We start from the raw sequence: 72089 nt of genomic DNA, 5'->3' as shown, positions 1-72089 counted from the left end.
TGTAGTTGTCTGTTGGACCACCCTGTAACCAGTGACGCGACTCTCCATGTGCCAGTATCTCCTTTTTCAAAGTTGTGGGTATCTCCATCGCTGCAGTTTGCGAGGGCTTGGTAATCTAGCCACTTGCAGTTGTTTCCCGTTTTAAGGTTCCCTTTTAATACCGCTTGTGATCAGTCAGTGGATGGCGATTTGGTGGAGTGTTCCCGGACCGGCGTGAGCCAGGCAGCCGGCGGGATACTGAGCCACTGCAATTGCTGCTGTTTTGTCCTGCTGTGTTTTCTGCTTTTGTTTCGTTTATTTTGTTTTCGGGTTTCCTGTTTAATTAGTATTAAGTATTTATGTGTTTTGTTTAGTTTGTTGTACGTAAACCGTGGGGCGCCGTTGGGGAGGCTTGGTGTTGGGTGGTGAGGATCTGGTTTGGGGGGGGGGGGGGGGTAGGTCGTGGCGATATAGCGCTGCGTGGTCGCTCTGCCTTCTTAGCCCACCCCCCTGGTGTGTGTATCTACGCCATGTGATGTGGTGACCCTGTGGAGTACCTTCTGACAGTGTGTCCCCCCACCCCAAGGTAATAGCTGCTGGGTTTGGGTTTCTTTGTGTGATTGGAGTGTTATTCTAACATGATTTGATTTGTACCATTTGTGGGTAGTAATTTGTTTGCTGTTTGGTTTTTCCTTTGGAGTGTTAACTGGAAGCAGAATAATAAAGGCAGTGTTCATGGTCTTCACGTCCCCCAGGCGGTGATTACGAATCTGTGTCCTTTTATATCGGAGTGGGTTGCAAACTCCTGTACTTAATTCTCTGGGTGAATTTCCCAGAGTGGCGTAGTCGGGTCTCCATTTCTGTGTCCCTCTCTGCTTCCTCCCTAACCGCTACAGATTTGACGCAGTCGGCAGGATTTCACCAGTATATGGTGGAGATGTGACTCCCTGATCGCTCCCTGGGAAGGTTAGGTGAGATTTTTTTGTTTTTTTATTTTTTGGTGTTTAATGTGTATTAGGGGCGGCATGGTGGTGCAGTGGTTAGCACTGCTGCCTCACACCTCTGGGACCCGGGTTCGAGTCTCCGCCTGGGTCACATGTGTGTGGAGTTTGCATGTTCTCCCCATGTTGTCGTGGGGTTTCCTCCGGGTACTCCGGTTTCCCCCCACAGTCCAAAAACATGCTGAGGCTAATTGGCGTCGCTGGATTGCCCATAGGTGTGCATGTGTGAGTGACTGGTGTGTGAGTGTGCCCTGCGATGGGCTGGCCCCCCATCCTGGGTTGTTCCCTGCCTCGTGCCCATTGCTTCCGGGATAGGCTCCGGACCCCCCGCGACCCAATAGGATAAGCGGTTTGGAAAATGGATGGATGGATGTGTATTAGTGGAAAGGCAAAGTAAAACAGCAGCATTTGTTTCTCAGGAGTCGGTACTATTTTGAGTAAATTTTGTTTGCTGGGCTTTGTGTATCCTGTCTAGTTTTATCCTCTGTTGTCATTATGGACAATAATGTTGTCACAAAGCTAAACATTGGGTGATCATCTAAGACAGAATTCCATGGCACAACATAGGCCTTCATTGTGGATCGTAGCCTGAGGTAGAAGAAAAATGAGAAGCCAGGCAGACTGTATTCTTTTTGAATGTCCTGGAATGTGCGCACAACATTCGCATCAAACGTATTAGAAAATGTGAAAACCCCTTTGGATGACCAGGGGGGACAAACAAAAGCTTTATAGTCTGACAGAAAGTGGAAATTGTTCCATAAAGGAGATTGTTGACCTATTACTTTTTCGGCGTTGTACCATGCAGCTAAGGTGGATGAAAAGATACAACCAAGTTTGTGTCGTGATTTACGAAGACCTACCCCTGGGAAAGGTAAGTCCTGGAGTCTGTGGGGATGCACTATAGCCAATTCAATACCTCTCCACGACACTACACTGCCTGCGTCTGTCCAAGTGCGCATAGCCCTAATTTGAAATGCCCAATGCTAGAGCTTAAAATCAGGGAGGGCGAGGCCACCGTCTGATTTGGTGCGCTGTAAAACTGAGAAGCGTTTCCTGGGTTGTCTGCCGTTCCAAATTAATTTGGATACAATGAAATTCAAATCTTCAAAATAATTTGGAGGTGGTACACATAGAATCATAAAAGACCAAAAGATAAGTGAGTAAAATATTCATTTTGATTGAACGGCATCTTCAGCTAGAGAAAGACGTGGAGACAAAAGGCTGGAGGAGATAAAGACAGTGCAGAAAGAAGACGACGTATGCAGACAAGTGACAAACCACTGTTTCACAGAATGGCCAGAGAGATGTAAGTTAGATCCAGACATTAAACCATACTGGCAGCACAGAATGGATTTTCACCTTGCTCACGACCTTCTCATGAAGGGAGAAGGACTTGTGATACCTCCCCCCTTGAGAGCGGATGTTCTTCAGCGTCTGCATGAAGGTTATCAGGGAATTACAAAATGCCGAGCCAGAGCTACACTGTCAGTATGGTGGCCCGGTATCACAGCACAGATTAGCCAGATGGTGGACAGCTGGGTCCTAAATGGCCAGATCTGCAAGTTTTTCGCAAGCAGGATGAGGAGAGAAGGCGTCAGCAGGCAAAACACTACAACCGCAGACTCCGCTCCAGACCTCTCGCAGAACTGACATCTGGTCAGACAGTTTGGATTAGCACAGAAGGGACTGCTGGGAGTCGTCAGACCTGCAGATACTCCTAGACCATATGTTGTAGAGACTGTAAAGGTCATCTTTGGCCTACAGGGACTGTTACTAAGTCAAGTTGACTGGAAAACCACCTGACAGAATGGACTTGTGAACAAAGAGGGAAGTTCAGTAGAAGAGAGAGAGAGAGAGAGAGAGAGAGAAGGAGGTTGTTGATAGCAGTAACAGAAATTAATGTCAAAAGGTACACAGCACATTTGACTTAAGCTAAAAGGAGGAGGTGTAATAATAGGACTACTGTTCCCATAATGCTCTATTCCCCACAGTGCTGTTGTGCCTTGTATGCGGTATTCCAGTTGTTGTATTAAACACAATCTAACCATGTAGAGACAGTCCTATCTGCTCATTATACAGTTTAGTCAGGGTGATGACTGACTGATGACTGATAACTGACGGGGACAGTAAAGTTACTTTGGTTAGTCTTTATTTATTTACTATTTTTTTATTTTTGGTTATTTCTGTATGTTTTTCCCTTTTTTAAAATATTCTTTAATTACATTTGGTTGTTTGGAGCCTATTGACACTTGATAGAGGGATTTAATGGACAATAAAGAATGTGCATCCTATCCTATCCTGTAAGGCATTCAAGTTTGTCCATCAGCCCACAGGCCAGCAAGCAAAGGCAGTTTAAAGTTTATAAAAGTTTAGATGAATGCAAGTATTTTCTGGCTGATCATGTACACGGGACTGATTGCTTCCTAATTGTATAGTTTTTATTGTTTATCATTTTATATGTTTTATCCTGGGGTGGCATGGTGGTGCAGTGGTTAGCACTGTTGCCTCACACCTCTGAGACCCAGGTTCGAATCTCCGCCGGGGTCACATGTGTGTGGAGTTTGCATGTTCTCCCCATGTCATTGTGGGGTTTTCTCCGGGTACTCCGGTTTCCCCCCACAGTCCAAAAACATGCTGAAGCTAATTGGAGTTACTAAATTGCCCATAGGTGTGCATGTGTGAGTGAATGGTGTGTGAGTGTGCCCTGTGATGGGCTGGCCCCCCATCCTGGGTTGTTCCCTGCCTCGTGCCCATTGCCTCCGGGAAAGGACCCCCCGCAACCCAGTAGGATAAGCGATTTGGAAAATGGATGGATGGATGGATATATATGATATTTGATGTATACACAGGCCTATAGAGGACTCGGACGTCAGCCCCTCACACGGGCCTATAGTGGACTCGGACGTCAGCCCCTCACACAGGCCTGTAGAAGACTCGGACGTCAGGACTAGCCCCTATAGAGGACTCGGAGGTCAGCCCCTCGCACAGGCTTATAGAGGACTCAGACGCCCCTCGCACAGGCCAATAGAGGACTCGGACGTCAGCCCCTCGCACAGGCCTATAGAGGACTCGGACGTCAGCCCCTCGCACAGGCCTATAGAGGACTCAGACGCCCCTCACACAGGCCTATAGAAGACTCGGACGTCAGCCCCTCGCACAGGCCTATAGTGGACTCGGACGTCAGCCCCTCGCACAGGCCTATAGAGGACTCAGACGCCCCTCACACAGGCCTATAGAGGACTCGGACGTCAGCCCCTCGCACAGGCCTATAGTGGACTCGGACGTCAGCCCCTCGCACAGGCCTATAGAGGACTCAGACGCCCCTCACACAGGCCTATAGAGGACTCAGACGCCCCTCACACAGGCCTATAGAGGACTCGGACGTCAGCCCCTCGCACAGGCCTATAGAGGACTCAGACGCCCCTCACACAGGCCTATAGAGGACTCGGACGTCAGCCCCTCGCACAGGCCTATAGAGGACTCAGACGCCCCTCACACAGGCCTATAGAGGACTCGGACGTCAGCCCCTCGCACAGGCCTATAGAGGACTCGGACGTCGGCCCCTCACACAGGCCTATAGTGGTCTCAGACGCCCCTCGCACAGGCCTATAGAGGACTCGGACGCCGGCCCCTCGCACAGGCCTATAGAGGACTCGGACGCCGGCCCCCCGCACAGGCCTATAGAGGACTCGGACGTCGGCCCCCCGCACAGGCCTATAGAGGACTCGGACGTCGGCCCCTCGCACAGGCCTATAGAGGACTCAGACGTTGGCCCCCCACACAGGCTTATAGAGGACTCAGACGTCAGCCCCTCACACAGACCTATAGAGGAATCACTGAAAGTATCCTTACCAGTGGCAGTGAGAGGAAATCTCTTCAAGGAGTTGTTGTAAAAACTGCATAAAGGATCATTGGCTCTGACCTCCCCTCTTTGGACACATTAAATACACAATGCTGTCGGAGGAAAACTCAGAACATACTCAGTGATCAACATCACCCAGCATTATGCCTGTTTAGGAGGAAGAACTTTATGATACAACCTAAGACACCGCAGGCCAGAGAGCATGACCGCCTACAAAACACGATTCTACAACAGCTTTATCCCAGCCACAGTTAGACTGATGGCTAAGCACATTAAAGTGGGTATGAAATACAGGCCCCCCACTTCCCCCGTGGACATTACCTGGACAGTTACCACTCCAAAGAGGCAATCAGACACATCGGAGCACTACAGCCTCACTTTCATTCTTTCCCTTAGGTAGTCAAATAACTCTTTCAGTGCAATAGTCTAACAAACATGTGCAATATTCCACTTTTCTGTACATTATACTGTCTTGATATTATTTCTGTGAAATAATTCACTCACACACCCAGGCCATGCACTCTGTATCCTGTATCTGCATCTGTACACAGTGTGTAACCACTTACTGTATTACGTTCTGGAATTAGTGTGTTGGCTGCTTTTATTATTTACATTTTTTATATTATGTTATTTAATGTTTTAAAAAACTGTCTCTTCTCCTCTGTCTCTCTATTTTTTAAAAATGACTCTGGGAGATACGCACAAGAATTCCAATGTACTTCTACTGACCTGTTCCTGTGCAAATGGCAATAAAGATATCTACTACTACTCTACCAATGATATACCAGGCCCTTCAGGTCTGGGTGTGCAGCAGGACCACAAGACAGGAGAGTTCAGGACAACTGACTTCACTGACTCGACCTGGTCCACTGATGCTGAATAACCTCTCAGGTGACAATGAGCGAAAGCGGAGAGATGTAGGTGGGAGCTATGGAAGTGAGAAGAGTGAGCAAACTGTAGGATATACCCAAGATGACGTAAACCAGGATTGGTTACCAAAACATAATAGTGGAAATTGGTGGTATAAAAGGGCTGATACACCGCTGCTTCATTAGGGAGGAGGATTGTGTGGTGTGTGCGAGTGCAGAGCCTCCAGCTCAAGGAGTCCCGTTCCCGTACACTAATAACCAGTGTGGAGACTGGGGAATGGAGAGAGTTAGAAGAGTCTGGAAGGGTCTGTGTCAGGATGGTTTGATTCCCCTGATAAAGTACGCAAACTTAAATCTAGTCCGAAAGTGCGCATGCAGTACTGTCCATATTGGTGCCTGATATACCAGGGAAATATTAAATATGCTTATAGGGTGGACAGTTTAGGCCTTGGGAAGGGGGACAGCGATATATTATGGGGCAGAAATTGAGTTTTTTCAAGGGACTTCCTTGTGAGTGTTTTAAGAATAATGGGACAGAGGAGGTAGGCATCTCCGGGGGAAACTGTGGAACTGTTTGGGATGTGAAAGGCGACCAAATGCAGAATGGAGAAGTATGGAGCATTCCGCTGGATGCATTAGAGAACCAGAGCGTACCTCTGGCAGATACGTGGTGGCTGTGTGGTCAGGAGGGAGGATTGAGGCCTCCTCTCCCCAATAATTGTGGAGGCCTCTGCACTAGGGGGATGTTAGCTAGCCAGGTGGATATTTACTCTGACAAACAGCCCTCTAGGTCCCACAGGTTTGTTACGAGCTGCGAAGATGATCCCAGTGTGTATATAGATGCCATATGCCAGCCGAGGGGCATTCCAGAGAAATATAAGGTGAGAAGTGAGATAGCTGCAGGGTTTGAATCGATATTAATTTGGCCTACTGTTAACAAAAATGTGGAATGGATAAATTATTTGTACTATAATCAGCAGAGGTTTATCAACTATACTCAGGAGGCACTCGTATCTCTGGGGGAGCAGCTTCAGGCCACCAGTCTGATGGCATGACAGAACAGGATGGCCCTGGATTGGCTCCTGGCAGAAAAAGGGGGAGTGTGTGTGCTGTTCGGGGATCAGTGCTGTACATTTATTCCCAATAATACAGCCCTGGATGTTTCATTTACTGAGGGTATGAGAAAGTTACAGGGGTTACAGGATGAGATGGCGAGAAATTCGGGACAACATGACGGGTTGTTTGACTGGTGCTATAATATGTGGGGTAGTTAGCAGTAAGCCCTTATGAAAGCACTCTGTGTGCGTGCTGTGTTCATTCTTGCTTTGCTACTAATCTTTTGTTGTGTACTTCCTCTTGTTCGCTCCCTAGTGGGAAAAGCGCTGTCTCAGCAGGCGACTATAGCTGCAATGTTTAGAGTGGTGGGAGGACCGTTTGGAGCGGCAACCTCCTGGACCAACACGGAAACGGATGGCGACATAGACACCTTGGATACGCTCCTGCCCATAGCTGAAGTTCGGCCGTACCGCCTGTGAATACTCCATGTTGGAAACGCTGCAGCCTGCCTGCCGCCCACGACACCTGGGACTTTCCTGCTCATGACAGAGTGCCTGTTATAGTAATCTACAGTGTTATCAGTTAACCTTTCAGTTATCTTTGCATTAGCCGTATATGTTTATGTAATGAGCTTGTGGTAGGTGATGTACTCCTGGTAGATTATGTATTCCTGATAATATATGCAATGTATCCTGGGGAGTTCATTGCTGTTGGTTGATTCTGAGTGTTGATAGTTTGTGAGCCATGTCAGCCGTGGACCCCGAAGGGGGGCCGCGCCTGTGGCGGGCTGGGAGTGGAATTTCCCTAGATCTTAGGGTTTTAGCCCTCCCTCCTAGGCTGGATGGACAGAATTGTGTGTGGGACTCTTTAGAATCCCAAAGGGGGGAAATATATGGGATATTATTTAGCACTATACAATGTAGAATATAATCATTACGGTATTATTAAAAAGCATGCCAAATACCCGTGATGTAATCATTACAATGTAAACATTATAATGTAATCAACACAATGTAATCAATTGAGTATGTATTTGCACCTTGTATTAGCCTCAAACTTTCTGTTAGCTACTTTATGTTAGCCCTGAATGCATGAATATCCACCTTTATTAGTGTTATGCCTTATCATTATGTTGAATGACAAATATATTATCAACCCTCTAATTAGACAATGTGCAACAGGTTGAAGCTGCCAAGGTTTGCTACTGAAGGAAGGTATTCGCCCGAGTTCCCCAAAAGTTCACGACTGAGCATTTTTAAAAAACCAATTGGAGATGGTCGCACCACCATTATGTTTGGCTGAGGGACCAAACAGTAAAAGAAATGATGGACAAACTTATCACCTAGGGCTGTGGATTGATGTAAAAAACAATGATTGTGAATGGTTGAAGGAATGATGATGCTTAAGTGACGAGATATTGTTAAATGATAAGAACTTGTATATAAATAGGTATAAAACAGTACTGGACACACTTTAAGTGTCCGGCCTTGGTTGTAACTTGTTTGCAATAAAGACTGAATTTGGATCTACACCAGCGGCTTCTGACTTCTGATTTAGCAGGGAATGAAAAACCACAAAACTAACATTTTGCCTTTTTCCCCATCTGTAACTGTTATTATGTTATTATCATTTAGAACTGAATATCCATACTCCCTTTTAATCTCATGCATCTTTTTTATCATTCCCCAGACTTTACTAATGTCAGTTTCCCGTCCTACTGAATTACAGAAGGACCTCCAAAACTCCCTCTTTGCTCATTTAACTACCCTCCTTACGTTAGCCTGCAACTTTTTGTACTCAATCAAATTCTGAAAGTTGTGAGTACTTTTTAACATTGTAAAAGCTTTGTTTTGAGACTTAACTGCAGTATCACATTCCTTTGTTTACTATGAGATCTTTGGTTAGTCTGCTTTGCTGCCTCTAGAATTACTGCATCATGGTTAGATTTCTTTTGTCCGACATAAAGCCGGCCCTGCAAAACGTCACCTAACGTCACCAAGTCACATGGTACAAAAACCTACAAGACGATCGTGACAGATCGTGCAGCACGTGCAGAGAGCAAGTAAGATCGTGCAGCACCTTTCAGCCGGCATAACTGTAAATGTCGCTACTATGTGCCCCTGGCTTATTTTGTAAATGTCTCGTAAATGTTCTTGTTTGTTTTGTTAATCTTAATGGTCACTGGTCAGCTATTACTTCTGTTGTAATTTAAAGCTTCAATAACAAAAATAATAAAAAAAAACCTCTCAGCCGGCTGCACAAACTGGAACTGCCTCCGTGACACAACTTTGCCCTTATTGGCTGAACAATTTTAGCATGACGTTTGTATCTCTGGAAGTTCCGATGCGTTATCTGCTATTTCTCCCGAAAAGCCTGTAAAGAAGTAAAGTTTCAATAAATGCTCTAATAGTACACATAAGTTAATCGTTTATTTATTGTTAGTTACTGTAATCTTGCGCTGCTTTATGTGTTTAATCGTCTAGTCTGTGAAGAAGGCATTCAAGTAAGAATTGCATTGTATTCTGTGCATGACAATAAAAACTTTGAATCCTTGAAATAAATGTATTTGATCTTTTTCCTGGCAGCTATCTTTTCACTGCTAGCAGTTTGGATCAGGAGTTGGTTATTGTAGAAGAAGTAATGTGCATGCAGGTGATATTTGTATAGATGTATCTACACCCTTCTGGCAGTGCGGCCATCTCAGTCAGGTCTCGCACTAGGAGGAGTAGAAGTTGTCTAGTTTGGCTGCTGTCAGTTTATATTACAAGTTTATATTACAGTTTATATTACAGTTTATATTATTATATTACACTCCTGCAGCCGCCGGCAGATGGCGCTCCCCCTCACGTCAGCTGGAGTCAGACCGAAGTGAAGTCGAACGCACCCAATGGCTCCTCCCCATTCCCAATTATCAAAAAACCCACTAATTGAATGGGTCGCGTAATTATCGCTATGAATTCTGGGAGTCTGTGCAACTTCAAGACCGCAGCTCTCGTGTTACTTATAACAAGGAAGGAATATTATTCTATATTTTTAATGGCGACCGAATGATTGATTGATATAATGTAGTGTTTCATTCTAAATCCTGTTTTGATAAGATATCGACATTTCGTAAACATTCGATATACAGTTAAACCATAATTGGTCCGTCTTGTTTCTTTGTCACCCAGAAACTTCACAACTGTGTTGTGAGCGGATTTTCAGCGCTTATATGTTTTTAAACTTGTCTTAAAAATTTGTGGTACTTCTACGTTTCTGCGCTTTTGTAAATGTAGATCGTATGTTTCGTCATTTGATTAAAGCGTTTGAAGACTTTGCAGCGCTCTGACACCAATCGGCCACCGTAGCTTAGCAACCGAATCATAACAATTCTTTTCCGTTTAGAGTTTTCATTTGAACATTTAAAGCAGCTCAGACTTGCAGTTTATCAGCAAGAGAGAAGACGCGAAAGATGTCCATCGTGAAAACCACCGTGAATCTCCAGAGGATTGACTGGCTGCTGCCGAAAGGTGCAGTCAGTGTGCGGATCGCCCCGGAATACATCCCCGGTCCAGTTGGCCGAGGTAAGGATGGCAAAATGATGCCCAGACTAACTCAGCACTTAAAGAGTTAAAGTCAGAATATGCTTGACTAGTCTTCTTGAATCTTCTGTTCTATTATCTTGTTTTAGAAGTACATGTCTAAATAATAAAGTAGTTCACCTTTAGCTTTAATATACGGGAGTCTTTTTACATGTCTACTGCATTATATTATATTTAAACATCAGAGAAAATCATCATGAAGTGGTAAAGTAACAGCTGAATATGTCCTAATATACGGTGTTTCCCCGAAAATAAGACAGGGTCTTATATTAATTTTTGCTCCAAATGACGCGTTACGGCTTATATTAAGGTAGTATTTTCCCAAGTATAACATGCTACAGTATATTTACCGGTATTCATGAAAAAAATCCACATTTATTCAAACACAGACATCATGTCATCTTCTAACAGTATCTTTCCATGTAAACAATTTGACGGTGAATTTATTCATGAACAAAATTCTGCTGTATACTGCATATGTTTATTCAAATATAGTCGTAATGTCATGTTCTTCTGGAACATCATCGTAAATCTCCAAGTTCCAAATTCCGTCCTGAATATCTCGCAACTCAATTTCCTGTAGAACCAGTGTCCCCAATCTCTCATGTTTAGCAATAACTCTGTCCTTAAATGAGCGCCTCTTGTCCATGTAGCCTTCTCGTAGTACAACCGCATCTCATTCTAGTTACCGTACAATCCATGGGACAATAACTAGGGCTTATATTACGAGCTTCTTGAAAAATCATGTTAGGGCTTATTTGCGGGGAAACGCGGTAGTAATCAGAAAAAGCATAAATCTTAGTTTGGTACCTTGAGAGTGAATAAATAATGCAAATTATGGAAAGTGTAAGATAAGTAAAGGATTTGACTTAATAGTCAGTTGTTGATGCCAGCATTTGGATTGAGTGGGCTGCTATATTTGATGCACATGAACCTTTCCAGTGTTGTTTTTCGCTGTTGTTCTGCGTATCAGGGAATCTGTGCACAAACTGGCTTGTTTTTATAGGTCAGGTTCCCCTGCTGAAACGCAGACGGCCCAAGTCAAGACCAGCGCATAAGTTTCCCAAGCGTGTGTTTCCTGTATCCAATAAAGACTGCAGAATTTTTCTTAGTGTGCAATACCGACTGCCAAGTGTGATATCTGTGATGGTTGTGATGTAGTGTTGTTGTACAGTGACATAATGTTTCATTTAAATTAAATATGCTGTCCCCTGTCTTTATAATCCCAAAGGACAAACCAGTTCCAGTGATGCTGGCCGTCGGAAGAAGTGCCGCACCAGGCCGCCGGCAGCCAGCTCCCTGACCACGTCTGCCTCTCCTGGATCTGCTGCCATCCCGGTGGCAACCAGCAGGGGTCAGCAGGGCACAGGCCGCCGTAGAAAAACGGCGGGAGGCCGGTCAGGGCGAAGAAGGAGGTATGACCAACAGAAGGGGTTAGAGCCTAAGCCCAGCTCACCAACCTTCTCCTCCTCTTCATTTTTATTTCCGTCTTCAGCCCCCTCCCCTTTTGTTTCATCCCCATTTCTTTTTATGGGCTCCTCTGTTTTATCCCCACACTTAGTCACACCTGTAAGCCCAGCTCCACATCCATATTCAGCTCCAGGCCTGGTTCATCTGACCCCTCTGCTTCAGGCTCCAGCACAGGCTGTAGCCGCCTCATCTCACCTGGAAAAATTCTATTGGTTGTATAACTATTATGTAACCAAGTACTCTAAAATGATCTATGACGCCAAGTGCTTTACTGAGTACTGGTGTCAGGAGTTTTGGAACAGACATTTAAATGAAATTAACTTAGCGAAACAGGGGAAGAATGAGGATAATGAGGGTACTCATTCAACCAAGAGGCGTAGGATTGATGAAGATGAGTTCATCTTTCCTATTGATGCACTGGAGCAGCTAAGTACCATGCCCAGGGCTCAGGAGATGGGTGTGGAAATGGGCTATCAGTCAGATGCACATAGCTACATTTCCCTGTAGATTCAGCACATAATTACATAAGAGTTGTCATACATACTTAGGATAAGATAAAATACCATGTAGTTCTATAGCATAAGGTACTATAGGATAAGATTAAGATAGGATAAGGTTAAGATTGTATATAATAAGATAGGACAAGTTAAGATAGTCTTAACTTGTATGCCATTTTATGTTTTACAAAGACATGATAAATTACCATAAGTTTAGGATAAGATTATATAAGATAACATAGTATAAGAATAAGATAGGATTGCATAGCATAAGATAAGAAAGATAGGATAAGATAACATAGAATAAAATTAAGATAGGATAGGTTACGGTAAGCTTAAGATTGTATAACATAGGATTAGATTAATTATAAATAAAGCAGTCCTCCTTAGAGGGGGGGTGGTGGAGGGAATATTTAAAAAATAAAAATAGGGTTAGTTAACATAAGGTAAAGATAAGATTGTATAACATAGGATTAGATTAATTATAAATAAAGCAGTCCTCCTTAGAGGGGGGGTGGTGGAGGGAATATTTAAGAAATAAAAATAGGATTAATTAAGATAAGATTGTATAACATAGGATTAGATTAATTATAAATAAAGCAGTCCTCCTCAGAGGGGGGGTGGTGGAGGGAATATTTAAGAAATAAAAATAGGATTAATTCAGAAGGTTAAGATAAGATTGTATAACATAGGATTAGATTAATTGTAAATAAAGCAGTCCTCCTTAGAGGGGGGGTGGTGGAGGGAATATTTAAGAAATAAAAATAGGATCAGTTAACATAAGGTAAAGATAAGATTGTATAACATAGGATTAGATTAATTATAAATAAAGCAGTCCTCCTTAGAGGGGGGGGGGTGGTGGAGGGAATATTTAAGAAATAAAAATAAGATTAATTAAGATAAGGTTAAGATAAGATTGTATAACATAGGATTAGATTAATTATAAATAAAGCAGTCCTCCTCAGAGGGGGGGTGGTGGAGGGAATATTTTAAGAAATAAAAATAGGATCAGTTAACATAAGGTTAAGATAAGATTGTATAACATAGGGCTACAGTGAAGAAATCAAAAATTTCAAGGCAGCATGAAGGTAACGCACAATCAGGGATGTGCAATTTCTGAGGCATGTATTCAAAAAAAGTATTTTAATTGTGTTTTATGATTCATATTTGACTTAGTTCATGAAATAAAATGTTTTTTTCTACAGATCAGTGTTTTTGTATTTTGTAAAATACGAGAAATACTGTATGCATGGTAATGTCAGGTGTGCAAAATGTTTGTGCTAACAAAGGACACAGAGCCCCTAGAAGGGCACAGAGCCAGGCTGAGCACCACAGCGCTATCCAGCCCATGGCTGCCGATGGTCACATTCCACCAGAACCCCCCAACACTAACTCCCCAGGGAACTTCCAAGCAGCAGAGCAGATTCCAACAACCGAGGATCAAAGGAAAAGAAAAGATACTGGCAGGAAGAAGATGATCTTGTGGCCAAAGGTTAAAAATGTAGAAGTTTGGAGAACAAATGTGTTACAAATGAAATATTATTTGAAATGTGCTACAGCTTAATCATTCTATCATACATCTATCCATCCATTTTCCAAACCGCTAATCCTACTGCGTCGCGGGGGGTCCGGAGCCTATCCCGGAAGCAATGGGCACAAGGCAGGGAACAACCCAGGATGGGGGGGCCAGCCCATCGCAGGGCACACTCACACACCATTCACACCTACAGGCAATTTTTTAGCAACTCCAATTAGCCTCAGCATGTTTTTGGACTGTGGGGGGAAACCGGCGTACCCGGAGGAAACCCCACGACGACATGGGGAGAACATGCAAACTCCACACACATGTAACCCAGGCGGAGACTCGAACCTGGGTCCCAGAGGTGTGAGGCAACAGTGCTAACCACTGCACCACCATGCCGGCCCAAAAATTTAAACAAATTCATTTTAAAAAACTTTAATCTCAGAGCCAATTGCCATTTGCCCACAAATATTTCAATTATTATTGTTTATGATTATAAATGCCGAATACATTCCTGGAGCCTTCGATTTAGCATACACAGTGCCCTCTACAGGATTCTGTCGAAACAGCATCTCTCAACCTCGTTCACAAGATTTGTGTCTTTTTCACAAAACGTTTTTCTTTGTAAATCCCAAAATCTTCCTATAAATGTATGTATGAATGCTTCTCGTCTTTTTCAGTCACACGAAGCCTTTATAAATGAGCTCCCCGATTAATCTGTTTACATGAAAACATCTTAATTGCGTTAAGGCATGTAAACGTAGCCACCTAACGAAAGGTAACCACGTGACTTAGCAGACTGCATGTTCCTCATCTCCTCTGTATGGACCATAGAGCTGTGTATCGGAGAGTCTGACAACACGCTACGTTTCAAGATACAGGCATTACAATTCAGATCGCTGCTCTATTTTGCCATTCTTTTTAAAAAATCTGCTTTTAGGAAAACATGGCACATTATAGAGAGCACACCACCAAATGGATGAAATCTGAGTAAAAACATTTGATTTTTAACGCAATCAGAATAAAGGGGTCTGCATTTATCACTGTCCCTGTAACAATCCAGCATCGTAGCACTACAGCTATTTCGGATTCAGCCAACGAATAACGTTGCTAGTCAGCAGCCTTGTGCAAGCTACTGAAAATTACTAATTACCAATTACTGTATATAAAAGTAATTATAATAAGGGTGGGATTCGACCGTGTGTCTGCCTGGGGGGTCGCCGGCCAGGATCGCCAGCAGTTTGGACGTGTGGTTGGTGCGGCAATGTGCTGCATCAGCGTCTGCTCCCTCTGCCTGACCTGCCCTGTATAATTACATAATCAAGGAAAATAACAGTGGGCTAAAGGTTGCATAGTGATCACATTAACATCGCGTCGATGTTGAAATACATGGTGCAAACAAAAGTAGTGGAATTACACTGACGAGTTACTACCAACACTGCTAGGCAGCTAGGTTTGCTAATGCTAACGTTAGCAGCGCACCCATATGCTACTTCCTCTCGCAAGATAAGGCAGCGTTACTGTCACTGTAAATACAATGAGATCTCTTTGGAGCAAGCCTGTCGATACCATGTTAAGTGTAAAACCACAAGTAAAATACCTTAAAAATAATAGAAATATAGATGGTGCTGAACCATGGTGAACAGTGGAGTCATAACAGAGGCTGTGCGTTGTGTTCAGTCACCTTTCACTGTAAATCACACATGGCTTCACAATCTTTTGTGTCTGCTCTGAATCCCTCAGGGCTGGAGTGAAAACTCCATTCACACTAACATGGTGCCAAGGGGTATTGGGTAGTCATGATTCTATCCTTTTTGGATGCAATTTGTTTTACTGATTTAAATAAGTTTTAAAAAATTTCAAAATGTAAGGATAGCTCATTGTATCCAAAGGGATGTGCCAAGCTTGCAGTGTTGATGTGCTGCCACCTTCTGGGAAAACGATGAACTGATTTTCAGATTAAGAACATGTATGGTTTTCTGCTATCATTTGAGAACCGTTCATGCTGCGAACCTATGCTTATGGGTTAGGGTTAAGCTTGGGTCTAGAGCTCAGGGTACTTCCAGGCTTGGAGGCCAAGGGTAAGGTCTCTCTTTCCCCATGTAAGCATTTAATGATGATCCAGCACCAGGGCTTGGGTAAGTCACCACGAGTTGGGAGCCTCATTCCCCAGGTAAAGGATGAACGATGTCCATCCAGCCCGGGGATTCTGGTGAACCTCTCCTTACGCTGGAAGCCTCCTCCCTCAGGTAAGGGTTTAAGAATCTCGCGGTACTTCCATTGAGCCTTGGGGTTCTGGAGAAAAATCCCAGGGCCATCCAACTGTAGCAGTGTGGAATTTTGCGGGTAGGACTTGTTGATTATTTCCGGTAAGTGTGTGTGGGGACCCCTAGTGTGTGGAGGCGTCATTGGCGTTTCCTGGTCCGGTAACTCCCCTTCCACACCGCAGTGGTCTGCCGTGGTACGCTGGCATGCTGGCTGAGGTTCACACTTATTCTGTGTCTTGGTGGGAGGTTTTGCTGTTTTAATTAGCGTTAATCCTCTGCTTGATTTAAATGGCTAATGGTAATATTTTATATTGCAGTGTTTCTCTTGTGTCTGTGTTGCAGCTCCAGTGGTTGCAAGTTATTCTGGTGACTAGGCCTATAGCTACTTGTCAGTTGCTTTACTTGATGTGTTTTAATTGTAGTTACGGTTGTTGCCAGGATTACAGTTTCAGTTGCTCGTCAGCTTCAGTTTATGCCTCTTCCAGCAGGTTTGTCAGACAATAATAGTTTGAACCTGCACTGTGGCTGCTGTGTTTCCTACGTCAGTTTTTCTTTTCCGTCAGTCTTGTCTTGTCCTCAGCCGGTCCGATGTCGCCCAACAACTGCTGCTTGAAACTCCTGATCCTCGGTGGGACATCGGCGATGTGCTGGGAGCCTTGGAACGCGCTAAGGATCGTTGCACCTTTTCCTGCATTTGGAGCTGTTTCATTCCCTAGTTCTGCGACTTAACAGACTTTGGGTCGCCCTTTCTTTCTGTTTGGGACTGATACAGAGGGATAGCCTGTATTCTGCTACTCATTGTTTGCACTCTTCATAGTTTTCAACACTCAGATTCTTGGTTAGATTGGGGTATTTTCTGGGAGACTGTGAGCAGTGGCTGCCTCGATTGATCTGGATGACTAAGATTTGATTGGTCTGGGGTGGTAGTGTTCACACTTTCACCTTGTGCAGTATATTTGTGTGGGGATCAGTGTGGTGGAGCACAGGTGTGTGTGTGCGTGTGCGTGTGTGTGTGTGTGTGTGTGTATGTGTGTGTGTGTGTGTGTTAGTTTAAGGGACTCTATTCCCCCTTTTGATCAACTTCCCCGGACACCTGTCTCCTGCTTGAGTTTAGTCAGCCAGTGGCCAAAGGCTGGTTGCTGGTTTATTTTTTAAGGTTGTTGATGCTAAAGCGCTTGTCTTGTTTCTTTGTTTTATATTTTCAACAACCTGTTAATAGTACAAACACGTCTCTAGCTCCATTCGGTAAATGAACTTGTGTGCTCTTAATTTAGAGTAATTTTTCCTGTGGTGAAATACCCCAGGTGGCGTAGTCGTGTCCTTGTACTACTGACCACTCTCTGCCACAAACACTTTACCCTAAACCTAAGCCTAATCCTAACCCTAACCATAGCCCCAAACGTCATGTCCTGCCACCTCCCTGACGTGGCTCTAATAAGCCATGCCTGCTGCTCGTTGGTCTCGCGTCTCGTTCCATCCCTCATGTTAAACACTCCCAGCTACTTCCAGTCTGTTCCCTTGTTATTCCTGTATAAGTGCTTCCTGGCCCTGTGTTCCCCATTGATGTGGTGCCCTCCATGTTGCCCGTTCCCTAGCTTCACATCTTGATCCCAGTAAATCCCAGTTTATTGTCTGACAACACCTGCTCCCAGAGTCGTTCATCCTGGCACCCAACAGACTGATGGAACTCGACAAGCCCCAGTAGATTCCCCAGGTCCCTACAGCCGATCACTGCTGCTTGTGTCAAGCATACCTAATGTCGCTGGTTCAGGCCGCAGTACATCTTTCCCCAGAGAGAATGACCCATCTCTGACAGATGGCATAGCCGCCCTTTCCCCGGACTCCCAGGTGGAGGGTGTGACAGCTATAGCGGAGATCCTCAGGGCCCTCTGGAATGGAGTGAGTGTGCTGAACCCCGCAGAGGTGGGGTGCTCTGGAGAAAAGGAGCCCGCCGTCTCCATGTCGTTTGCCGTAGGGCGACCTGCGTCCTCATTGTCACTTGAAGTCTGACAACATGATGCTTCTCTGGGATTTACTGTGATCCCCCTGTTCGCCAAAACATGCTCCCCAAAGCTCTCCAGCACAGTAGAACAGGCTTCACTCCTAGTTCTATGGTTGTCAGAGTGCTGGACCACAGTAGCGGTCGGACTTTGCTTCAACATGGTTTTATTGGAAGTCTGCACACAATACAGATGTTTCCTACCGTCCTTCGTTCCAATTAAATGTGGAAACGTTTTGTCAGCTGGCTGGACAAGACCCTACTGCCTCTTTTAATAGTACACATAGTAGTGAGCAGTGGTGACGTAATGGTTAGGGACTCGTGATTGAAAGACACTGCATCTACAGCATCTGGCCCAGGAGAGCCGGCCGTTGCAGTCGTTACATCCGCACTTAAGGCTCCCGGCCCAGAGGGCCGCTCAGGCCGCACCCACAGTGTCCAACACAGGTGAGGCCTTGGTTGCCTCTAGGCTTCTCATAGAATCTGACACGGTTCCCTGGTAACCAGCCGACACCTGCCACACTGCTCCATAATGTCAGGCCAGCGTCCACCTCGCTGTCCCCTGATGCCTGGCCAGCACCCACCTCAATGTCCCCAGACGGCCTGCTGGTGCCCACTTTCTATCCTGATGTCCCACCGGCACATGCCTGCAGGCTGCCACCAGCCCAGAGAAGATGGATCCAGAGGATGTCCTGCTAGAGTGCCCTGGGTCCTGATACGTGGGTCCCTCCTTCATCCCAGACTCCGGTTACTCTGGTCCCAGTTTCTGGTCACCAGTATCAACAGGAGCCCAAGAAAGCGGCAGGCAGAATGTCTGTCTCCCAGAGAGGGTTTGCCAGTCTCTGCTCTTGCCCTGTATGTCCCTTGCCATCTTCCTGTTCCTGTCCTGTTGTCTCCTTGCTGCCCTACTGCTCTGCGGTTCTCTCATCACCTCCCAACCCCTCACGTCCTCCGGCCCTGCTGGCCCTCCCAGACCCTCTGGTCCTGTGATTCGGCAGAGTTCAGCCTCACCTGGAAAGGGGCCTAGGAGGGTCCCAAGCCCCGAGTCTTCTCCTGGCTTCCCTGGATGCCCCATGTTATTCCTTTTTGTGCCTCAGTGTTTGTCTTGTTGCTCTGTCCCACCTGTATCTCTCCTTGTCTTGTGCATCCTGTGCCCCTGTTCTTGTTGACCCTCCACCTGTCCGTCCTGTTTTGGGGTCTGACAGGACTGCTGTACCTGTGGCTCCTAGCTTTTCCTTTATCCGCTCCATGTCCTTAGTGATGTCCTGCAACTGCTCTTATGTCTGGTGTTGCTGTCTGTCTAGTGTTCTGTCTAGTCTTGTCTGGTCTTGTCCTGTCTACCATCTGTTCTGTCGTCCCCTGTCTTGTCCAGAGTCCAGTCTGGTTCCATCCCTGTTGTCTAACCCCTTTGGACTTCATGGCCGGAGCGCATGCTTTAGGTGGGTTGGGGGGGGGGGGGGGGGGTACTGTCACATTAAGCAATGCCATTTTTATCCAATATGCTTGTCCATTTATGTGTCAACGCATGTTCTGACCATCCATGCTCTCTGCCTCCCCACATTTCCAGGTGCTGCCCGGGGGGGGGGGGCACCATCTCAGCTGGAGTCCTGGTTCTGTCCCATGGAGGGGTGACACTGCGAATTGGACCTGCTAACTGTGTCATCCTGGGTGCAGCCTTGAGTGTCACCCTACACAGGCCAGCGTGGAGAACAGGCTTATTGACAGACTTTAATCACACCTCACACCTGGCCTTTAGCAAGCAGCTCCACTCTTTTCTGTTCTCTGTAATATTAGTCTGCCGGGGGGGTTGGGCAGCCAGTTGTCCATGGACCCCCAGAGGTCTTTTTTTCTCCTTACTTGGGGTTTTTTGGTTCCTCTCCTCCGTTGTCATCTGGCTTTCTTTATTTAATATCTTTCTTTCCTTTTTCCCGTTGTGTATTACTGTCTTTAATGATGTTGTAATGTATGACTACACATCTATGTAAAGTGCCTTGGGACGACTCTGTGAGGCACTATATAAAAATGAAATTAAATGTCCCGCCTCCTCCCTGACGTGGCTCTAACAGGCCATGTTTGCTGCTTGTTGGTCTCACGTCTCGTTCCAGCCCTTGTGTTAAACACTCCCAGCTGTCTCCAGTCTCTTCCATCATTAGTCCTCCATTTAAGTGCTTCCTGGTCCTGTGTTCCCCATTTGATCACTGATGTTGTGCCTTATGTGTTGCCGGTTCCATAGCCTCCCATCCTGATCCCAGTAAGTCCCTGTTTGTTGTCTGAGAAACATGTGCTGCACAAGTCTTTCATCCCGGTGACCACGACACCAACAACCAGTGATGTCTGTGGAGCCCAGAAATACCAGCCTAGCTGCACTAGTGCCCAGTCAGCACCTTGACAGCGGCATGTTGTCAGCGGCATGGGGAAGATGGTGGCACAGGAGGTAATGCTTTCGTTCGGCAACTGGAGGGTTGCAGGTTCGAGCCCTGGTTCCTCCTGACCCCATCAAAGTGTCCTTGAGCAAGACACTGAACCCCAAATTGCTCCCGGTGAGCAGGTTGGCACCATGCATGGCAGCCTCTGCCACCGGTGTGTGAATGAGTATGTGAATGGGTGAATGTGAGGCATGAAATGTAAAGCGCTTTGAGTACTCGTAGGAGTAGAAAAGTGCTATATAAATGCAGTCCATTTACCATGTTTGCATTGTTATATTTGCCTCACTTGTTCACCACTTTCAGCAACAGTATCTGCTATGTACTAGAACTGTAATCATATGTGAGTGAGTATGTCTGCTTTGAAGGAGCAGAGATCCCAGCTCTTTACTGTAGGTACAGGGCACAGAAACGGGTAAATCCTGTAAGGTAACATTCTTACAGTCAGCATAGATTCCAACACAGTTCTGGAATATGAAGTTCATAGTCAGTCATAATTTTGTAGCATTAAAATATAAATTTTAAATAAATCCTAACAGTATGTGTGATTGTGGGGGGGTGTGGGGTCTCGGGGTGTAACCTCTGTCTCTTGGCTTGTTTCCTGTCCCTCCTGCTGTATGTGTGAAGTCTGCATGTTCTTCCAATGTGGGCTTTCTCCTCCTACTTTGGAGAACATGAAACTGCGATCAGCCGATTGGAATCTCTAAGCTGCCCTTAGTGTGAGTCTGTATGTGTGAGTTTGTGCTCTGCTATAAACTAGTATCCTGTCCATTGTGTCCCCCGCCCTGTGCCACCTGGGACAGGCTCCAGGCTCCCCACCCCCCTGTACAGGATAAGCAGTAATGCAGGACGGCTCCACACTGTTCCAAAGAAATGGCGCTCCAGCTCCCTTCAGGACTTCAGACCAGCTGCTCTCACTTCACGCCTCCAGGCTTGTGGGTGTGGTTCCCACTCCTGGTTCTGCATGTACAGCTTGCATGTTCTCCCCGTGTTCCTGTGGGTTTCCTCAGTTTTCCTCATGCTGTCCAAGATCATGCAGTTTGGTGAATTAGTGTCTCTTGATTGTCCTCAGCATGTGAGTGAGTGTTTGCCCTGTGATGGACTGGCATCCCATCCAGGGTGTCTCTGCCTTGTGCCCTGTGCTTCCTGTGATGTGTGTGTCCCATAACCCTGTACTGGATAAGCGGTTATTGGAATTAGTTGGTATGGGGCGCTGTTTGTAAAGGTAGCAAACATTTTTGTACTTGCCACTTTTTCAACATTTAGTGCAATTTTCTGACTTTTAGCTAGAAGTCAATGGTGTTGTGGATCATCAGGTTTTTTTGCTGTGTAAATTATGTTCTAAATTGTTTATCATATGTAAATATAAATGGTTTGTCTATATATAAATATTAAATGTAAATGTAAATATAAATATAAATGTTAAATATAAAACTTAAATATAAATGTTAAATCTAAATGTTAAATCTAAATGTAGACTCTAAATGTTGAGAATGTATGCAAATTAGCCAGGCCCATTTGTGTAAAATGGGCGGTACCAATGAGATCGCAGGATAGGGCTGATGCGGGACAACATGGCGAATTCCGCTCTCTTAGAGGCCATAGAATGTGCAGTTTTGGCAGGTGTTCGCTCTGCGTTACATGGTATTGCTACACAGCCGGGAGCAACATCATGTACACCTTCCACTGTGACATCGGGAAGTTTTATAGTGGGTAATATTTGTGTGAGTTTATCCATGACAGTATGGTATTGGATCAGTGGGTAACGCCTCAGTGAGGTTATCCATGTCAATATGGTATTACATCAGTGGGTAATGCTTGTGGGAGGATATCCATGTCAGTATGGTATTAGATCAGTTAGTAATGCTTCTGGGAGGTTATCCATGACAGTATGGTATTAGATCAGTGGGTAATGCTTCTGGGAGGTTATCCATGACAGTATGGTATTAGATCAGTAGGTAATGCTTGTGGGAGGTTATCCATGACATTATGGTATTAGATCAGTGGTTAACGCCTGAGTGAGGTTATAGATGTCAGTATGGTATTAGATCAGTGGGTAATGCTTGTGGGAGATTATCCATGGCAGTATGTTATTGGATCAGTGGGTAATGCTTCTGGGAGGTTATCCATGATAGTATGGTATTGAATCAGTGGGTAACACCTGAGTGAGGTTATCCATGTCAGTATGGTATTAGATCAGTGGGTAATGCTTATGGAAGGTTATCCATGACAATATGGTATTGGATCAGTGGGTAATATTTGTGTGAGTTTATCCATGACAGTATGGTATTGGATCAGTGAGTAATGCTTGTGGGAGGTTATCCATGACAGTATGGTTTTAGATCAGTGGGTAATGCTTGTGGGAGGTTATCCATGACTGTATGGTATTAGATTAGTGGGTAATGCTTGTGGGAGGTTATCCATGACAGTATGGTATTAGATCAGTGGGTAATGCTTGTGGGAGATTATCCATGACAGTATGTCATTGGATCAGTGGGTAATGCTTCTGGGAGGTTATCCATGACAGTATGGTATTGAATCAGTGGGTAACGCCTGAGTTAGGTTATCCATGTCAGTATGGTATTAGATCAGTGGGTAATGCTTGTGGGAGGTTATCCATGACAATATGGTATTGGATCAGTGGGTAATATTTGTGTGAGTTTATCCATGACAGTATGGTATTGGATCAGTGGGTAATGCTTCTGGGAGGTTATGCATGACAGTATGGTATTAGATCAGTGGGTAACGCCTGAGTGAGGTTATCGATGTCAGTATGGTATTAGATCAGTGGGTAACGCCTGAGTTAGGTTATCCATGTCAATATGGTATCAGATTAGTGGGTAATGCTTGTGGGAGGATATCCATGTCAGTATGGTATTAGATCAGTTAGTAATGCTTCTGGGAGGTTATCCATGACAGTATGGTATTAGATCAGTGGGTAATGCTTCTGGGAGGTTATGCATGACAGTATGGTATTAGATCAGTGGGTAACGCCTGAGTGAGGTTATCGATGTCAGTATGGTATTAGATCAGTGGGTAATGCTTGTGGGAGGTTATGCATGACAGTATGGTATTGGATCAGTGGGTAATGCTTGTGGGAGGTTATCAATGTCAGTATGGTATTAGATCAGTGGGTAATGCTTGTGGGAGTTTATCCATGACAGTATAGTATTAGATCAGTGGGTAATGCTTGTGGGAGGTTATCCATGACAGTATGGTATTAGATCAGTGGGTAATGCTTGTGGGAGGTTATCCATGACAGTATGGTATTGGATCAGTGGGTAACGCCTGAGTGAGGTGATCCATGTCAGTATGGTATTAGATCAGTGGATAATGCTTGTGGGAGGTTATCCATGACAGTATGGTATTAGATCAGTGGGTAATGCCTGAGTGAGGTTATCCATGTCAGTATGGTTTTAGATCAGTGGGTAATGCTTGTGGGAGGTTATCCATGACAGTATGGTATTAAATCAGTGGGTAACAGTTGAGAGGGGTTATATATGACAGTATGGTATTAGATCAGTGGGTAATGCTCTATGGAGGTTATCCATGACAGTATGGTATTAGATCAGTGGGTAACGCTTGAAAGAGATTATCCATGACAATATGGTATTAGATCAGTGGGTAACGCTTGAGGGAGGTTATCCATGTCAGTATGGTATTAGATCAGTGGGTAATGCTTCTGGGAGGTTATCCATGACAGTATGGTATTAGATCAGTGGGTAACTCTTGATGGAGGTCAGCCAGGACAGTATGTTGGTAGGTCAGGGGTGACGTTTGGGCCCTTCCATGTATTGACACTATTGTGCTGGAAGGGTTCGTGTCCCTCTGTGAGGTTAGCAGCTATGTTGTTGGGGGAGCTGCCCCTCTTTGGGTCTCCTAAGGCAAATTGTTCCTGGGTGAGCGGCCAGACAAAGTGTGAGTCACTAACACTAAGGATCATGTGACCCTGCCCACATTGGGGAGACCGGGACCCTTCCCTGGAGCAGGTGAGCGCCTAATTTACATGGGCCTCCTCTGCAGGGCGAGCCGTGGGGGTTGGGTGCAATGTGGATCAGGTGGCAGTGTATGCAGGGGCCTAGGCGGACCGATCATCGGCTACCAGTTCTGGTTCTAGGAACATGGAATGTAACCTCTCTGATGGGAAAGGAACCTGAGCTGGTTGGGGAGGTAGAGAGATACCGACTAAATATATGCACAGGTTGGGCTTGAGAGGGGCTGGACTCCCCTCTATTCCACTCTTGACTTGCCCTTGGTGAGAGATGCTGGGCAGGTGTGGGTCTACTTATGTGCTGATTTCACATGGCCGCCATTTTGAATGGAAAGCGAGGCAGAGGAGGGAGTCACCCCAAGTGGAAGCCTGGAAGTACAGTCACATAACAACGGCTTGGACCGTAAACTTTGAGCTGGTGCCACATTTTACCATAAACGATGCTGAAAAATGGGCTGAGGAGGGATGTTGAATATCAAGAGCAGTTCTGTTAAAAGGATACAGCGACTGAATAGAGGGGAACATTACTGATATTAAAGGTAAGTTAAGGATTTTGAAAGGCGTAGCCTAAGTGTTAATGTACTAGCTAATCAGCAAATATCAAAATATTGTTTGCAGCGTGAATGACTAACGTTAGTCATTAACAAGCTTGATTTATTTTCTGAATTTACAATTTTCTGAGACAACAAGCACTATTATCCTGAGAGAGGCTGAAAATGCTGGATACATATTACTAAACATATATGGTACATTACAGAGTTAATCAATGGGGTATGAATATATTTTAGGTCCAAGCAGAGTCAGGTACTTCACCTCTAATGGATCATGGGTTTTCACATAGAAAATAAAAATCTTCAGCCCCACTGTGAGGAATTATAGCAGGAGGCAGCTTGGTTATATGAAACATCCTCACTACTGTAAATCCATGATTCTGCAAAAGTGTGTTTTCTAAATTTGAACTTATCTTCTAAGTGTCCCGGTTACAAGGAAATCAAGGGAAAGACAAACCTTGATCACATTCTCGTCTTTGATAAGATGTACATCCTGGTTCACAACAATATGCCACATTAGCATCAACGAATTTTGTGGAATTCATCCCACCTCAGCTTCGTTTTCATTTTTAAAATGGTGACCTCTGCAAAATAAGCTAATAGCCCCCCAATTCAGTGCCAGAACGTTGGAGTTCACCCCAGTGAGCGAGAGTGTTACCTCCCGTCTCCTTCGAGTTGGGGGAGGGGGTCTGACTGTTTATGCGTATGCACCGAACATCAGCTCAGAGTACCTGGCCTGATTGGAGACCTGGGAGGGGGGGCTGGGAGGTGCCCCCCGTGGGGACTGCATTGTCCTGCTGGGAGACATTAACGCTGATGTGCGTAGCGACAGTGAAACCTGGAAGGGTGTGATTGGGAGGAACGGCCTGGCCGATCTGAATCCCTGTGCTGCCCACAGTGTGTCCATAACGAACAGCATGGTGGAACATAAGTGCTCCTGTCACCGGAGCATCCTGGGCCGCAGGTCGATGGCCGATGGCAGTCTGATGGGACTGGCAATTTGCTACTTTTAATATCTGTCCTTAAATGTTTCATGTTCTTCTAATTTAATTTTTTATTGTCATATTTAGTCGTACGACTTTACTTTGTGCATTAAGAATTTTATTTCTTATCATCTTTTCTGGAAAGCACTTTGACTGACCTTCTTGTATGAAAATGTGCTATACAAATAAACTTGACTGAAACCGACATAAAATATTCATTCTCTACTCACTTCAGCTTCTCCAGTTTACAGCTGGGATCCTCCGGTACAGCAGAGAGCAGCTTCACTCCTGAGTCTCCTGGGTGATTGTAGCTCAGATCCAGCTTTCTAAGGTTTGACTTCAGAGCTGAAGTCAGAGAAGAACAGCCTCTCTGTGACTCTACAGCCTGAAAGCCTATTGAAAGGAAACCACAAAATTTCAGACAAAATACAGGCAGCAGCGACCTGTCAAATCACCAGTGCTGAAGTTGCCAGTGACTGGCCTGGACCCACCAGAGCAAACAGCCCTTCAGCACCCCCCCACCCCCCCCCTTTCCCCCATCCCAGAGCTGCCATTCGGGGGTAATATTCTGCGCTTGGGTTTGCCTGAGTGCCTCTGTTCCTGCAGCTGCCACACACTGTTCACTGAAGCTCACCTTTTAGCGCCACTGACTGACATAAATGATTGGCTTCTAAATTAGACCATCCAGTGAGAGCGACCCACTGCATCAAACAACTGGACTCTCTCATCCCCAGTCCTGCCAGAAGAAGAGCACTGAGGACAGAGAGGATGAGTCCCTGGACTGACGTCAAGATCAAATGGTGTGACATCATAGAAACCGTAAAAGGCCCACGGTCGAGCAGAGAACCACCCGTGAGGAAGTGAGGAATGCCAACAGGAGGCGGTTGGTATTAGATCAGTGGGTAATGCTGGTAGAGTAACCAGTTCTCCCCCCCACTCCTTATTTATTACATCCTTCTTCCTTTGAATTTTTGCCTGCTGTCGTGTCACAGAGACACAGAGTTTGGCCAAAACACACTGATGCTCTTTTTTGGGCAATGTAACAATTCTGCTGATATAAGACCCATACAGAGTATCAGACATATGAGTGTCCCAGTTTACCTCTGTCCCATTTAACATTCACCCAGCCCAAAAGGTCTCACAGTACATACCATACCTGTTGGCAATATGAATACAATGAATGATTTCAATGATCAAATTCACCTTGTACTACAAAGGAAGAACTGCAATCAACTGCATTCCCTGGCACAACAACCGCCCTGTGTACCAATCGACGTGTCTGGAGGGCTAAGAGCTGCCAGCCATCGCTGTGACCGGGTCCCTCATCCTCTGACTGTATATGAAGCCGGTCAGTCCCCACAAGCCGTTGTGAGGAATTGTCTCTATGAAAAATTACCGTTTTCTTTCCCGAATGCTTGCAGCTCCCTCTGTGTTGTCCTGTGTGTGTGACGCAGCTCCTGACCCCCTGCCCAGTCAGCATGATCCCCAATCCCCATTTATCCCCAGTTATCACTTTGTGAGGCTGGAGAAGTCCTGCCATTTCCTGCAGACTTCAGTCCCAGATCACTGCTGGCCACAGTAGCCTTTCATCCTGGTAGCGATTTCCCTCCATTGTTCCCCCACCTCCTCCATTAGTTGTATCGCCACCTTGCAGAGCTGATGTTTCCTCTTTCTCTGGCTGCTGTCCATGGTTTCTTTGTACAAATGAGCCCCATCACGTTTTCAGCCTATTGGTATATTTGCAACTGATAATTTAATTTGTTATTCCATCTGTGCGTTTTCACACATTTAGATTTGGATTATATGTTATATTGTTCATGTTTACATGCATCATGTAGCAATGATTTGACTCGCATTTTGCTATTGACAAACTTGGAATCGATTTTCCTGTTATTGACAGTTTGTGCTTTTCTCACATGGAGGCTGGGAAGAGCCAACAAAGTCCTACTTAAAGTTTGTCTGTTAATTCTGGAATAACAAAGGCTTTTAGAAAACACACATAGACCACACTCATTCTTTACTTAAATTGTTTATTATTTTGTTTATTATTCGCTAAGACTGATCGCCTTTGGGAAAGCCATCTGTCACGCCTCCCTGTAGACTGACGGAGAGGTCCAATTAGAGTCCAAAACGGGAGACTACATAAGCGTGACACACGCAATTTGGGTTGCGAAGTATTTGCCTATGTTCTATAGCAGTACAGAGCGATTTCTTGTCCGTTGTCTTTCCCTAGTTTCCTACTGCTTCCGTCTGCCCATTGTGTGCACCTTACCCTGTTTACCTTCCTTCCCCAGACCAGCCCTCGACCCTGAACCTCCTGCCCTGCCTTCCCTACCAGTCCCAGGATCTCTCATCTCCCCTTCCCTGTGTCTTCGTGTCCCATGCCTGCCCGTAGGACTGACCACCCCGGCTGCTGACCTCCTTTTCCGACCACGACCATCCCAGCCATCTCGCCCCTTGAAAGTCCGTTGCCTGAGTGATCTAATAAAGATCAATTGGTTCTGCACCTCTGGGTCTGTGCTTCCCTGCGAGAGCTCGGTTGACACCATCCCTGACTATTAACTCTGAAAGAAGGAGATGTGAACATCCCCAGCAACTACTGCTGGCCTGTCAGGCTTTAAATTATGCAAATTATAAAGATAAAGAAGTTAATTGCAAAAAACTTTATGGATGGAACAGTATTTTCAGAAATTCTGTTTGAGAGCCCTTAGCACATGAACATTTTACAGCCTGTGGTCTACACAGGTCTGTACAGTACAGTGAGCTGATTATAGGAGAGATTCATCTCATAGCTGACAGGCGGCTGATGTGACACAGAATTGTGGCCATGCAGCAGATTTCTAAAATAACAGAGTATTTTATTTGATGTAATTCCACCTGAGGAAATGTGATTTATCTTCTTCTATGGGACTGTGAATAGTCCAGCGCATGCATTTACTCTAGTGTACAGCGGAACAATATTACAGGTTTTCTCAGTCACTTTGGTACATTTCTCAGATCAGAAATGAAATTCTCATAACTACTTGTACAACCTCCACATCATCGAGTCCCTTTTGCACATCATACATGCAAAGTCACATTCTTTTGGGTCAAAATGCAAATGCTTTGGCTCAGTCTTGTGAATAATTATGTACAATCATCTGCTGATTCCTACATTTTTAATTGTTCATGACATGTTGGTCAAAATATATTGTACTGGTTCTCTGTTGAAAAGTCTGACCCCCCAAAACATCTACTGTTAGTTCATTGTATATGTCATTACATGCAAAATGGTCGTCATATTTGCTCAAGCATGTTGTCTATACATCTGTATAACTGTGCGTGTATATATATATACAGTACTGTGCAAAAGTCTTAGGCAGTCCAAAGAAATGTTTAAAGCTGTTTATCTGGGTAGCAAGTGTACTTTGGCTTAGAACACAAAACAAAGTTTAACATTAGAACATCTGCAAATTAAGAGTAACACAATAAAAACTAGTAATAATTTCTTCTGTTTCCTAAAAAGTTACTGATATCTAGTTGGATGGCTAGATGAACACCGCTTCAGTTCCCAAACTTCTCCTCAGGGGCACCTCAGCCGTTCCATGATTTTGTTAAAGTTTACCAACAGCTCAATTAAATAATTAAATATATTGATTTAAAAAGTCAGTGAGAGATTGACTAGCTGTATGAGGTCTGCTAGTGGCCAAGTCCAAAAATACATGGCTGCACTGGACAGTCGTTGCAAATACTATGATTTTAGCAGAGGTTCTGAAATGGCGAAGCTGACACACTTTGACAGGCATCATATCATAGTTTTACACCAACAGGAGGATAATCTAAACATCATTTTCTTTGCCTGCCTAAGACTTTTGCACAGTACTGTATATATATAATTAGGCCCTCAATCATGGCCTTACAATGGCTGAGGCTGGTCGGCCGAATGATGGGAGAACAACCATGTCCACAACCATCAAACATTTCATAGAGCCAACAGGTATGTAATCCAACAATGTGCCCTGTACTGTAATATTGTCCTCTTACTGCAATGCTTCATATTACAGTATCCATTTGCATTTTATATTACACAGTGAGTTTTACTTTATACAGTTACATACTGGATGTATACTGTAGCACACATGTCGCGTCACTCACGGTCACACACACAGATTAACCTCCCCCCAAACCACAGGCAATATGCCAGGACAAGCAGTGTAGTACAATCTTTTATTAAACACGCAAGAGCAAACCCACTACTTAACACACAGGGGGGGAAACAGAATATCTAACACCACGATGGGGGGGGTGGGACATGCCCTGCATACACACCTTTCCCACTGAGTACACCCCCATAGAATTAGCATTTTAATCTCCCAAATTCCTGTGAAAATGTTACTGCGATTGAGCATGTGTACATGAGCGATTGACTACACACCAATACAATCCAAATCCAAAACACACATGGTAAATGTGCTCTTCTACTCCTACGAGAACTGAAAGCGCTTTACAATTCATGCCTCACATTCACCCATCCACACACCGGGGGCGGAGGCTGCCATGCAAGGCGCCAACCTGCACGCCGGGAGCAATTTGAGGTTCAGCATCTTGCTGAAGGACACTTTGATGGGGTCAGGAGAAACCAGGACTCGAACCTGCAACTCTCTGGTTGCTAAACGATAGCACTACCTCCTGCGCCACCATCTTCCCCAAATGTAAGGAGAAGGAGGTTCCTCGGAGCTCCGAGATGTGTTTGGCTGTAATAAATCTGGAATATAGCTATATGACATAGTTTTTGATAACACCAGCATTTATTTTTTAGCCTTTTCAGATTTTATTGAAAGACAAAACAAAATTAAAAAATGCAGAAGTTTGAATTACTGTGTGTTTATTTCAGTTATTTTATATTGGACTCAAGGATTGGTTTCATCATACAAATACAGCACAGATAATGTTTACTTGAAATTACTGAAAAGTAAGTGATACCAGAATCAGGGGGTCAATAAGCTTTTAAGTAATAATGTGGATTGTGCTTGGGATAGAAGCTGCACTTTGTCTTGAAGAAAAGTATAGATTTTCAAAATATGCAAATTAATTGTAATAATAATATTAGTGACGTTCATTTTTAGATTACATTAATTACATAACTAATAATACATTGAGAAGAAATGGTTTGTCATTATGTGGATGGAAAGACATGAAAGTGATGTGGAAAATCGCCTCTTACCACTGAAACACATGGGGATGGGTGGTGCTAATAATGGTACTGCAGCTAGCCAGTAGGGGGCGCTTGACATGTAGTGTTTTCACCTTTTAGAGACGTTATGGTCTCCATGTTATTTGCAGTCAGTGCTTTGATCACAGATTTGAAAGCAGTATGCATAATGCACCAGGACTCACACTGAAATTCCCCATATGTGGATATATTATGCAACATGGTTCTGTAGGAATGTTGGTACCTTGGAAACACACATATACAAATATACCTTATATGTGAGTTTGGATATGGGTGTGGCTGCAACTAGAGAGGCTTGTAGGACATATTCTGCAAAATTTTCATAATGGTTGTTGCAAATATTATGTACAAACTGTGACAGAGACTTGAATGCAAACATGGGTTTTGTTGGGAAAATATCAGTTCATGAAATACATTACTGAGGAAACTGTAGTTGCTTTTACTTCTATTTAATACTTTTAGGCACACACACATCACAAGGAAAATAAACTATTTATAATAATTTATATAGCGTGCAATGATTAAACAAAAAAAAATAATTTCTCTGTTGCATCGCAAACCTGACAGATACACTATTTGTCAAAAAGAAAAGAACTTACTTCCTCACGCATTTCTAAAAGGATGTTTTTGTCAAATCCCTCCAACTCACTGCAAAACAACAGATCAAATTCACATATTATGGCCTAAATAAAAATATAATATAGATATATAATATAGACAGTTCCTGGTGCATTTTGTAATACTCAAGACACACCAAGGCCATGCAGAGTGCATACTGATAAAAGGGAGGGGAGGGGAAAAACTTCAATACATTCTCTGTATCACAAGTGTTACCTCCAACAATTCAAGGTATTATATCTTACAGTTGACTTGGGCGCTCGTCCACTGCTCCCGTGTGCCACGCCCCCTCGTTACTCACGTGTGGAATCCCGATGTCATTCGCTGTTTCCAGTTGTTTTCATTAGTCCTATGTATTTAACTCCGCTTCAAAATAATTTTTCCCAGTCCTGTCATTTAAGTCGCTACCTCTATTGCCCCGTGTTCCTATCTGGTTTCCCCAATAAATCCCCTGTTTCCCGATTCTCCGTCTTCCTGCTCCTGCTTCCCCGATTCGTGACGTGACAACAATCAACATGAACGCACCACAGTCCACAGAACTGTTGAGGAACATCCTGCGAAATACAATATAATACTAACGAAGGCATTTCTTACAATTCTAATCCAAATGTAACAACAGAAAATGCTGAATTTACCATGTTTTTCAAGTATTTTCCAGTGTCCTGGGCTTATTCGGTTTGTCAGTTAGCTGCAAAATGAAATTTGGAATTGTCAGGGGCACAATAACTACAGCTTTTCATGTAAACGGGATTAAAACTCTATGTAGGAATGAATGTAGGAAGACCTTTTGTCACATTTGTAAATGCTTCACTGTTGCGCCGCGTCTGGCTGTGAGTGTTATCAACAGCGTATGACAGTCTGTGCTCCAACTGTCGGCAGGAATGAACGCGGTAATTCCTTGTTGTAGCACCGCAAATGCGTATTTATTTTATGTGCATTCACGCTGTTATGACAAGAAATCACCGTGCATCTTAACATTTATGTGGTTAACTTGTAATTCTTTCGCGGCATGAAGGCTAAAATACACAGTAATTTCTTGTCATAACAGCGCGAATGCACATAAAATAAATACGCATTTGCGCTGCTACAAAACATTACCGCGCGTATCGCTTTCATGCCAGTTATGTGCCCCCTGCATATGATCATTTTTGTATATAAAATAAGGGGGTGCGACTTACGCAGGGTTGCCAACTTTGGTCAGCTGGTTGGCGTGAGATTTTCAATTCGAGACAAGTCTACACACGTATTCACATTTATATAACCGTTTTAATACCTTGTAAATAGCCTGTAGGATTTGCATTTATTTGGCTAATTTGTACTTCTTTCGCGGCATGAAGGCTAAAATACACAGTGATTTCTTGTCATAGCGCGAATGCATATAAAGCTTTTGATGTAGCTAATTTTAGGTTTAAACTGGATTAATAGCGATTCGCCGTAAAACTTCTTGCTGTGAGCGTTTGAGTCTGAAAGCCCGAATCTCGCGCCAGATGCGTCAGAGTTGGCAACAGGCTTACGGCCGAATCTGAGCCGAACGCGGCCGAAAGTCGCCGACGAGCTGCATAGGATCGCGTTGTCTGTTATGGTACGAAGGGGCGTCCATGACAACAGCTTGAATACTTTTGAGTGACATGTACTTATCTTCTCAAACTTCTTTCAAGCATCTTTACGGCTGGTTGTATTTTCAAGTGTCTTGCCATCTACAAAATGGAGAGCAAAGAAATAAACATAGTTAAGATTCAAATTAAAATTACAATTAAAGTAAAAATAACAACGAAGGAAGGCGTCATTAAGAAGATGGAAGAGACGGACAAGTCCCAATTGACACGGAGGGTGTCTGACATGCCGAAGGTAAAGCCCTGGTTTAAGAGACCTTATTAGAACACGTTAATTCGAGCTTAAAATGTGTTATATCAATCATCTTTCCTTGTTTTAACAATCGGCTGTCCCAGACTGGAACAGAAGAAAGTTTCCGTGGCCAGAGGAGTCGTCCATGGAGCGCGAGGGACAGGCCACCCCCCCTGGAGGAAGCAGGAGCGACCAGGAAGAGGCCCCAGCTGAAGTTCCTCCATCGGACAGACAGCAACGGCTCCTGCGATCTACAACCAGAGAGAGGCCAGGGGCAGCGTCAGGGATCGGCGGAGCAGCAACTCCTGACAAGGATACACGGACTCATGGGTTATGGCCGTAGAAGGAGGACTGACAGAGACATTGTTCCTGATGGACTTGTGGGTTATGGCCGGGGACGGAGGGGTAATAGAGATACTGTTTAAGTGTTAGTGTAGATATAAGATACGATAGGATAAGATATGCTAAGTTAAAATATAAGATAGCTTATATTAATATATTTCGTCTTAGCCTAAGTTAAAATATAATAAGATAGGTTAAGTTATATGATTAGATAGGCTAAATTAAAATATATTAAGATAGGTTAAGTTAACATATGATAAGATAGGCTAAGTTAAGATAAGAGATTTGCAATAAAACATATATTTACTTTTCAAACTGTGTCTTTGTCATCTGTCTGTCTCTTAAGTGTTTGATAATTTTGAATCGTTAATTTATATCTGACACTCTCCTAAATGTCAATAAGCAGTGACGGAGGAATGGGAGGAAGGTGCAGTTAAGTATAAATGATAAAGTATCAAAATCACAGTGCTACCTTATTTTGACGCAGAGAAAGTAATTTCAGTGTCACTACCACCTATGAGTTAATGGCTGCAAATGTTGGTGTTAGAAGTGCCGGTAAATAACGCGGCGTAAGTTTAACTCCGGTGTGTTTCTGAAAAACGCGCCGCCTTCTGCCTGCTGTCATTCGTCGCACGTGTAGGAGGCTATTCTGGTAAGTAATAGGTAAAGTTGTCATTTAACGTAATGCTAACGTGCATTACCTGTTAGTAAGTGTTTTACTATATCACGCACCTTACGTCCTTTATAGTTGTAGTCCAGAGCACTCTGTATCCATGCTAACTAACTAGCTAATGTTAACGTGACGCAGTACAGTCTTCCAGCTTGGGGATTCCCACCCTGGTCCGCGGACATTATTCCACAGGGGGGTTTGTGAAGGGGTTGCTTGAAAATGCAAACGATCCCTTCATGTTCATGTGTTGTGTTCTAATGTGTAAATAAAAGATAACTATCAAATTCAATGTTTATGTCCTATTATACTAGATAAGACTGTAAAATAGTTTGCCCTGCATATGGATGCCATGCAGTCAGAGTATGATCAAGACAGGGTGTGAGTGTGGAAAAAAGACAAATGTAATAGTATTTGAGGGATGAAGGGATGAGAAGAGTGAGAAGGAGGGAAATGCATGGAGAAGGAGGTTCCTCGGAGCTCCGAGATGTGTTTGGCTGTAATAAATCTGAAATATAGCTATATGACATAGTTTTTCATAACACCAGCATTTATTTTTTAGGTTTGTCGAGCTCCGTCAAAACAGTTGAATTAGAAAGAGCCCATTATGTAACTGGAACCCCTCCTACATGTAAACACAGTGACGCGCTACAGCGTTGGTTTGTTGTCTGAGGCTATGATACTGACCACAAACACATTCTCAAATTTCACAGCACCAATCACAGCATATGCAGGCAGAAAAATGACAGCAAACAACATTCAGCATTAGACTCTAAAACTGTCTATAATGTCTGTGTTTATCCAGTGGACCATAAACTAAAATAAGCCTTTTTATTGCCCAATTTTTCTATTACATGAGACTAAAAATTGAGAAATATTTATATGCACAAGTAGTTTTTCCTGATAAGAAGGATGATATCAAGACTGTCAGCATTTACACATCATATTATGACATATCTGAGTAGCCCAGACTGTCCGGATAACAAAGCCATACAGCATATGTGGCTGACTAATGTACATACAGTATCCATCCATCCACATGCGGGTCATTGTTGCAGGGGAGCCTGGGCCCATCCCAGCCAGCACAGGGCAGGGGTTCACCCTGGGTGTGACGTGCATCAGAAATACAAATTTAAAGTGATCGATATATTAAACAGTCTGGGACATTCAGAATATTACTGTATATTTCCAAAATTTTATGATAAATTAAGCTTTCCTTTGCTTTGAGAAATTTTAACAGAAAGTTATAACTCTTTTCTGTTATGTTTCAGTGTGAGCCTCTTTAGTCTGTGAATATACTTTGACCCATCGACTGTATAAAACATGGACACTTGTCTGCAATGCCTTCTGTTCTTAGGAAGTGAATCAAATATCGGGCAGCCTTATTACAGCACTCAGCCTCTCCGTAAGGTTTCTACACGCAGCACGGCAGCAGGTCCATCTAGTCTCACTGAGGCTTTGCAGTTCCCCTGGGCCCCACTGAACATTTCTGTGCATGCAACAGTGAACATAAAATGCATATCTGGCAACCTCTCTAACGCCTGTTTGGACCCCAGAGCATCTGCCACTCATGACCTTCACTGCTTTGGCCACTAGCTTCTCTCTGTATTCCAGCCCATACTTATCCAGACATAGAATAGAATAGAATAGAATAGAATAGAATAGCTACTTCATTGTCATTCAGAACATAAACCGGTTAGTGCACATCAGAGCAAAATTACGTTGCATTGACTCAGCATCGGCCCAGCAGAGTGTATAAAAAAAATATAAAGCGGAATTAACATAGAATACGCATAAAAATATATTAACAGCACTATAGCAGCAAACACCAGTGTACATCGCCGTTTCAGACATATTGCAGTAGACAATTAAAAAAAAAGCAGCTCTGGAAAGTGACGTGTGGATGGATGGAGAGAGACGGAGTGTGTGTGTGTGTGTGTGTGTGTGGGGGGGGGGGGGGCTGCCATGAGGTATTGAGAGTTCAGGAGTCTAATGGCTTGAGGAATGAAACTCTTAGAGAATCTGACTGTCCTGGTCCTGATGCTGCAAAGCCTCTTCCCAGAGGGCAGCAGGGCGAACAGTCCGTGGTGGGGGTGGGCGGAGTCTCTGATGATGTCACAGGCTCTGCTGAGACAGTGTTTGTGCGCAATGTCCTGGATGGATGGAAGAGAAGTCCCGATGATCCTCTCTGCAGGCCTCACCACTCTCTGCAGCCATTTCCTGTCTGAGGCTTTCGAGCTGCCAAACCAGATGGAGATACAGCTGGTCAGCACACTCTCTATGGTGCCTCGGTAGAAGGTGCTGAGGATGGGAGAGGAAAGCTCTCTTCATCCGGCGCAGGAAGTGCAAACGCTGCTGAGCCCGTTTAACCGGTGATGTTGTGTTTGGTGACCAGTCCAGACTGTCAGTTATCTGCACCCCCAGGAATCTGATGCTGCTGACCACCTCCACAGCACTGTTGTCAGTGACGAGTGCTGAATGACTGGGCTGTTTCCTCCTGAAGTCCATGATCATCTCCTTGGTCTTCTCTACATTCAGGATCAGGCTGTTGTCACTGCACCAACCCACCAGTCTCTTCACCTTCTCTCTACAGGGCAGGTCGTCGCTGTTCCTAATGAGACCCACTAATCTACTTTGGATTAAGCCTGAACACCACCTCTCACCCCCCCATCACAGACGCCCCGCCATAACACTGCCTTAATATATTACCTGCACTGAAGCCCGTTTGGAGTGAGGTGTTTCAGTGCTGCACCGGTCTCCTCCCACAGTCCAAAGGTGTGCAGGGTTGGCTGATCGGTGTCTCTGAATTGGCCCTGTACTTGTGTGAGTGTGGCTGTGTGAGTGTGTGCTCCCTGTGGTGCGTTGGTTTCCAGCCAGGGTTGGTTCCCGGCCAGGGTTGGTTCCTGCCGAGGGTTGGTTCCCCCCGGGGTTGGTTCCCACCCAGGGTTGGTTCCCGCACAGGGTTGGTTCCCACCCAGGGTTGGTTCCCGCCTGCGCCTGTTGTTCCTGGGATAGGCAAATCTATATTATTCTATTATAAATTTATAATTAGTTACATCAAAGGCATTTGGGTAGCTTGCAAACCCTACAGACTATTTACAAGGTAATAAAACTCTTACATACATGTAAATGCGTGTGCAGATTTGTCTCGAATTGAAAATGTCACAGCAGCCAGGAGACCAAAGCTGGCAGCCCTGTGAACCTCTGAAATATATGTAAATAAGCGGGAAACCTTTTCCTGCCACTGAATTCGCTTTCATTAGTGTGTCATTCAGGACACACACTGGTTTGTGTTAAATTTGCCAGACAAAAAATAAAGATCAGGCTAAATAAAGATGCGACTCAGAAATGCCTGAGTGATTCGGTGTCCAAGGCCTGTGAGATACTGGCACCATATCCAAGGGGCCCCATCGCGGGGACCCAGATAAACAGCTTTTGGAAATGGATTCATGCATTTCATCTAACTCAGTACAGAAAATCACCTCCAGACATCCAGACAGGACATTAGGGGCCGTGCTGCATTTAATCGTAAGCTTGTTAAGGTATAGAGGCCTTCATAAATGTCGAGTTTTGCAGTAACAATGAGGTCAATCCTCTTTGAAAGCTGCCAGCTGGGAAAGTATGTTGGATTATGGAACAAGACATACAGTAATAACTGCTTAAACAATCTGATTTATCAATCAGTTTTATAATAATACACTCGTCCATCCTGAATAACCCCTCATCCTGTTGAATACAGTGATCTGATGCCCATTGCTAATGTATGGGGTGCAGCACTTGATACTCACAGGATGCTAATTCATTGCATGGAGATTTCGGTTCACTAAAATTTTCTTCATATTGTGTGCGGTAAGTGCAATAACCAGAGGAAACCTGGTAATCTACTCAAACATGTCTAGGTCTGATTTACAGTCAAGATAAAATGTTATTTACTGATTTTCAAAGTGTTCTCTCATCGGTAACACTTTATAAGCACAAATAATGTAGTATTATGCTGTTACTTTTGTATTAATTAACCACAAACTAAGTCATAGTCAGCAGCTTGATTTTGTCCGTAAATATGACCGCTGCATACGCTGCATCTAACCGCTCCTGTCATGGAGTTTTAAAGGTCGCCAGCAGGAAACGGCAACATCACGTTCATCTAAAACGGGAAAGTGCTGAACTTCAGCGGCGCGATATCTGTTCCTGCAAAATATATGGATGATTTATGGCTCATAATATTATTATTTTTTTATTATTATGAAAGAATGCAAATGACTGCTAGTTACAAACTTGCATAAAAAGAAATGTCCCGTTAAAATGGAGTAATCATGGTATTTCATATCGCGCATAGATCCGCTTTCTTATAATTTAATTCTGATCCAATTTTATTTAGTAATCTGTGTTTTGTCTCCCCCTAGTGGCGTCCCTGAAAAGTACACATTGTTTTCGGAATGATCGCTTTTCTGTGAATTGACGTGACCAGTGGATGAAAGAAATATGACAGCAGTTTGATAGAGAGACATTATAACTGACTACAGTCATTTTATAGAATGTTAATCAGAAAAAGCAAATGAATCCAATGGTGGATTGTCAATGGATGTCTGTGTATATTTTAACACGTGTATTATTAATGATAATGCTTGCAGAAAAATTTAGTGGCTTTTGCCAGCAGGGCGTGGGAGGGGTTCAGTATCTATCTATGTATCAATTTATCTGAGTCAGACAGATAAGTGGGGGCAGAGGAGTAAAGGTGCATGGGCACATGCCCCCTCTGTCTGAAGGAGGAGAATCCAGACATACAGTGGGCTGGGGGTGGCAAGGCTGCCTGGGCACCTGCCTGTTCAGTCTGACGTGGGCATAACCACACCGTTTTCAGTGGGGTGGGGGTCGCAAGGGTGCCTGGGAAACTGCCCGTCCTGTCTGACTGGGCTTTAACCAGACCTTTTACAGTGTGTTGGGGAGGCAAGGGTGCCTGGACACCTGCCCCTTCTGTCCTACGGGGGAGAAATCAGACCTTTTACAGTGGGGTTGGGGGGGGTTAGGGTGTCTGGGCACCTGCCCGTTCTGTCTGACGGGGGCATAACCAGACCTTTTACAGGGGGGTGGGGGTGGCAAGGGTGCCTGGGCACCTGCCCCTTCTGTCCTACGGGGGAGAAATCAGATCTTTTACAGTGCGGTTGTGGGGGGGGGGGGTTAGGGTGTCTGGGTAGCTGCCCTTTTTGTCCGACAGGGGAGAACCAGACCTTTTACAGTGGGGTGGGGGTGGCAAGGGTGTCTGGGCACCTGTCCGTTCTGTCTGACGGGGGCATAACCAGACCTTTTACAGTGGGGTGGGGGTGGCAAGGCTGCCTGGGCACCTGCCCTTTTTGTCCGACGGGGGAGAACCAGACCTTTTTCAGTGGGGAGGGGGTGGCAAGGGTGCCTGTGCACCTGCCCCTTCTGTCCTATGGAGGAGTACCCAGATCTTTTACAGTGCGGATGGGGGGGGGGGGGGGGGGGGGGGGGTTAGGGTGTCTGGGCACCTGCCCGTTCTGTCTGACGGGGGCATAACCAGACCTTTTATAGTGGGGTGGGGGTGGCAAGGCTGCCTGGTCACCCACCTGTTCTGTCCAACGGGGGAGCAACCAGACCTATTACTGGGAGGTGGGGGTGGCAAGGGTGTTAATTATTTAACAAATCAAATTTCTTTATTTATTTAAATATATTTATAATAATTTTATTTACTTTAATCCACTGAACCAGGACATAATTATATTTTCCAGTTTTTTTCAGTCTGTTATGTCTCTAGTTAAATGATTATTATACACATTGCTTCAGTGTCATTATGTCAGTGTTGTTCAGCTGCAGTAATACAGTGAATTTAACTTAATCCAGCAGACTGTGGTTTCATTATGTTACTCAGTTATGCTTTGGGTGACGCTGAAGCAGGACATTAATAGGACAGAACAGAAAGCCTTTATTGTCATTGTACAGGGAGGGAATACAGTAAATGGACATAAATATATAATATATAAAATGTACATATACAAGAGAAGGGGATACCCCCCCCCAATCAGGATTACATTTAATTACATTTTAGTCAGAGAGAAAACGTATAAAAAACTATATTTTTCATGTTTATTCAGCTCACTGAACACAGTCATTTATTTTTTGCCAAACATACAGTCCTGTGTAAAAGTCTTAGGCAGTCCAAAGAAATGTTTAAAGCTGTTTATCTGGGTAGCAAGTGTACTTTGGCTTAGAACAAAAAACACAATTTAACATTAGAACGTGTGCAAATTATAAGTAACACAATAAAAACTAGTAATAATTTCTTCTGTTTTCTAAAAAGTTACTGATATCTAGTTGGATGGCTAGATGAACACCGCTTCAGTTCCCAAACTTCTCCTCAGGGGCACCTCAGCCGTTCCATGATTTTGTTAAATTTCCCCAACAGCTCAATTAAACATATAAATATATTGGTTTAAAAAGTCAGTGAGAGATTGACTAGCTGTATGAGGTCTGTTAGTGGCCAAGTCAAAAAATACATGGCTGCACTGGACGGTCGCTGCAAATACCAGGATGATTTTAGCAGAGGTTCTGAAATGGCGAAGCTGACACACTTTGACAGGCATCATATCATAGTTTTACACCAACAGGAGGATAATCTAAACATCATTTTCTTTGCCTGCCTAAGACTTTTGCACAGTACTGTACATTTCAGAGTAAAAAGGATTATAAAGGTTAAAAAGCAGAGATTTTACCCTTTTGCCAGGAGAACCAGCAACACGTCACAGTGACACTGAGGAGTTTCTATAAACCCCAAACCCTGGATAGAGGGACTCAGTGAATGAGGAGGTGAATCTGTGCAGGGGGGTCAGTCCATCAGAGGAGACTCTGTAGAAGGACAGAGCACCAGCCCCCCAGTCCAGATACACTCCTACTCTGCGGGGGCCTGAGGGCTGTATGGGTATGAGAGTCTGTTTATTATTGTGCAGGACAGAGTAACTGTCAGTATAACAGTACAGACACCATGACTTGTCATTGTATCCAAGCCCACAGTCATAACTCCCTCCTTTCCTCCTGATCCCTTTATAAGTCACTCCTATCAGGACTGCATCTCCATCCCACTCAGCCTCCCAGTAACAGCGGCCAGTCAGACTCTCTCTGCACAGAACTTGGTAGATTCTGTCAAATCTCTCTGGATGATCAGGATATGGCTGCTCTGCCCCCCATGTCACCTTCCTGTTCCCCCCTGACAGAGACAGGCGTCTGTTTGCTGTGTTGGGGTCCAGCGTCAGCTGGCAGGAGTCTGTAGGCAGGAGGAAGAATTATTAATCCCATCAGGCCGCCTGTACTTTATGTTTCTGTACGATATAAAAACAGCACAGCTTCCCCTAACGAAGCGGGAACTGAAGTTTATGAAACATAAAGTGGGCGCGCGACGGCGGCGGGAAGAGCCGCCAAAATGGGGCGCGAGCTAAACTAACAGCTTAATTAATTTAATTAAAAAATGACAAAGCAGCGACATTCATCAGACATATTCATCACAAGCATATTTACCACAAAACGGCACCAGAGATCAATACTAAAGTCAGTGTCTTTCCTTCAAACCGCTAATTCCGGCGCATCCGGCTCGAAAATGGCCATCAATAACAGAATATGTAAGTAATATTATTACACGTTTAAAGTGATATTTAATAAACATTTGGATCTGGATTCTGATATAAACGATGATTCCGGCACAGATCGTGCGCGCATCACAAAAAACAGGAAGGTTTTCATTAAATATGAAAAATATTGCTCTGAAAAACGGGATTATTATCTCATTAATTCGGAAAAACAGAATTAATTTTTCCCAGATGAATGCAATACGCTTCCATAGAGAACCGCTTACCGCGCGCGTGACTGTAGATCCTGCGCCGCTGCCGCGAGGCGTGAGCCCCGCATCTCGCGCACGCGGCCGCTCTAATCTGTTAACATGGGCGCCGAAATGAAATTTCATATTTTCCGCCGCACATCCAGTGTGTCCCGGGCGCTAATTTCTTTTAGCACAGTGGATCAGGAGAACTTTTTAATATTCACGAGTGAAGCCCTACACGATTGGCTGGCTCATTAATATTTATGAGAGGGGCACTACTTCATTGGCCAGTTAACATCGACTTGTGCTGCCTGTTTCTTCTACCTAAAGCAGGGGTGTCCAAATCCAGTCCTGGGGGGGCGGTGCCCTGTGTAGCAAAGTTCTTTCCCTGTTCCACCATAAATAATTCAGCTCAAGAGCTGTGTGGTTATTAGCACAAGGAGATGTATCAGGTGTGTTAAATGAGGGGAAACCCAAAAATGTGCAGGACTCTGGCCCTCCAGGACTGGATTTGGGCTCCCCTAGTTTAAGGGATTCAGTGACCAATCAGTAATATTCTCTCATGAATTTTAAGGAATATTCCAGAACCACCCTGTAAAAATGCAAATTCACATTTTGCACTTGAGGAGAGAGTCCGGTCTCACTGCCTACAGGTGCCTCCTTAGGACAATACTAACGAATCTCTCACAGAAAACACATACACTCACGGCATGCGCAAAAAGAACAAATGCAAAGGATTCTTTTTTTGTGAAATTAAATATGTATAACTAATTCAGAATATATTTAACCATCCTACACTCCCACACAAACACGAAGATAATACAAGCAGCTATAAAGCATTTGCAAAAAGTATTTTAAAAACCGATTAAATTAATTGATACTGTTTTGGTGATGATTTTGATTTTTTGTTTCGCGTTTGGATGTTTGTCTAAAATGACATGAAACTCACCTAAACACAAACATGGAAATCCATCTACACACAGTGCAAAAAGCCTCTCATCACAACAATTGTGTGAATACAACCATAACATACAGTAGTATTCATGGTATTATTAATAAAAACATGCAAAGACACTTACATTTCTGTAAGCCTGCTCTGGTCCTGCACTCTCCACCGTAATCCACACTACAGGAGAAGCAGAATGACATAGTACTGCTGTATCCATTTATTAATTGGTGCCTCTTCTTCACATACATGCATAAGTATCTGTAGCGTGTCAGACACACACTCTGTACTCACTTCAGCTTCTCCAGTTTACAGCTGGGATCCTCCAGTACAGCAGAGAGCAGCTTCACTCCTGAGTCTCCTGGGTGATTGTAGCTCAGGTCCAGCTCTCTCTGGTTTGATGGGTTTGACCTCAGAGCTGATGCCAGGGAAGAACAGCCTTCTTCTGTGACTCTGCAGCCTGACAGTCTGCAGAAAGATGGAAAAAAAATCCACAATAAATAAGATCACCTGACCATTACAAGCATTACTTTTAAGCAAAAGTGACTCCTCTAATAAATATTTCAATAATCACGCAAAATTAACATCTTTTGAACATTTTATAAGAACCTATACTTCTCAGAACCAGATCCAGTTGATATAGAATCATTTACAAATAATCTAGACTTACCCATATTAACCAATGAAACAGCAAATGCCCTTGATGCCAGAGGTGGAGATTTCAGGTCCAGAGAGTACAAATCCAGACCAAGATTTTGTTTCAACCAACCAGATGAATATAAAGAGTCACAGTCACAGAGACTCAACTGGTTTGTTGAAACAAAATCTTGGTCTGGATTTGTACTCCCTGGACCTGAAATCTCCACCTCTGCTTGATGCACCATTAACATCAGAAGAACTCCATAAGGTCCTCAACCAAATGCCTAACAACCAATCGCCAGACCGGATGGTTACCCTGCAGAAATGTATAGGCCATTACAATGTTATTGAAACCTGATAAAGACCAAACACTACCCTCCAGTTACCGGCCATTACAGTGTTATTGAAACCTGATAAAGACCAAACACAACCCTCCAGTTACCCGCCATTACAGTGTTATTGAAACCTGATAAAGACCAAACACAGCCCTCCAGTTACCGGCCATTACAGTGTTATTGAGACCTGATAAAGACCAAACACAACCCTCCAGTTACCCACCACTCTCATTAATGAATAACTTGAAAATCATTCCAAAAGCTCTCGCCACTCAGTTACAGTCAGTCATTCCTACTATAATCCATCCTGATCAGACAGATTTCATCAAGACCAGACATGCCTCAGACAACATCCATAGATTATTTAATTTAGTCAATGCTGCTCAGCATACCCATACTAAAACCATGATTACATCATTAGATGCAGAAATGGCATCTGACAGTCAGTTGCACATTCCTCTTTAATACATTGCATAGATTTGGCTTCGGAGAGTCGTTCACCCACTGGGTTAAAATACTGTACACCTCCCCCAAAGCTACAGTGTCACAGATGGGATGACATCACCTGCATTCACACTGCGACAGGGAAGACGGCCTGCATGCCCACTCTCTCCTTCACTGTTTGCCATCTTCATAGAAACAATTGTGGCAGCAATACGACAGAACAGTGAAATAAATGGAATTCATACTAATAACAACACAAAATTAATCTCTATGCAGATGATATCTTGCTGTTTTTACGAAACCCTCAATATATGAAATTTTAATTTTATTAATACCTTTTCAAAATATATCAAACTACACAATAAACTGGAAAAAAAACCCATAATATTCTCACTGTCTGAAGATGCCTGGGAATCAGCTGATCAGGATGGTCCATTTCACACTGGAAATATCCGGTACTTGGGTATCTACATCTCCCACAGGCTGTCTGACTTGGTTACCCTCAACTACTCCCCCTTATTCAAAACAATAGATGAGTCTCCCACTTGAATCAATAAAAATAAAATTACTCGTCCAGAATAATTTCAGAAAAATTCTTTCAAACTCTTAACTCATTAATGTCACATTTTTGCTGGAAAAACAAAAGCGCAACATCAAACATTCCACATTACAGAAAAATAAATCTCAAGGTGGATTACAAGCTCCATCCATCCATCCATTTTCCAAACCGCTTATCCTATTGGGTCGCGGGGGGTCCGGAGCCTATCCCGAAATCAATGGGCACGAGGTAGGGAACAACCCAGGATGGGGGGCCAGCCCATCGCAGGGCACACTCACACACCATTCACTCACACATGCACACCTACGGGCAATTCAGCAACTCCAATTAGCCTCAGCATGTTTTTGGACTGTGGGGGGAAACCGGAGTACCCGGAGGAAACCCCACGACGACACGGGGAGAACATGCAAACTCCGCACACATGTGACCCAGGCGGAGACTCGAACCCGGGTCCCAGAGGTGTGAGGCGACAGTGCTAACCAATGCACCACCATGCCGCCCCTGGATTACAAGCTCATTTTTCTTAATTATTACTTAGCAAATCAACTGCAAGACTTAACTAAATGGTCACACTACAGCAGTAACAGCAGCTCATGGTTACAGCAGGAGCAGCTGTACTGTAAAAATCTCAGACATGCAGACTTACTCAAAATGTCATTAAAGAAACAAAACTGCTTTAACAACACAGTGCTGCCATTTCCACAGCACTGACAGCCCAGTGGAAAGCCATTAAAATCACTAACTGTACTCTCAGACCCTGTAAATACACGCCAATCTGGAATAATCTGGACTTCCTACTTCACAATATCACTATTCACTATCACTCACGGGGACAGAAAGGGATTACACATCTCCACCTCCTTTTCAGTAACAGTCATTTCATGACATTCGAAGACTTAATCCATAAATACGAGTTGAGAATATGCAATTTTTCTAATATTTACTAACTGAATCCAGCATCAAAACCAAAATGGACCTCACACATAATACACTGAATCCTCCTCAGATGAGACAACATTCTGCAACTTAAAAATAAAAAGAAACCTCTAGAATATATAATCCTCCATCTGCGACAGACACATTGATATTTGTACCAAAAATTTATTGGAATAAGGACCTTATCTTTTCCCCCAGCTCTGATTTCTGGATGGACGTCTGCAACAACATATTCGCAGTGACAAATACTGGCCTTCAGTTCAGTACAAAGTAATTCACATAAAACATGTGACTCAATATAAAAAGTAGTCAGTACTGATACCTGCTCACAGTGTACAATGGGTGTCACAGATAATTATCTGCATGCTCTGTTGGCCTGTATACCTGCTCACAGTGTACAATGGGTGTCACAGATAATTATCTGCATGCTCTGTGGGCCTGTATACCTGCTCACAGTGTACAATGGGTGTCACAGATAATTATCTGCATGCTCTGTTGGCCTGTATACCTGCTCACAGTGTACAATGGGTGTCACAGATAATTATCTGCATGCTCTGTTGGCCTGTATACCTGCTCACAGTGTACAATGGGTGTCACAGGTAATTATCTGCATGCTCTGTGGGCCTGTATACCTGCTCACAGTGTACAATGGGTGTCACAGGTAATTATCTGCATGCTCTGTTGGCCTGTATACCTGCTCACAGTGCACCATGGGTGTCACAGATAATTATCTGCATGCTCTGTGGGCCTGTATACCTGCTCACAGTGTACCATGGGTGTCACAGATAATTATCTGCATGCTCTGTGGGCCTGTATACCTGCTCACAGTGTACCATGGGTGTCATAGATGATTACCTGCATGCTCTGTGGGCCTGCATACCTGCTCACAGTGTACAATGGGTGTCACAGATAATTATCTGCATGCTCTGTTGGCCTGTATACCTGCTCACAGTGTACAATGGGTGTCACAGATAATTATCTGCATGCTCTGTTGGCCTGTATACCTGCACACAGTGCACCATGGGTGTCACAGATAATTATCTGCATGCTCTGTTGGCCTGTATACCTGCTCACAGTGTACAATGGGTGTCGCAGATGATTATCTGCATGCTCTGTTGGCCTGTATACCTGCTCACAGTGCACCATGGGTGTCACAGATAATTATCTGCATGCTCTGTTGGCCTGTATACCTGCTCACAGTGCACCATGGGTGTCACAGATAATTATCTGCATGCTCTGTGGGCCTGTATACCTGCTCACAGTGTACAATGAGTGTCACAGATAATTATCTGCATGCTCTGTTGGCCTGTATACCTGCTCACAGTGCACCATGGGTGTCACAGATAATTATCTGCATGCTCTGTTGGCCTGTATACCTGCTCACAGTGCACCATGGGTGTCACAGGTAATTACTGTATGTTCTCTATAGGTGAAAGATCTGGACTGCAGACAGGCCAATTCAGCAGCCGGACTCTTCTCCCACGAAGCCCTGCTGTTGTAATATCTGCAGTATGTAGTTTTGCATTCTCCTGCTGAAATACACAAGGCCTTCCCTGAAACAGACGTCCTCTGGAGGGGAGCATGTGTTGCTCTAAAACCTTTATGTACCTTTCAGCATTCATAGTTCCTTCCAAAGCATGCAAGCTGCCCATACCGTATGCACTTATGCACCCCCATACCATCAGAGATGCTGGCTTCTGAACTGAACGCTGATAACACACTATAAGGTCTCCCTCCTCTTTGGCCTGTATACCTGCTCACAGTGTACAAGGGGTGTCACAGATAATTATCTGCATGCTCTGTGGGCCTGTATACCTGCTCACAGTGTACAATGGGTGTCACAGTTAATTATCTGCATGCTCTGTTGGCCTGTATACCTGCTCACAGTGTACAATGGGTGTCACAGATAATTATCTGCATGCTCTGTTGGCCTGTATACCTGCTCACAGTGTACAATGGGTGTCACAGATAATTATCTGCATGCTCTGTTGGCCTGTATACATGCTCACAGTGTACAATGGGTGTCACAGGTAATTATCTGCATGCTCTGTTGGCCTGTATACCTGCACACAGTGCACCATGGGTGTCACAGATAATTATCTGCATGCTCTGTTGGCCTGTATACCTGCTCACAGTGTACAATGGGTGTCGCAGATAATTATCTGCATGCTCTGTTGGCCTGTATACCTGCTCACAGTGTACAATGGGTGTCACAGGTAATTATCTGCATGCTCTGTGGGCCTGTATACCTGCTCACAGTGTACAATGGGTGTCACAGGTAATTATCTGCATGCTCTGTGGGCCTGTATACCTGCTCACAGTGTACCATGGGTGTCACAGATAATTATCTGCATGCTCTGTGGGCCTGTATACCTGCTCACAGTGTACCATGGTTGTCATAGATGATTACCTGCATGCTCTGTGGGCCTGCATACCTGCTCACAGTGTACAATGGGTGTCACAGGTAATTATCTGCATGCTCTGTTGGCCTGTATACCTGCTCACAGTGTACCATGGGTGTCACAGATAATTATCTGCATGCTCTGTGGGCCTGTATACCTGCTCACAGTGTACCATGGGTGTCATAGATGATTACCTGCATGCTCTGTGGGCCTGCATACCTGCTCACAGTGTACAATGGGTGTCACAGATAATTATCTGCATGCTCTGTTGGCCTGTATACCTGCTCACAGTGTACAATGGGTGTCACAGATAATTATCTGCATGCTCTGTTGGCCTGTATACCTGCACACAGTGCACCATGGGTGTCACAGATAATTATCTGCATGCTCTGTTGGCCTGTATACCTGCTCACAGTGTACAATGGGTGTCGCAGATAATTATCTGCATGCTCTGTTGGCCTGTATACCTGCTCACAGTGCACCATGGGTGTCACAGATAATTATCTGCATGCTCTGTTGGCCTGTATACCTGCTCACAGTGCACCATGGGTGTCACAGATAATTATCTGCATGCTCTGTGGGCCTGTATACCTGCTCACAGTGTACAATGAGTGTCACAGATAATTATCTGCATGCTCTGTTGGCCTGTATACCTGCTCACAGTGCACCATGGGTGTCACAGATAATTATCTGCATGCTCTGTTGGCCTGTATACCTGCTCACAGTGCACCATGGGTGTCACAGGTAATTACTGTATGTTCTCTATAGGTGAAAGATCTGGACTGCAGACAGGCCAATTCAGCAGCCGGACTCTTCTCCCACGAAGCCCTGCTGTTGTAATATCTGCAGTATGTAGTTTTGCATTCTCCTGCTGAAATACACAAGGCCTTCCCTGAAACAGACGTCCTCTGGAGGGGAGCATGTGTTGCTCTAAAACCTTTATGTACCTTTCAGCATTCATAGTTCCTTCCAAAGCATGCAAGCTGCCCATACCGTATGCACTTATGCACCCCCATACCATCAGAGATGCTGGCTTCTGAACTGAACGCTGATAACACACTATCAGGTCTCCCTCCTCTTTGGCCTGTATACCTGCTCACAGTGCACCATGGGTGTCACAGATAATTATCTGCATGCTCTGTTGGCCTGTATACCTGCTCACAGTGTACAATGGGTGTCGCAGATAATTATCTGCATGCTCTGTTGGCCTGTATACCTGCTCACAGTGTACAATGGGTGTCACAGGTAATTATCTGCATGCTCTGTGGGCCTGTATACCTGCTCACAGTGTACAATGGGTGTCACAGGTAATTATCTGCATGCTCTGTGGGCCTGTATACCTGCTCACAGTGTACCATGGGTGTCACAGATAATTATCTGCATGCTCTGTGGGCCTGTATACCTGCTCACAGTGTACCATGGTTGTCATAGATGATTACCTGCATGCTCTGTGGGCCTGCATACCTGCTCACAGTGTACAATGGGTGTCACAGATAATTATCTGCATGCTCTGTTGGCCTGTATACCTGCTCACAGTGTACAATGGGTGTCACAGATAATTATCTGCATGCTCTGTGGGCCTGTATACCTGCTCACAGTGTACAATGGGTGTCACAGATAATTATCTGCATGCTCTGTTGGCCTGTATACCTGCTCACAGTGTACAATGGGTGTCACAGATAATTATCTGCATGCTCTGTTGGCCTGTATACCTGCTCACAGTGTACAATGGGTGTCACAGATAATTATCTGCATGCTCTGTGGGCCTGTATACCTGCTCACAGTGTACAATGGGTGTCACAGATAATTATCTGCATGCTCTGTTGGCCTGTATACCTGCTCACAGTGTACAATGGGTGTCACAGGTAATTATCTGCATGCTCTGTTGGCCTGTATACCTGCTCACAGTGTACAATGGGTGTCACAGATAATTATCTGCATGCTCTGTTGGCCTGTATACCTGCTCACAGTGTACAATGGGTGTCACAGATAATTATCTGCATGCTCTGTGGGCCTGTATACCTGCTCACAGTGTACAATGGGTGTCACAGATAATTATCTGCATGCTCTGTGGGCCTGTATACCTGCTCACAGTGTACAATGGGTGTCACAGGTAATTATCTGCATGCTCTGTTGGCCTGTATACCTGCTCACAGTGTACAATGGGTGTCACAGATAATTATCTGCATGCTCTGTTGGCCTGTATACCTGCTCACAGTGGACAATGGGTGTCACAGATAATTATCTGCATGCTCTGTTGGCCTGTATACCTGCTCACAGTGTACAATGGGTGTCACAGGTAATTATCTGCATGCTCTGTTGGCCTGTATACCTGCACACAGTGCACCATGGGTGTCGCAGATAATTATCTGCATGCTCTGTTGGCCTGTATACCTGCTCACAGTGTACAAAGGGTGTCACAGGTAATTATCTGCATGCTCTGTGGGCCTGTATACCTGCTCACAGTGTACAATGGGTGTCACAGGTAATTATCTGCATGCTCTGTTGGCCTGTATACCTGCTCACAGTGCACCATGGGTGTCACAGATAATTATCTGCATGCTCTGTGGGCCTGTATACCTGCTCACAGTGCACCATGGGTGTCACAGATGATTATCTGCATGCTCTGTGGGCCTGTATACCTGCTCACAGTGTACCATGGGTGTCATAGATGATTACCTGCATGCTCTGTGGGCCTGCATACCTGCTCACAGTGTACAATGGGTGTCACAGATAATTATCTGCATGCTCTGTTGGCCTGTATACCTGCTCACAGTGTACAATGGGTGTCACAGATAATTATCTGCATGCTCTGTTGCCCTGTATACCTGCACACAGTGCACCATGGGTGTCGCAGATAATTATCTGCATGCTCTGTTGGCCTGTATACCTGCTCACAGTGTACAATGGGTGTCGCAGATAATTATCTGCATGCTCTGTTGGCCTGTATACCTGCTCACAGTGCACCATGGGTGTCACAGATAATTATCTGCATGCTCTGTTGGCCTGTATACCTGCTCACAGTGCACCATGGGTGTCACAGATAATTATCTGCATGCTCTGTTGGCCTGTATACCTGCTCACAGTGCACCATGGGTGTCACAGGTAATTACTGTATGTTCTCTATAGGTGAAAGATCTGGACTGCAGACAGGCCAATTCAGCAGCCGGACTCTTCTCCCACGAAGCCCTGCTGTTGTAATATCTGCAGTATGTAGTTTTGCATTGTCCTGCTGAAATACACAAGGCCTTCCCTGAAACAGACGTCCTCTGGAGGGGAGCATGTGTTGCTCTAAAACCTTTATGTACCTTTCAGCATTCATAGTTCCTTCCAAAACATGCAAGCTGCCCATACCGTATGCACTTATGCACCCCCATACCATCAGAGATGCTGGCTTTTGAACTGAACGCTGATAACACACTAGAAGGTCTCCCTCCTCTTTGGCCTGTATATCTGCTCACAGTGTACAATGGGTGTCACAGATAATTATCTGCATGCTCTGTTGGCCTGTATACCTGCTCACAGTGTACAATGGGTTGTCACAGATAATTATCTGCATGCTCTGTGGGCCTGTATACCTGCTCACAGTGTACAATGGGTGTCACAGGTAATTATCTGCATGCTCTGTTGGCCTGTATACCTGCTCACAGTGTACAATGGGTGTCACAGATAATTATCTGCATGCTCTGTTGGCCTGTATACCTGCTCACAGTGTACAATGGGTGTCACAGATAATTATCTGCATGCTCTGTTGGCCTGTATACCTGCTCACAGTGTACAATGGGTGTCACAGGTAATTATCTGCATGCTCTGTTGGCCTGTATACCTGCACACAGTGCACCATGGGTGTCACAGATAATTATCTGCATTCTCTGTTGGCCTGTATACCTGCTCACAGTGTACAATGGGTGTCGCAGATAATTATCTGCATGCTCTGTTGGCCTGTATACCTGCTCACAGTGTACAATGGGTGTCACAGGTAATTATCTGCATGCTCTGTGGGCCTGTATACCTGCTCACAGTGTACAATGGGTGTCACAGGTAATTATCTGCATGCTCTGTGGGCCTGTATACCTGCTCACAGTGCACCATGGGTGTCACAGATAATTATCTGCATGCTCTGTGGGCCTGTATACCTGCTCACAGTGTACCATGGGTGTCACAGATAATTATCTGCATGCTCTGTGGGCCTGTATACCTGCTCACAGTGTACCATGGTTGTCATAGATGATTACCTGCATGCTCTGTGGGCCTGCATACCTGCTCACAGTGTACAATTGGTGTCACAGATAATTATCTGCATGCTCTGTTGGCCTGTATACCTGCTCACAGTGTACAATGGGTGTCACAGATAATTATCTGCATGCTCTGTTGGCCTGTATACCTGCTCACAGTGTACAATGGGTGTCGCAGATAATTATCTGCATGCTCTGTTGGCCTGTATACCTGCTCACAGTGCACCATGGGTGTCACAGATAATTATCTGCATGCTCTGTTGGCCTGTATACCTGCTCACAGTGCACCATGGGTGTCACAGATAATTATCTGCATGCTCTGTGGGCCTGTATACCTGCTCACAGTGTACAATGAGTGTCACAGATAATTATCTGCATGCTCTGTTGGCCTGTATACCTGCTCACAGTGCACCATGGGTGTCACAGATAATTATCTGCATGCTCTGTTGGCCTGTATACCTGCTCACAGTGCACCATGGGTGTCACAGGTAATTACTGTATGTTCTCTATAGGTGAAAGATCTGGACTGCAGAGAGGCCAATTCAGCTGCCGGACTCTTCTCCCACGAAGCCCTGCTGTTGTAATATCTGCAGTATGTGGTTTTGCATTGTCCTGCTGAAATACACAAGGCCTTCCCTGAAACAGACGTCCTCTGGAGGGGAGCATGTGTTGCTCTAAAACCTTTATATACCTTTCAGCATTCATAGTTCCTTCCAAAACATGCAAGCTGCCCATACCGTATGCACTTATGCACCCCCATACCATCAGAGATGCTGGCTTTTGAACTGAACGCTGATAACACACTGGAAGGTCTCCCTCCTCTTTGGCCTGTATACCTGCTCACAGTGTACAATGGGTGTCATAGATAATTATCTGCATGCTCTGTTGGCCTGTATACCTGCTCACAGTGTACAATGGGTGTCACAGATAATTATCTGCATGCTCTGTTGGCTTGTATACCTGCTCACAGTGTACAATGGGTGTCACAGATAATTATCTGCATGCTCTGTGGGCCTGTATACCTGCTCACAGTGTACAATGGGTGTCACAGGTAATTATCTGCATGCTCTGTGGGCCTGTATACCTGCTCACAGTGTACAATGGGTGTCACAGGTAATTATCTGCATGCTCTGTTGGCCTGTATACCTGCTCACAGTGTACAATGGGTGTCACAGGTAATTATCTGCATGCTCTGTTGGCCTGTATACCAGCTCACAGTGCACCATGGGTGTCACAGATGATTATCTGCATGCTCTGTGGGCCTGTATACCTGCTCACAGTGTACCATGGGTGTCATAGATGATTACCTGCATGCTCTGTGGGCCTGCATACCTGCTCACAGTGTACAATGGGTGTCACAGATAATTATCTGCATGCTCTGTGGGCCTGTATACCCGCTCACAGTGCATCATGGGTGTCACAGATAATTATCTGCATGCTCTGTTGGCCTGTATACCCGCTCACAGTGTACAATGGGTGTCACAGATAATTATCTGCATGCTCTGTGGGCCTGTATACCTGCTCACAGTGTACAATGGGTGTCACAGGTAATTATCTGCATGCTCTGTGGGCCTGTATACCTGCTCATAGTGTACAATGGGTGTCACAGGTAATTACCTGCATGCTCTGTTGGCCTGTATACCTGCTCACAGTGTACAATGGGTGTCACAGGTAATTACCTGCATGCTCTGTTGGCCTGTATACCTGCTCACAGTGCACCATGGGTGTCACAGATAATTATCTGCATGCTCTGTGGGCCTGTATACCTGCTCACAGTGTACCATGGGTGTCATAGATGATTACCTGCATGCTCTGTGGGCCTGCATACCTGCTCACAGTGTACAATGGGTGTCACAGATAATTATCTGCATGCTCTGTGGGCCTGTATACCCGCTCACAGTGCACCATGGGTGTCACAGATAATTATCTGCATGCTCTGTGGGCCTGTATACCCGCTCACAGTGTACAATGGGTGTCGCAGATAATTATCTGCATGCTCTGTTGGCCTGTATACCCGCTCACAGTGTACAATGGGTGTCGCAGATAATTATCTGCATGCTCTGTTGGCCTGTATACCTACTCACAGTGTACAATGGGTGTCACAGATAATTATCTGCATGCTCTGTGGGCCTGTATACCTGCTCACAGTGCACCATGGGTGTCACAGGTAATTACTGTATGTTCTCTATAGGTGAAAGATCTGGACTGCAGACAGGCCAATTCAGCAGCCGGACTCTTCTCTGACGAAGAAATGCTGATGTAATATCAGCAGTATGTGGTTATGCATTGTCCTGCTGAAATACACAAGGCCTTCCCTGAAACAGACGTACTCTGGAGGGGAGCATGTGTTGCTCTAAAACCTTTGTATACCTTTCAGCATTCATAGTTCCTTCCAAAACATGCAAGCTGCCCATACCGTATGCACTTATGCACCCCCATACTTTCAGAGATGCTGGCTTTTGAACTGAACGCTGATAACACGCTGGAAGGTCTCCCTCCTCTTTAGCCCGGAGGACACGGCGCCCTTCATTACCAACAAGAATGTCACATTTGGACTCGTCTGACCATAGAACACTTTCCCACTTTGAAACAGTCCATTTCAAATGAGTCTTGGCCCACAGGACACGACGGCGCTTCTGGACCATGTTCAGATATGGCTTCCTTTTTGCATGATAGAGCTTTAGCTGCCATCTGCAGATGGCACGGCGGATTGTGTTTACCGACTGTGCTTTCTGGAAGTATTCCTGGGCCCATTTAGTAATGTCATTGACACAATCATGCCGATGAGTGATGCAGAGTCGTCTGAGGGCCCGAAGACCACGGGCATCCAATATAGGTCTTCGGCCTTGTCCCTTACGCACAGAGATATCTCCAGTTTCTCTCAATCTTTTGATGATGTTATGCACCGTAGATGATGAGATTTGCAAATCCTGTGCAATTTCACATTGAGGAACATTGTTTTTAAAGTATCCCACAATCATTTTATACACTCTTTCACAGATTGGAAAGCCTCTGCCCATCTTTACTTCTGAGAGACTCTGCCTCTCTGACATCCCTTTTAATGCTAATCAGGTTACAGACCTGATATCAATTAACTTAATTAGTTGCTAGATGTTTTCCCAGCTGAATCTTTTTAAACTTTCTTGCTTTTTCAGGCATTTGTTGTCCCTGTAAGTCCCGACTCCCGACTTTTTTGGGACATGTAGCAGGCATCAAATTTGAAATGAGCTCATTTACTGGATAAAGGTGTACAATTTCCCAGTTTGAACATTTGTTATATTATCTGTGTTCTGTTGTGAATAAAATATAGGCTGTTTTGAAAGTGTTTTATTTGTTATTTCATTCAAATTTAAAGAACTTTTCTGGAATTCTGGTTGTTTGTATGTTTGCAGAGGGTGGTGCAGTGGTTAGCACTGTTGCCTAACCCCTCTGGGACCCCGTTCGAGTCTCCGCCTGGGTCACATGTGTGTGGAGTTTGCATGTTCTCCCCATGTCGTCACAGGGTTTCCTCCGGGTACTCCGGTTTCCCCCCCACAGTCCAAAAACATGCTGAGGCTAATTGGAGTTGCTAAATTGCCCGTAGGTGTGCATGCGTGAGTGACTGGTGTGTGAATGTGCCCTGCAATGGGCTGGCCCCCCATCCTGGGTTGTTCCCTACCTCTTGTCTATTGCTTCCGGGATAGGCTCTGTATCCCCTGCGACCCAGTAGGATAAGTGGTTTGTAAAATGGATGGATAGATGGATGTGTGCTTGCTGATGTTTGCAGCAAACTATTTTGTGGATAAAAGCTACGTCAACGCCCGCCCCCCCTCCCCCCCTAACTTTTTTGCTGTTATTTTTATTAATTATTATTATTACTGTTTGATTCATGTATTGTATGTTTCAATCATTACAGATATGTGTGAAAGTGTGTTCGTGTAGGTATGGACATATATATGTATGTATTAATATACACTGCTCAAAAAAATTGAAGGAACACTTTTTAATCAGAGTATAGCATCAAGTCTTTTAAACTTCTGGGATATTGATCAGGTCAGTTAAGTAGCGGAGGGGGTTGTTAATCAGGTTCAGCTGCTTTGGTGTTAATGGAATTATCAACAGGTGAACTAGAGGGGCAACAATGAGACGACCCCCAAATCAGGAATGGTTTAACAGGTGGAGGCCACTGGCATTTTTCCCTCCTCAACTTTTCTAACAGTTTTTTCACTAGTTTTGCATTTGGCGACGGTCAGTGTCACTACTGGTAGCATGAGGCGATGCCTGGACCCTACAGAGGTTGCACAGGTAGTCCAACTCCTCCAGGATGGCGCATCAATACATGCCATTGCCAGAAGGTTTGCTGTGTCTCCCAGCACAGTCTCAAGGGCATGGAGGAGATTCCAGGAGACAGGCAGATACTCAAGGAGAGCTGACAGGGCCGTAGAAGGTCCGTAACATTTCAGCAGGACCAGTATCTGCTCCTTTGTGCAAGGAAGAACAGGATGAACACTGCTGGAGCCCTACAAAATGACCTCCATCAGGCCACTGGTGTGAATGTTTCTGATTGTGTTCTCAGAGACAGACTTCATGACATTGGCTTGAGGGCCCAACGTCCTCTAGTGGACCCTGTGCTCACTGCCCAGCACCATGGAGCTCGATTGGCATTTGCCATAGATTACCAGAATTTGCAGGTCTGCTACTGGTGCCCTGTGCTTTTCACAGATGAGAGCAGGTTCACCCTGAGCACATGTGACAGACGTGAAAGGGTCTGGAGAAGCCATGGAGAACGTTATGCTCAGCATGACCGGTTCGGTGGTGGGTCAGTGATGGTCTGGGCAGGCATATCCATGGAGGGACGCACAGTCCTCTACAGGCTAGACAACATCACCTTGACAGCCATTAGGTATCAGGATGAAATCCTTGAACCCACTGTCAGACCCTATGCTGGTGCAGTAATAATAATAATAATAATAATACATTTTATTTATAATGCCCTTTACATCCCAGGATCTCAAAGGGCTACAAGTTAATATAAAGAGAGACAAAATAAATAGTTTAAAAGTAAACAAATTTAAAACTTCTAAGTGGAGGAACCAAAGGTTTTGTTAAAAAGAAAAGTCTTTAGATGCTTTTTAAATCAGTCAGTGGGTTGTGGTGCCCTCAGGAAGTCAGGGAGGGCATTCCATAGGCGTGGAGCAGCAGCACAGAAAGCCCTATCTCCCATAGTCTTCAGATTGGTTCTTGGTTTGTGGAGGAGGTTAGCCTGTGTAGAACGGAGAGAACGTGTTGCGCGTTGTGGGTTGATAAGTTCTTTGAGGTAGGGGGGGAGGCATGTCCATGGACGCATTGGTGTGTAAGAAGCAAAACCTTTTACTCAATCCTGGCGGAGACGGGAAGCCAATGAAGTGAGTGGAGAATGGGAGTGATGTGCTCATGTTTTCGCACTCTCATCAGGATCCTTGCTGCAGAGTTTTGAATGTATTGGAGCCTCTGAAGGCTCTTGCTAGGTATCCCAAAGAGAAGTGAATTGCAGTAGTCCAGTCTAGAGGAGATAAAGGCATGGACCAGCTTTTCGGCATCAGATAGGGAGAGAATGGGGCGGAGTTTGGAAATGTTCCGGAGATGGTAGAAGGAGGTCTTACAGAGATGGTTGATATGGGATTCAAAGGTGAGTTGGGGATCCATTTTTACGCCAAGATTTGTGACTGTTGATGAGAGAAAGATATTAGAGCCAGAGAAGATGATACTGGTTATGGGTGATGATTTTATCTGGTGAGGGGTGCCAACCAGAATGGCCTCGGTTTTGGAGCTGTTGAGTTGAAGGAAATTGTGATCCATCCAAACCTTTATCTCCTCCAGACAGACGGTGAGTTGAGATGGGGATGAATGGGGATGATGAGAGTGGCGTTGCAGCTGTGGCATTTACATAAAGCTGTGTATCGTCGGCGTAACAGTGAAAGGAAAATCCATGGCGGCTGATGACCTGACCGAGCGGGGAAAGGTAAAGAATGAAGAGCATGGGGCCAAGAACTGACCCCTGGGGAACGCCACAGGAGACTGTGTGTGGCTTTGAGGTGGAGTCACCCATAGCAAGGTACTCTATCCGGTTTGCGAGGTATGATTGAATCCAGCTGAGGGCAATGTCAGTGAGTCCAAAGGTGGAATGGAGTCGATTTAATAAGATGTCATGGTCAACTGTATTAAATGCAGCAGATATGTCCAGGAGAATAAGCAAGGAGGAAGAGCCAGCATCGGATGACATCAGGAGATCATTTGTGACTCTTACGAGTGCAGTTTCTGTACTGTGGTTTGACCGGAAACCAGATTGGTTGTTGAGTTTCAGGTGGTTATGCAGCTGGATGGCAACTACTTTCTCAATCACTTTGGATATGAATGGGAGATTGGAGATGGGCCTATAATTGGAAAGGACTTCTGGGTCCAGGTTGTGTTTTTTGAGAAGTGGTCTTATAATGGCTTTTTTTAAGACAGAGGGGATATGACCAGTTTGAAGAGAGTTATTTATAACAGAGGTGATAAGGGGACTTAAGATAGTGATATGGGTCTGCACCAGGGAAGTTGGGAAAGGGTCTAAGGCACAGGTGGAGGGTTTCATCTTCCTGATGATGTTTTGCACCTCTTCTGATGAAGCCAGAGAAAAGCAGTTTAGGTGCTGAGAAATAGCACATGTTGAGGAAATGGTTTGGATCTGAGGACCGGAAAGGGCAGAGCGAATATGTGCAATTTTGGATGTGAAATAATCCATGAAATGGTTGCACTGCTCTGCTGTGGTGCCAGTAAGTGGGAGGAGGAGTTGCAGTTCGAGGAGATGGTTAACAGTGGAGAAAAGCTGTTTGGAATTTCCCGCACTATTTCTGATGGCATCAGAAAAAAATTTCGACCTTGCCTCTATGAGAGATTTTGAATATTTTTGTTGGTGCTCCCGGTAGGCTTGCTTGTGAACGGTAAGGCCAGATGCTTTATAGCGCCGCTCAAGGACCCGACCTGCTGTCTTCATTTTCCGAAGCCCATCTGTGAACCAGGGCGCTGAGCGTGAGAAGGTCACAGCTCTGGTTTTAACAGGGGCATGGTGGTCCAGAAGGCTACTCAGATGGCTGTTATAGTAGTCCACTGCTTCATCAGCTGATGAAAAATTTGTGGAAAGATGCTGAAGGTCTGCTGCCAGGTGTTCTGGGTTGATGTTTTTGAGGTTCCTAAAGCAGATATTGCGTTCAGGCTTGGTGAGGCTAGAAGGAGATGGCAATTCCATAGAAATTACCTTGTGGTCGGAGACACCTAGGTCATACACCTGCAAGTTGATGAGAGAAGCAGAGTTTGTGATGACCAGGTCCAAGGTGTGCCCCCTGTTGTGTGTAGGGACATCAACAAGTTGTTTTAAATTAAAGCAGTCGAGCAATTGAAGAAATTCAGCAGCAAGGCGACATGTGGGGGAGTCAACATGGATGTTCAAATCTCCTAAAATGATGACATTGACAGAGGATGTGCAAAAAGTTGTAAGGAGATTAAACATCTCAGAGATGAACGATGAGTTTGGTTTTGGTGGTCGGTAAGTCAGAAGAAATAGCAAGGGGGAAGGGAGCTTACATTTAAATGCAAGGCATTCAAATGAAGAAAGTTCAGGTAGTGGTAATAGAGACAACTCCAACTCGCTGCGGTGGATGACTGACAGGCCGCCACCACGACCAGTACTGCGGGCTTTCTGGAGGTAGCTGTACCCTGTGGGACAGCTCTCATTCAGAGAAAAATAAATATCTGGTTGGTGCCAGGTCTCTGTAATGCACATAAAATCCAAACATTTGTCGATTATATGGTCGTGTATTAGGCAAGATTTGTTAGTAATAGATTGAGCATTAAACAGTTCAATTTTGGAGCTAGATAAAACAGCAGATCTTTGCAATGGCCGAAGCAGTGTGGAATCCACTCCACGTTTTCCATCTGACTCCCGAAGAGATGTTGTCATAGGAACGCCCAAACTACTTATCCAGTAGGAGACACTGCTCTGATGACGTTTGTGAGGAGCGACAGTTCGCGTGGCCGACCAGAGAGCCGGGATGGTAGAATTAGTCTGTGAGTAAAGGAACTTCCTTCGGGAACTTCTGTGGACATAACGCGGTCGGCGAAGAAGTCCGAGTTGTTTGATAACTGTAACCCAGTGGGTCCTGGGTTCCTCCTGGTGCACAACAATGCCCGGCCTCATGTGGCAAGAGCATGTAGGCAGTTCCTGGAGGATGAAGGAATTGATACCATTGACTGCCCCCCACAGACATTATGTTTCGTCCATTCGATGCCACCAGGTTGCACTTCAGACTGTCCAGAAGCTCAGTGATACCCTGGTCCAGATCTGAGAGGAGATCCCCCAGGACACCATCTGTGGTCTCATTAGGACGATGCCCCGACATTGTCAGGCATGCATACAACCACGTGGGGGCCATACAAACTACTGAGTATGATTCTGAGTTACTGTAATGAAATTTCAACAAAATGGACTAGCCTGCCGCATCATTTTTCACTTAGATTTTCGGGGTGTCTTTGAATTCAGCCCTCTGTAGGTTGATAATTTCATTTCCATCAAACGATGTGGCATCCTTTCATTCCTAACACATTACCCAGTCTACATCAGTATAGATATCCAGCATGATTTTTTTCCCCATTGATATCTGATATGTTTTCAAAGTGTTCCTTTAATTTTTTTGAGGAGTGTATATGTGTGATAATTTTTTATTTACTAATTTCTTTTTCACAATTACGGCTCCAATCATCCAGAATCATCATATATAAATAGAATCCTTCGTTTTTTACTTTTTTGCATTTATCTCTTTTTCTTTTCCTCTCCCCTCTACGACTCCTCACATGAAATACTGACTTTACTCGCCCCCCCCATTCCTGCCACTTCAACTAGCTTCTACTTTGGGGTAGTGGTTCTTTTCTCCTGTGCCTCTGGGTGGGGCAGGTCACCTAGTGCACTGGGGGTGGGGAGTCGCAGACACTCTCACAGACACATACCCTGTCACAGACACTCTCACAGACACATACACTGTCACAGACACTCTCACACACACGTACCCTGCCACAGACACTGTCACACACACCTACCCTGTCACAGACACTCTCACAAACACGTATCCTGCCGCAGACACACTAACACACACATATCCTGCCTCAGACACTCTCATACACGCGTACCCTGCCGCAGACACTCTCACACACACGTACCCTGCCTCAGACACTCTCACACACACGTACCCTGTCACAGACACTCTCACACACACGCGTACCCTGTCGCAGACACTCTCACACACGCGTACCCTGTCACAGACACTCTCACACACACGCGTACCCTGCCGCCGACACTCTCGTACACACGTATCCTGCCGCAGACACACTAACACACACGTATCCTGCCTCAGACACTCTCATACACGCGTACCCTGCCGCAGACACTCTCGCACACGCGTACCCTGTCACAGACACTCTCGCACACGCGTACCCTGTCATAGACACTCTCGTACACGCGTACCCTGTCACAGACACTCTCGCACACGCGTACCCTGTCACAGACACTCACACACATATCCTGCTGCAGACACTCTCACACACGTATCCTACTGCAGACACTCTCACACACACGTACACTGTCACAGACGCTCTCACACACACGTACCCTGCCTCAGACACTCTCACACACACGTACACTGTCACAGACACTCTCACAAACGCGTACACTGTCACATACACTCTCACACACGTGTACACTGTCACAGACACTCTCACACACATGTACCCTGCCTCAGACACTCTCACACACGCGTACACTGTCACAGACACTCTCACAAACGCGTACACTGTCACAGACACTCTCACACACGCGTACACTGTCACAGACACTCTCACACACACTTACCCTGCCTCAGACACTCTCACACACACACGTACCCTGTCACAGACACTCACACACACGCGTACACTGTCACATACACTCTCACAGACGCGTACACTGTCACAGACACTCTCACACACGCGTACACTGTCACAGACACTCTCACACACACGTACCCTGCCTCAGACACTCTCACACACACGTACACTGTCACAGACACTCTCACAAACGCTTACCCTGCCTCAGACACTCTCACACACACGCGTACACTGTCACAGACACTCTCACACACGCTTACCCTGTCACAGACACTCACACACACGCGTACACTGTCACATACACTCTCACAGACGCGTACACTGTCACAGACACTCTCACACACGCGTACACTGTCACAGACACTCTCACACACACGTACCCTGCCTCAGACACTCTCAAACACACGTACACTTTCACAGACACTCTCACACACGCGTACACTGTCACAGACACTCTCACAGACGCGTACACTGTCACATACACTCTCACAGATGCATACACTGTCACAGACACTCTCACACACACTTACCCTGCCACAGACACTCTTACACACACGTATCCTGCCGCAGACACTCTCACACACACGTACCCTGCCGCAGACACTCTCATACACGCGTAACCTGCCACAGACACTCTCGCACACGCGTACCCTGCCGCAGACACTCTCGCACACACGTACCATGCCACAGACACTCTCGCACACGCGTACCCTGTCACAGACACTCTTGCACACGCGTACCCTGCCGCAGACACTCTCGCACACACGTACCATGCCACAGACACTCTCGCACACGCGTACCCTGTCACAGACACTCTTGCACACGCGTACCCTGTCACAGACACTCACACACATATCCTGCTGCAGACACTCTCACACACACGTATCCTGCCATAGACACTCTCTCAAACACGCGTACCCTGCCATAGAACTCTCACACACACGTATCCTACTGCAGACACTCTCACACACACGTACACTGTCACAGACGCTCTCACACACACGTACCCTGCCTCAGACGCTCTCACACACACGTACACTGTCACAGACACTCTCACAAACGCGTACACTGTCACATACACTCTCACAGACGTGTACACTGTCACAGACACTCTCACACACATGTACCCTGCCTCAGACACTCTCACACACGCGTACACTGTCACAGACACTCTCACAAACGCGTACACTGTCACAGACACTCTCACACACGCGTACACTGTCACAGACACTCTCACACACGCGTACACTGTCACAGACACTCTCACACACACTTACCCTGCCTCAGACACTCTCACACACACACGTACCCTGTCACAGACACTCACACACACGCGTACACTGTCACATACACTCTCACTGACGCGTACACTGTCACAGACACTCTCACACACGCGTACACTGTCACAGACACTCTCACCCACGCGTACCCTGCCTCAGACACTCTCACACACACGTACACTGTCACAGACACTCTCACAAACGCTTACCCTGCCTCAGACACTCTCACACACACACGTACCCTGTCACAGACACTCACACACACGCGTACACTGTCACAGACACTCTCACACACGCTTACCCTGTCACAGACACTCACACACACGCGTACACTGTCACATACACTCTCACAGACGCGTACACTGTCACAGACACTCTCACACACGCGTACACTGTCACAGACACTCTCACACACACGTACCCTGCCTCAGACACTCTCACACACACGTACACTGTCACAGACACTCTCACACACGCGTACACTGTCACAGACACTCTCACAGACACGTACACTGTCACATACACTCTCACACACGTGTACACTGTCACAGACACTCTCACACACACGTACCCTGCCTCAGACACTCTCACAAACGCGTACACTGTCAAAGACACTCACACACACGAGTACACTGTCACATACACTCTCACACACGCGTACACTGCCTCAGACACTCTCACACATACACGTACCCTGTCACAGACACTCACACACACACGTACACTGTCACAGACACTCTCACACACGCTTACCCTGTCACAGACACTCACACACACGCGTACACTGTCACATACACTCTCACAGACGCGTACACTGTCACAGACACTCTCACACACGCGTACACTGTCACAGACACTCTCACACACACGTACCCTGCCTCAGACACTCTCACACACACGTACACTGTCACAGACACTCTCACACACGCGTACACTGTCACAGACACTCTCACAGACGCGTACACTGTCACATACACTCTCACAGATGCGTACACTGTCACAGACACTCTCACACACACTTACCCTGCCACAGACACTCGCACACACACGTATCCTGCCGCAGACACTATCGTACACACATACCCTGCCGCAGACACTCTCGTACACACGTACCCTTCCACAGACACACTAACACACACATACCCTGCCGCAGACACTCTCATACACGCGTAACCTGCCACAGACACTCTCGCACACGCGTACCCTGCCGCAGACCCTCTCGCACACACGTACCATGCCACAGACACTCTCGCACACGCGTACCCTGTCACAGACACTCTCGCACACGCGTACCCTGTCACAGACACTCTCGCACACGCGTACCCTGTCACAGACACTCACACACATATCCTGCTGCAGACACTCTCACACACACGTATCATGCCATAGACACTCTCTCAATCACGCGTACCCTGCCATAGAACTCTCACACACACGTATCCTACTGCAGACACTCTCACACACACGTACACTGTCACAGACACTCTCACACACACGTACCCTGCCTCAGACACTCTCACACACACGTACACTGTCACAGACACTCTCACAAACGCGTACACTGTCACATACACTCTCACACACGTGTACACTGTCACAGACACTCTCACACACACGTACCCTGCCTCAGACACTCTCACACACGCATACACTGTCACAGACACTCTCACAAACGCGTACACTGTCACAGACACTCACACACACGAGTACACTGTCACATACACTCTCACAGACACGTACACTGTCACAGACACTTTCACACACGCGTACACTGTCACAGCAACTCTCACACACGCTTACCCTGTCACAGACACTCTCACACACGCTTACCCTGCCTCAGACACTCTCACACACACACGTACCATGTCACAGACACTCACACACACTCGTACACTCTCACATACACTCTCACAGACGCGTACACTGTCACAGACACTCTCACACACGCGTACACTGTCACAGACACTCTCACACACGCGTACCCTGCCTCAGACACTCTCACACACGCGTACCCTGCCTCAGACACTCTCACACACACGTACACTGTCACAGACACTCTCACAAACGCTTACCCTGCCTCAGACACTCTCACACACACACGTACCCTGTCTCAGACACTCACACACACGCGTACACTGTCACAGACACTCTCACACTCGCTTACCCTGCCTCAGACACTCTCACACACACACGTACCCTGTCACAGACACTCACACACACGCGTACACTGCCTCAGACACTCTCACACACACACGTACCCTGTCACAGACACTCACACACACGCGTACACTGTCACATACACTCTCACAGACGCGTACACTGTCACAGACACTCTCACACACGCGTACACTGTCACAGACACTCTCACACACACGTACCCTGCCTCAGACACTCTCACACACACGTACACTGTCACAGACACTCTCACACACGCGTACACTGTCACAGACACTCTCACACACGCGTACACTGTCACAGACAATCTCACACACGCGTACACTGTCACAGACACTCCCACAGACGCGTACACTGTCACATTCACTCTCACAGACGCGTACACTGTCACAGACACTCTCACACACACTTACCCTGCCACAGACACTCTCACACACACGTATCCTGCCGCAGACACTCTCACACACACGTACCCTGCCGCAGACACTCTCGTACACACGTACCCTTCCACAGACACACTAACACACACATACCCTGCCGCAGACACTCTCATACACGCGTAACCTGCCACAGACACTCTCGCACACGCGTACCCTGCCGCAGACACTCTCGCACACACGTACCCTGCCACAGACACTCTCGCACACGCGTACCCTGCCACAGACAATCTCACACACACGTATCCTACTGCAGACAATCTCTCACACACGTATCCTACTGCAGACACTCTTACACACACGTACACTGTCACAGACACTCTCACACACACACGTACCCAGTCACAGACACTCTCACACACACACGTACCCTGTCACAGACACTCTCACACACACGTACCCTGCCTCAGACACTCTCACACACGCGTACTGTCACAGACACTCTTACAAACGCGTACACTGTCACAGACACTCACACACACGAGTACACTGTCACATACACTCTCACAGACGCGTTCACTGTCACAGACACTCTCACACATGCTTACCCTGCCTCAGACACTCTCACACACACACGTACCCTGTCACAGACACTCACACACACGCATACACTGTCACATACACTCTCACACACGCGTACACTGTCACAGACACTCTCACACACGCGTACACTGTCACAGACACTCTCACACACACGTACCCTGCCTCAGACACTCTCACACACACGTACACTGTCACAGACACTCTCACACACGCGTACACTGTCACAGACACTCGCATACACATGTACCCTGTCACAGACACTCTGACACACACGTACTCTGATGCAGACACTCTCACACACACGTACCCTGCCACAGACACTCTCAAACACACGTACTCTGCTGCAGACACTCTCACACACATGTACCCTGCCACAGACACTCTCAAACACACGTACTCTGCCACAGACACTCTCTTACACATGTACCCTGCCACAGACACTCTGAAACACACGTACCCTGCCACAGACACTCTCACACACATGTACTCTGTCACAGACACTCTCAAACACACGTACCCTGCCACAGACACTCTCATACACATGTACCCTGCCACAGACACTCTCATACACATGTACCCTGCCACAGACACTCTGAAACACACGTACCCTGCCACAGACACTCTCACACACATGTACCCTTTCACAGACACTCTCAAACACACGTACCCTGCCACAGACACTCTCATACACATGTACCCTGCCACAGATACTGTCAAACACACGTACTCTGCCACAGACACTCTCACACACACGTACACTGTCACAGACGCTCTCACACACACGTACCCTGCCTCAGACGCTCTCACACACACGTACACTGTCACAGACACTCTCACAAACGCGTACACTGTCACATACACTCTCACAGACGTGTACACTGTCACAGACACTCTCACACACATGTACCCTGCCTCAGACACTCTCACACACGCGTACACTGTCACAGACACTCTCACAAACGCGTACACTGTCACAGACACTCTCACACACGCGTACACTGTCACAGACACTCTCACACACGCGTACACTGTCACAGACACTCTCACACACACTTACCCTGCCTCAGACACTCTCACACACACACGTACCCTGTCACAGACACTCACACACACGCGTACACTGTCACATACACTCTCACTGACGCGTACACTGTCACAGACACTCTCACACACGCGTACACTGTCACAGACACTCTCACCCACGCGTACCCTGCCTCAGACACTCTCACACACACGTACACTGTCACAGACACTCTCACAAACGCTTACCCTGCCTCAGACACTCTCACACACACACGTACCCTGTCACAGACACTCACACACACGCGTACACTGTCACAGACACTCTCACACACGCTTACCCTGTCACAGACACTCACACACACGCGTACACTGTCACATACACTCTCACAGACGCGTACACTGTCACAGACACTCTCACACACGCGTACACTGTCACAGACACTCTCACACACACGTACCCTGCCTCAGACACTCTCACACACACGTACACTGTCACAGACACTCTCACACACGCGTACACTGTCACAGACACTCTCACAGACACGTACACTGCTACATACACTCTCACACACGTGTACACTGTCACAGACACTCTCACACACACGTACCCTGCCTCAGACACTCTCACAAACGCGTACACTGTCAAAGACACTCACACACACGAGTACACTGTCACATACACTCTCACACACGCGTACACTGCCTCAGACACTCTCACACATACACGTACCCTGTCACAGACACTCACACACACACGTACACTGTCACAGACACTCTCACACACGCTTACCCTGTCACAGACACTCACACACACGCGTACACTGTCACATACACTCTCACAGACGCGTACACTGTCACAGACACTCTCACACACGCGTACACTGTCACAGACACTCTCACACACACGTACCCTGCCTCAGACACTCTCACACACACGTACACTGTCACAGACACTCTCACACACGCGTACACTGTCACAGACACTCTCACAGACGCGTACACTGTCACATACACTCTCACAGATGCGTACACTGTCACAGACACTCTCACACACACTTACCCTGCCACAGACACTCGCACACACACGTATCCTGCCGCAGACACTATCGTACACACATACCCTGCCGAAGACACTCTCGTACACACGTACCCTTCCACAGACACACTAACACACACATACCCTGCCGCAGACACTCTCATACACGCGTAACCTGCCACAGACACTCTCGCACACGCGTACCCTGCCGCAGACCCTCTCGCACACACGTACCATGCCACAGACACTCTCGCACACGCGTACCCTGTCACAGACACTCTCGCACACGCGTACCCTGTCACAGACACTCTCGCACACGCGTACCCTGTCACAGACACTCACACACATATCCTGCTGCAGACACTCTCACACACACGTATCCTGCCATAGACACTCTCTCAATCACGCGTACCCTGCCATAGAACTCTCACACACACGTATCCTACTGCAGACACTCTCACACACACGTACACTGTCACAGACACTCTCACACACACGTACCCTGCCTCAGACACTCTCACACACACGTACACTGTCACAGACACTCTCACAAACGCGTACACTGTCACATACACTCTCACACACGTGTACACTGTCACAGACACTCTCACACACACGTACCCTGCCTCAGACACTCTCACACACGCATACACTGTCACAGACACTCTCACAAACGCGTACACTGTCACAGACACTCACACACACGAGTACACTGTCACATACACTCTCACAGACACGTACACTGTCACAGACACTTTCACACACGCGTACACTGTCACAGCAACTCTCACACACGCTTACCCTGTCACAGACACTCTCACACACGCTTACCCTGCCTCAGACACTCTCACACACACACGTACCATGTCACAGACACTCACACACACTCGTACACTCTCACATACACTCTCACAGACGCGTACACTGTCACAGACACTCTCACACACGCGTACACTGTCACAGACACTCTCACACACGCGTACCCTGCCTCAGACACTCTCACACACGCGTACCCTGCCTCAGACACTCTCACACACACGTACACTGTCACAGACACTCTCACAAACGCTTACCCTGCCTCAGACACTCTCACACACACACGTACCCTGTCTCAGACACTCACACACACGCGTACACTGTCACAGACACTCTCACACTCGCTTACCCTGCCTCAGACACTCTCACACACACACGTACCCTGTCACAGACACTCACACACACGCGTACACTGCCTCAGACACTCTCACACACACACGTACCCTGTCACAGACACTCACACACACGCGTACACTGTCACATACACTCTCACAGACGCGTACACTGTCACAGACACTCTCACACACGCGTACACTGTCACAGACACTCTCACACACACGTACCCTGCCTCAGACACTCTCACACACACGTACACTGTCACAGACACTCTCACACACGCGTACACTGTCACAGACACTCTCACACACGCGTACACTGTCACAGACAATCTCACACACGCGTACACTGTCACAGACACTCCCACAGACGCGTACACTGTCACATTCACTCTCACAGACGCGTACACTGTCACAGACACTCTCACACACACTTACCCTGCCACAGACACTCTCACACACACGTATCCTGCCGCAGACACTCTCACACACACGTACCCTGCCGCAGACACTCTCGTACACACGTACCCTTCCACAGACACACTAACACACACATACCCTGCCGCAGACACTCTCATACACGCGTAACCTGCCACAGACACTCTCGCACACGCGTACCCTGCCGCAGACACTCTCGCACACACGTACCCTGCCACAGACACTCTCGCACACGCGTACCCTGCCACAGACAATCTCACACACACGTATCCTACTGCAGACAATCTCTCACACACGTATCCTACTGCAGACACTCTTACACACACGTACACTGTCACAGACACTCTCACACACACACGTACCCAGTCACAGACACTCTCACACACACACGTACCCTGTCACAGACACTCTCACACACACGTACCCTGCCTCAGACACTCTCACACACGCGTACTGTCACAGACACTCTTACAAACGCGTACACTGTCACAGACACTCACACACACGAGTACACTGTCACATACACTCTCACAGACGCGTTCACTGTCACAGACACTCTCACACATGCTTACCCTGCCTCAGACACTCTCACACACACACGTACCCTGTCACAGACACTCACACACACGCATACACTGTCACATACACTCTCACACACGCGTACACTGTCACAGACACTCTCACACACGCGTACACTGTCACAGACACTCTCACACACACGTACCCTGCCTCAGACACTCTCACACACACGTACACTGTCACAGACACTCTCACACACGCGTACACTGTCACAGACACTCGCATACACATGTACCCTGTCACAGACACTCTGACACACACGTACTCTGATGCAGACACTCTCACACACACGTACCCTGCCACAGACACTCTCAAACACACGTACTCTGCTGCAGACACTCTCACACACATGTACCCTGCCACAGACACTCTCAAACACACGTACTCTGCCACAGACACTCTCTTACACATGTACCCTGCCACAGACACTCTGAAACACACGTACCCTGCCACAGACAC

At 45.9% G+C, this 72089-nt stretch overlaps 1 long non-coding RNA gene across 1 annotated transcript; it reads right to left on the bottom strand.

Annotated features, from left to right (window-relative positions):
- Positions 1-45991: 45991 nt before the first annotated feature.
- LOC125726517 (uncharacterized) lies at positions 45992-53583 on the bottom strand. The gene is made up of 8 exons (XR_007388208.1): positions 53206-53583; positions 52524-52957; positions 51774-51897; positions 50410-51153; positions 49289-49412; positions 48173-48234; positions 46804-46989; positions 45992-46741 (listed from the first exon to the last, which is right to left on the bottom strand). It is a non-coding gene; the product is annotated as an uncharacterized LOC125726517 (long non-coding RNA).
- Between the last annotated feature and the right edge of the window lie 18506 nt (positions 53584-72089).

This window comes from Brienomyrus brachyistius, unplaced genomic scaffold (genome assembly GCF_023856365.1).
Source record: "Brienomyrus brachyistius isolate T26 unplaced genomic scaffold, BBRACH_0.4 scaffold73, whole genome shotgun sequence".
NCBI lineage: Eukaryota > Metazoa > Chordata > Actinopteri > Osteoglossiformes > Mormyridae > Brienomyrus > Brienomyrus brachyistius.
This window is presented reverse-complemented; position numbering and strand designations above follow the sequence as displayed.